Source organism: Beta vulgaris, chromosome 5, assembly GCF_026745355.1.
Source record: "Beta vulgaris subsp. vulgaris cultivar EL10 chromosome 5, EL10.2, whole genome shotgun sequence".
Lineage (NCBI taxonomy): Eukaryota > Viridiplantae > Streptophyta > Magnoliopsida > Caryophyllales > Amaranthaceae > Beta > Beta vulgaris.
In genome coordinates, this window is record NC_079206.1 from 7,835,190 (window position 1) to 7,906,645 (window position 71,456).

General features: G+C 33.0%; 7 protein-coding genes, 1 long non-coding RNA gene and 2 other non-coding genes across 11 annotated transcripts; 6 read left to right on the forward strand and 4 right to left on the reverse strand.

Moving 5' to 3' along the window:
• The first annotated feature begins 2,975 nt into the window (after positions 1–2,975).
• On the forward strand, positions 2,976–7,191 carry LOC104892526 (pyruvate decarboxylase 2). Its single transcript, XM_010678486.3, has 6 exons — positions 2,976–3,762; positions 4,027–4,190; positions 5,271–5,921; positions 6,012–6,129; positions 6,522–6,710; positions 6,813–7,191. The coding sequence occupies exons 1-6, from the start codon at positions 3,232–3,234 to the stop codon at positions 6,981–6,983; spliced, it is 1,824 nt and encodes a 607-aa protein (XP_010676788.2). The 5' UTR covers positions 2,976–3,231; the 3' UTR covers positions 6,984–7,191.
• Positions 7,192–8,094: 903 nt separating this feature from the next.
• On the reverse strand, positions 8,095–14,434 carry LOC104892527 (transcription factor bHLH140). The gene is made up of 6 exons (XM_010678487.2): positions 14,241–14,434; positions 13,992–14,116; positions 11,450–12,426; positions 9,428–10,088; positions 9,180–9,350; positions 8,095–8,814 (listed from the first exon to the last, which is right to left on the reverse strand). The coding sequence occupies exons 1-6, from the start codon at positions 14,281–14,283 to the stop codon at positions 8,482–8,484; spliced, it is 2,310 nt and encodes a 769-aa protein (XP_010676789.2). The 5' UTR covers positions 14,284–14,434; the 3' UTR covers positions 8,095–8,481.
• Positions 14,435–20,053: 5,619 nt separating this feature from the next.
• LOC104892528 (receptor-like protein 39) lies at positions 20,054–23,905 on the forward strand. The gene has a single exon (XM_010678488.4). It carries the CDS (start codon positions 20,318–20,320, stop codon positions 23,684–23,686), a length of 3,369 nt encoding a protein of 1,122 aa, XP_010676790.2. The 5' UTR covers positions 20,054–20,317; the 3' UTR covers positions 23,687–23,905.
• Positions 23,906–27,177: 3,272 nt separating this feature from the next.
• LOC104892529 (BAG family molecular chaperone regulator 4) lies at positions 27,178–31,879 on the reverse strand. Of its 2 annotated transcripts, XM_048645030.2 has the most exons (5): positions 31,236–31,879; positions 29,397–29,653; positions 29,131–29,277; positions 28,817–28,863; positions 27,315–27,594 (listed from the first exon to the last, which is right to left on the reverse strand). In XM_048645030.2, the coding sequence occupies exons 1-5, from the start codon at positions 31,411–31,413 to the stop codon at positions 27,552–27,554; spliced, it is 672 nt and encodes a 223-aa protein (XP_048500987.1). In that variant the 5' UTR covers positions 31,414–31,879; the 3' UTR covers positions 27,315–27,551. The 2 variants fall into 2 exon arrangements, with proteins under 2 accessions (XP_010676791.2, XP_048500987.1); XM_010678489.4 differs by lacking the exon at positions 28,817–28,863 and having other exon boundaries at positions 27,178–27,594; positions 31,236–31,642.
• LOC125497625 (uncharacterized) lies at positions 31,877–32,936 on the forward strand. Its single transcript, XR_007274606.2, has 2 exons — positions 31,877–32,424; positions 32,558–32,936. It is a non-coding gene; the product is annotated as an uncharacterized LOC125497625 (long non-coding RNA).
• A 3,695-nt stretch (positions 32,937–36,631) lies between these two features.
• LOC104892530 (hypothetical protein) lies at positions 36,632–39,245 on the forward strand. Its single transcript, XM_010678490.4, has 2 exons — positions 36,632–37,171; positions 38,999–39,245. Exons 1-2 carry the CDS (start codon positions 36,728–36,730, stop codon positions 39,071–39,073), a joined length of 519 nt encoding a protein of 172 aa, XP_010676792.2. The 5' UTR covers positions 36,632–36,727; the 3' UTR covers positions 39,074–39,245.
• Positions 39,246–42,514: 3,269 nt separating this feature from the next.
• Positions 42,515–44,182, reverse strand: LOC104892531 (serine/threonine-protein phosphatase 7 long form homolog). The gene is made up of 4 exons (XM_048645661.2): positions 43,698–44,182; positions 43,531–43,618; positions 43,015–43,446; positions 42,515–42,937 (listed from the first exon to the last, which is right to left on the reverse strand). Exons 1-4 carry the CDS (start codon positions 44,180–44,182, stop codon positions 42,554–42,556), a joined length of 1,389 nt encoding a protein of 462 aa, XP_048501618.2. The 3' UTR covers positions 42,515–42,553.
• Positions 44,183–61,603: 17,421 nt separating this feature from the next.
• LOC125498118 (U6 spliceosomal RNA) lies at positions 61,604–61,706 on the reverse strand. The gene has a single exon (XR_007274884.1). It is a non-coding gene; the product is annotated as a U6 spliceosomal RNA (small nuclear RNA).
• An 8,150-nt stretch (positions 61,707–69,856) lies between these two features.
• Positions 69,857–70,792, forward strand: LOC130591688 (uncharacterized). Its single transcript, XM_057395358.1, has one exon. It carries the CDS (start codon positions 69,883–69,885, stop codon positions 70,618–70,620), a length of 738 nt encoding a protein of 245 aa, XP_057251341.1. The 5' UTR covers positions 69,857–69,882; the 3' UTR covers positions 70,621–70,792.
• Positions 70,793–70,873: 81 nt separating this feature from the next.
• Positions 70,874–70,947, forward strand: TRNAI-UAU (transfer RNA isoleucine (anticodon UAU)). Its single transcript has one exon. It is a non-coding gene; the product is annotated as a tRNA-Ile (tRNA).
• The last annotated feature ends 509 nt before the right edge of the window (positions 70,948–71,456 follow it).

Consider the following 71,456-nt stretch of genomic DNA (forward strand, 5'->3'; position numbering starts at 1 on the left):
AGTTAATACTAAATTATTATATCAAAGTAGGTATTGGTGATACTAAAGTTTAAAGTTGATACCAAAGTAAGTATAATTGGTATCAACGTAAGTATTCAAAGTTGATACCAAAATTCACTTACACTAGGTGCCAATATAAGAGTTATTTTGATATTGGTACCAATTTTACTGAACTTTGGTATAAATTGGCATCAAAGTTTGTTATAACGGACGTGAGAGAGAAACAAATAATGAATGCAAAAAGCGATAAAACAGACAACAGATTTACGTGGTTCACCAATTTGGCTACATCCACGGCAGAGAGAGGGAGAATATTTTATTATGTGAGGAAAAAACCAGATTACAGAGAGAATTTAGGCTAATTCGTAGTCTAAAACCCTAAGATATAAATACATATTTATACCCTCGTTCAGAAAACGCGTTTCCGCGTTACCCGGTCAGCCGCCCGATCGGGCGAGACCCGCCCGATCGGGCGCTTAACGCTCGAAGAATTATGCTCCCGGACCCGATCGGGCAACGAAGCCCGTGTCGTAATTCGGCCTGCCACCCGATCGGGCGAGATAGCCCGATGCCATCGGGCGAGCCAACACAAGCTGCCAAACGCCCAGTTTCACCCTTTTGTTGCGGGCTCGATCGGGATCCCTCGCCCGACCCGATCGGGCGAAACTTAAACCAGCCATAACTTCTTCGTTTCTTATCGGAATCGGGCATATGACCTATCGTTGGAAAGCTCTCGGAACAAGCTATCACCTCCACTTTGAATCACCTCAAAATCATTTATAGATTGAGAGATATGTCCATTCAAAGTTAGCCTTATGTCATTCTTTCTTCACGCATTCTACCAAACACCTTCAAGGCACCATTCAAGTCACTTTTCTTACAAAGTTCAGCGTCTGTTGTTTTTTTCTTTTTGCGCGAAATGTCAAGTGTGTCTCTGTGAGAGGCCATTTTGACCTCCTACGATGAGTGACCTAGACAAGCTCAAATGTTATGTGTTGTGGTTTCGTCTTTTACAAGTATTTTATGGAGTTAATGGCATTAGGGGTAGATGAGGGTGTGCAAGAAATCCAATCGTACAAGGTTCCAAAATTTACGGGTCTCAAAATATATTATTTTTAAAAAAATTTACTTCATATATGAGAACACCCTTAATATATTTCTAAGTGATTAATCTTTGAATTTTCATCTTTAATATCCCAACCTTCCATCTATATTTTTTTATAAATTTGAGAACCTAATTTTCCAAAATCCCCAAAATCTTCAAGATGACCTTGGTTATGACATTATTACTTTAATATATTTTGTGAAAGTATTGGGTCAGACCGTTTGACCCAATACTTTCCGTCGGACGGGCTGAGCAAGATAATACCCTCGACCTCCTTCCATGATTTGGCACTCTACATAGAGCTTATTATAGACAGAAGTCCTGTTACATGAGAACCCAAAAACAGAAAACACCCAAACTCATTCCCCCTCAACTGCTGAAACCATTCTTTGTTTTTTCTCTCGCTCTCCTCACCATTGGTGCCGCTGCGTCGCCTCCCTTCAATTCTCCAGCGTTGTGTCGGCACCGGTAGGTCTATCGCAACTTGTTGTCATTGGGCTAATGGCTATCACCGAATGAAATTGGTGTGTTTTTTTTGCAATTTTTGGGAGGAGAGAGAGAGAGAGAGAGAGAGACAATGAGTAATCAGAAGAAGAAGACTTAGAAGATATTGGGACACGCTATTCATGAGATTTACAATCATAATGCTAGTTGTCTTAGCTTTGAGGAGCTTTACAGGTTTGTTGATTTTTTGATGTTTTCAGTTGATTATTGTATTTTTTCAGTTGGTGTGTAAATTCTTTCACCTTGTGTTGTTTTTCTTTCATTTGGTCTTCTGTGTTCTTTAATTAGTTGGTGTGTAAATTCTTTCAGCTTGTGTTGTTTTTCTTTCATTTGGTCTTCAGTGTTATTTCAATTGGTGTGTAAATTCTTTTAGCTTGTGTTGTTTTTCTTTCATTTGGTCTTCTAAACAAAAATTGAAACCAACTGGAAAAAAAATGAAACCAACTGAAAAAATTTGAAACCAACTGAAAGTCGTCCGACCAAATATTATGGTCGAACGCGTCTGACCCAATACATTCTCAAATATTTTTGGTGCTAATTATTTCTCGGCATTAGCACCTCAAGCTATAAATTGGGTGTACGTAACACAACCTTTAGCTAGTAGTCAAAATATGACGAACTAATTGAACTTGGTGCACCGAATGTCAAGTATCATTAATGATACTTTTTCCTTTTTTTTACATGTTGCACTTTGATCATCGTTTTGTGATTTATACGTGAATAAAAATAAAGTCATGTGAAATCATGTCAAATTCGCCTTAATAAAGTTAAAAATATATACGAAATCATCAATAAAAAATCAAATAACTAACGATTTCTTATTAAGTAATGTTCTCCTTCGCAAGTTAAGTATCTTACCATTTATTTCTCTCATCATCAATTATACTTTCCTTAACTCATGATACTAGTCATCAAAACATCTTTATTTCTCATTTTCCAAAAAAATAATAGTCAAAATCATAAAAAATTATTATAATTCAACATTTTCCCATTTTAGATAATTCTAGATCCACTTTTAGTCCATTTTCCTAAAATCCTAATCCCAAAATAACACTCAATTAGTTGTCAAAAGAAAAAATAACACCCAATTAAAAATATTTTCTTTTAACTCCATTAATTTTTTTTTTTTTAACTCCATTCAACAAAAAGTATTTTTTAAAACTCATAATAGGTTCTGCCTTCTAAACCCACCACCTATTACTATCAACTTACATTTTTCTGACCCTCCAATAATAAAAGACTACCCAAAAAGTTAGCAAAAAGCACCAAAACTAAAACCGCCCCTTGTTTCTTAATTCCCTTCACCCCAAAAAAAAAAAAACCATTTCCACAATTTCACCACCATATATATATACTCTCATCTCTTCATTTCTTCTCAAATCACAAAAAAACTCCCAAAACAAAGAAATCAACAACTACCCAAAAAAAAAAAAACATCTTCTACACTTTTTTTTCTTCCATTTTCACCAAAAAAAAAAAAAACCATTTCCATAAATTCACCACCCTATATATATATATATATATATATATATACACTCTCATCTCTTCATTTCTTCTCAAATCACAAAAAACTCCCAAAAAACAAAAATCTCCTACACTTTTTTTTCACTTTCCCAAAAAAAATGGACACCAAAATAGGATCAATAGACACGTGTAAGCCTTCAAACAGTGACATCTGTTGCCCAGCCAAAAACGGCGACGTAACAACCCTCCAATCATCGGCTCCACACGGCTCGCCGATCGCGCCACCTGAATCAACCTTAGGCCGTCATCTGGCGCGCCGTTTAGTTCAAATCGGCGTGAATGATGTATTCTCAGTTCCAGGCGACTTCAACTTAACTCTTCTTGATCATCTTTTAGCCGAGCCGGGTCTTAACTTAGTCGGCTGCTGCAATGAGCTTAACGCCGGCTATGCAGCCGATGGCTACGCTCGGTCTCGTGGCGTTGGCGCATGTGTTGTTACTTTTACTGTTGGTGGTTTAAGTGTTCTTAATGCTATTGCTGGTGCTTATAGTGAAAATCTTCCGGTTATTTGTATTGTTGGTGGACCTAACTCTAATGATTATGGGACTAATCGTGTGTTACATCATACTATTGGTTTACCTGATTTTAGTCAGGAATTAAGGTGTTTTCAAGCTCTTACTTGTTATCAGGTAATATTTCCTCGAAATAGTCATACTGTTTCATGTTTTTACGTTTGTCGATACATGATTTTACACGTTAATATGAATAAAAGTTATAAGTTGATGAATTTAATAAGATCTCATATAATTTATATTTTTAAAGATAATCAAAGTGTAACATATAAATAGTAAATACGAACTATAATATAATATGATATAATATAATATAGTGCTTGTTTTTTTTTTTTTTACCATGACGACTAATATTGTTGTTGTTGGTGGTGGTGTTTGTAGGCGGTGGTTAATAATTTGGATGATGCACATGAGTTGATTGATACAGCGATATCGACGGCGTTGAAGGAGAGTAAGCCGGTGTATATAAGTGTTGGTTGTAACTTACCGGCGATTCCTCATCCTACTTTTAGTAGGGAGCCTGTTCCATTTTCTCTCTCTCCTAAGTATATTTCTTCTCTTTGTTTAATGTTTTGTTAGATTGTTTTGTTTGATTTGTTTTTCTATTGGTGTTGAGAAGTGTCTTATTGGATCGAAATCTTACACGTGTTAATGTGGTACACATTGACAAGACCCTTTGGAGTGAGGGAATCCCGCCTCAAAAGTGTTTGTTGTGGGGTTTGATCTCGTGCCTTTATCACTAGACCAAGTACTACTTGACTGCGTGTTTTTTTTATTGGATGTCCGAAATAGTAATGTATTGTTTATTGTGTGAAGTGATGACCCATAAAGACTTTCCACTCTAGGAGTCTACGTTGCTTTTAGTGGGCTTTCTTTTTGTTGTTAGGCGTAAAAGTTTTATGGGTGGGGAATGCAAACTTGAATAAGGAAATGATGGTGGGTATATAATAATATTTATTTTGGAGTTTTTTGCTGTGTACTAGAACTTTTGAGAAGTTTTGATGTTTTGTGTTACAAGAAGTTTTAAGATCCCATGTGATGTGCTCAAGGTTTCATTTTATTTATCATTGTAATTACAATGTACTACCTCCGTTTTCTATTATTTGCGACGATTAGACATTTTTTCCTCTCTACTTTATGTCAAATCGTTGCACATAAGAAAAAACGGAGGTAGTACATAGTTTCAAACACATTACATCTACCCGTGTGGCTTGCATTTCGAGTGTCTCGTAAGTGATGTTGTAGGATGACGATTTATCATGTGCGCGCGTCTTGTGATTGTAGACATTGCTCAATGATCAGGGTAGAGAAGGTGTTTGTATGAGGCATTTAGGATTTAAGTCTTTTAAGATCTTGTACATTTGAGATGATGTATTATGTATATTGGCCGATTGATATTTGGTTGCATTCGCAATATCATTTAGTATGGATATTCTTTTGTAAATGTTGTGATAGTGGCATTGTGTTACATATATGTTTCTTTGTTACTCTCTGCATAATGTGACCTTGATTCTGCAAGAGGTGAATTTTTCTGTAGAATTTTCCTCTTGTATAGTGAGAACCAGAAATGATACAATGGCAAATATTATCATATGTTTTATACATATATTTTATTCGTGATGCAGGCTGAGTAATCAGATGGGTCTGCATGCTGCAGTGGAGGCAGCTGCTGAGTTCCTGAACAAGGCAGTGAAGCCTGTCATGGTGGGTGGGCCGAAACTGCGAGTGGCAAAGGCAGCTAGCGCCTTTGTTGAATTAGCCGATGCTTCTGGCTATGCATTGGCAGTGATGCCCTCTGCCAAAGGCCAAGTCCCGGAGCACCATTCACATTTCATTGGGACTTACTGGGGAGCAGTAAGCACTGCTTTCTGTGCTGAAATTGTTGAGTCAGCTGATGCATATATTTTTGCTGGTCCAATCTTTAATGACTACAGTTCGGTTGGGTACTCACTGCTTCTCAAGAAAGAGAAAGCAATCGTCGTGCAGCCTGATAGGGTTGTGATTGGCAATGGTCCTGCTTTCGGCTGTGTTCTAATGAAGGACTTCTTCAGGGAGTTGGCTAAGAAAATTAAGAAAAACACCACAGCTTTTGAGAATTACAGCAGAATCTTTGTTCCTGATGGGAAACCTCTCAAGTGTGAGCCTAACGAGCCATTGAGGGTTAATGTTCTTTTCCAGCATATCCAGAAGATGTTAACCAGTGACACTGCCGTCATTGCTGAGACAGGGGATTCATGGTTTAATTGTCAGAAGTTGAAGTTACCGGAAGGATGCGGGTATGCTTTATCAATGTGATTAACCTATTACTCACCGTCAAATCTATTTTTTCCTTAAGTGTGTATGATTAATTGGATTTGGTTGTGCAGGTATGAGTTCCAAATGCAGTATGGATCAATTGGGTGGTCTGTTGGTGCCACCCTTGGTTATGCTCAAGCTGTTCCTGAGAAACGAGTTCTTGCTTTCATTGGTGATGGGAGTTTCCAGGTAAAAGCAGCATTATTCATCATCTAAAATCATAGTTATTATTGTCTGTGTCATCCAAGCCAAATCTGGTGGCGAGTAGGTATTCATATTATATTCGTCGTATTGACACGAATCGAATAATTATTGCTTAGATGCACTTAATATCATTTATATAATATCTAGTCCTAGATAAATCTGGGTATCTTGTCAGTATATTTTACTTCTGTTTTAAGATGGTCCCGACTATATAATAATCATTTCCTTAAACATGATGTTGAAGCTAGAATGTACAACACTCTAATATTCAACACATAAACACATTTGTTGGGAGAATATGAATATTCCTTGATATGCTCAACATTATGAGGAGAATATATTGAGTCTTATGTGGAGTATTTGCTTCATTTCTTTAGGTGACTGCACAAGATGTGTCTACAATGTTACGATGTGAACAAAAGACGATTATCTTCCTGATCAACAATGGTGGATACACCATCGAGGTTGAGATCCATGATGGTCCATATAATGTAATCAAAAACTGGAATTACACTGCACTCGTGGAAGCAATTCACAATGGTGATGGTAAATGCTGGACCGCTAAGGTGTGTGTCGTCAATTATGATGTGTACAAGTTTATCTTTCATAATAAGTATCATTGCTAATAGAACCTGACCTCTGTGCTGTGCTTTGCATTTTCTTGGCAGGTTTTCGATGAAGAGCAGCTCGTGGAAGCAATCGAGACTGCAACAGGACCAAAGAAAGACTGTTTCTGCTTCATAGAAGTGATTGTTCATAAAGATGATACCAGCAAAGAGCTGCTTGAATGGGGTTCCAGAGTTTCTGCTGCCAATAGTCGTCCCCCGAACCCCCAGTAGATTTTATTCTTCTCACTATATAAATGATAAATCTGAATGTCTCACTTAGTTTTTGGTTGTGTCATGAATTTTACAATGTTTAGTAGTAGCAATTGAGAAGTATGATCATCCTAAACTGCAAGCTAATGCAGATATTATGTACAGACCTTCCTTTTTGATGAGCAAGTTTTCAATCCTTTTAATTTGATATAAAGTTTGATTTTATTCACTCTTTGAATATTGAATTTGCCATTGATGTTTATTTTTCCAAGTAATTAAAGAGATCTAAACGAGGTTACAGGAAACAAGTACAGAACGGAGAGATCATCATAATACGTCAAAGTGCAGGTTCTTTTTTTTTTTACAACGAGAAATTGTACAAGAAAACACAAAGACAATACCTAATGAGTAATAAAAGGAAAGGTATAAAGTTTCGCTAACTCATGAGCTGGAGTCACTTCTTATCGAATGTCGACTAACTTTCATGATACGACATCCTTGAAACATAGCTGCAATGTTGCGAATCTCAATTAAGTGTACATTGGTATCATTGATTTATAAGATGAAGGGTTTGAATTTTGATCGTTATATGAGAGAATTTTAAAGAAGTAATCGATAAGACATTCATTACACATTTTTAAAGTGGTTAAAGATGACCACTGAAGTTGGTTAAAACAATTTGAACCCTTAATTTTGTCAAGTCACTCGTCTTCTTTTTCGATTTCATTTTCTTGTATATATCCAAAATCATTGTGTTCATTATGATACAATATTTACAACTAATATAAATAATTTCTAAAAATAGAGAATCTATATTAAACCTTTTCTTTTCACCTCGCTGAAACTTTCTAAAAATTTATTTAGTTGCAAGCATATTTATAAAACGAAAATGAGCACCTTTTGTAATTATTTATATTGTAGAATTATGAACTTCTCTTCAAAAAACAATTTTTATTTAATGGATTTAGGTTATGTCCTGAAGCTTGAAACCATTTATATTGCATAAATTTCAATAGAAATATTCATATCTCGGTACCCTCGCATCGATATTTATTTATGAAAACTACCACATCAATGTAATATCATCTCATAAACTGTTGTTTTTATTGTGGATGATAAAGTTTTGATGGAGTTAAGTAATGACCTAAGGGTTCTTAGGTAATGTTCGTATATATAGTCCGAATTACAGTTAGGTCATAACGAAATTGTTCAGCCATTACCATTTACCTCGAAGGAATCTATTCCATGACGGCAAAATACAAGATTTTCCAACAACCTACAGGCTACAACAATCAAAATTATGTAATTTTGCCCTTCATCCATCATAGCCTACAATTTTGAAATTGGGTTTTCTTCTGTAAAATAACCTGCCCCTATTATGGTCCTCGACGAACTGTCTACTGCCAGTGTCTGTCACCTCCGAACACCACAAACCACCCCACGACCATTAATTAGCTTAGTGACTAACATTACCCATATACATGACAAAATCACAATCGATGTACCAAAACTGGAATATTTACGAGTTTGCATCTGCTCTAGTTGGTCCTTGGACAAGACGACCGTTTTGAAGTAGGGTGGCAGGGAAGGGAGCTTGGCAATTGTTTACGTGTGATTTCAGACGAGGTATATTAGGGTGAGCACTCTTACAACGATGGCATCGCAGTTCTTTTGATAGAAGGCTCTCGTCTTGTATTGATGGACTACCAAATCTCTCAACTTCCTCAATGACATCAACTGCATCTCGGAAGAATTCCGTGTTGAAGGAGTTCCAATGCTTCTTGTTCTTCAAATGCTGCGAGGTGAAGTCCTGGCTGATGACATGAAGGTGCAACTGTCTCATTGATGGAATCTGTTTATAAAGACAGAAGCAAAGAGGTTAAGATCTTTGCATGACTATTTGGTGATCGTTTTCCGTATATAGGTGTTAGATTTAGGAGCAGTATGTAAAGCATATACTCTTGAACAAGAGTTGCTGAAGTATATATTTTTGGATACAATTTGTAAATCATACTTGTCTAAACATCATAGCCAGGCAAAGAACACTATTGAAAAATGATAGTAGGCATCGAAATAAACTGCAATCGAACTTTTAAAACCAAATAAAACAAGACATCACTTTTGGTGGTGGATAACTTCCAAGTGTATAGCACTTGGTTTCCACAAGTACTAGCAAATTGGAGAAGAAAACTTTGTCAGCAGAGAAGGGTGACATACCGAATGAAAACCAAGGCGGAAAATCAGCGATTCATCTTCCAGTATGAACTTTTCAACCCATTCCATGCCTACTTGGTGCATTTTTTTTAATAACTGAAGGTGCTCTTGGCACACATTGCTGAGGCAATCCAGACCATCCAAACGTGCAAGCACAAGAACGTGCTTTTTTGCCTATCATATAATGTAGAAGTCTTGTCATGAACGTAGCATTGATACAAGTTAAAACACAAGTTAAGCGATGTCCTTACCTTTGGATACATATCATTCAGTACAACGACATCAGTGGTTATCTCTAGCACGTCCCCCTTATGCTTCTCAGAATTCATTGCAATATTATGTAAAGCATGAGCCCAGGATCCCCAAGCTTTAGAAGCACCAATATTTCTATTTGAATCTTTTTGCTGCTCCTTCCCGTTCCCCAGATTGGTGTTAGATCCAGCTTCAAACTTTAGTCCCTTGTACTTCTTAGCTCTTTCTTCGCCATGTACATTCTCTCTCTTCATCTTCTTCTCAGAAGCATCATCATCTCTCTGCGTTCTGTGGTCCCGCAATTCAGACTTCTCTGAATAGAATTTTCCAATGTCTGCTTTGGTATACACTGCTTGGGTCTCAAGGATGGTTGCAAAACCCTCAAAAAGTGATGAGTAAGCCTCACGGAGGATTTTACAGCCTTCATCGTAGTTATCTTTTAAACAGTTTGGTCTTTGAGGATTCAAATTAGGTCCAAGAACATGAATTACATGCGTGACTCCTTCTCTAATAAACAAAGGTGAATTAGCAGGGACAGGTATGACTGCGGCCTTTCCTGGAGAAAGCGTTTTGGCTCTTTCTTTGGTTGCAACCTCTAGACATGGGCCCGCAGCACCAAATATGGCAGCATTCACACCCCCACCTCCAGGTTTTAGTCGCCTGCAGCATGATGTAACGAATCAGAAAATAAAACTACTTGTGTAACCAACATCATATAGCGACACTTTCAATTGACATGATAATTGACCAGTAGTATCAAGACTAGCCGGTCAAACAGAAAACAAATTCCCGCCAGGACTGTACGAAAAGCAACCAACAAAATGAAAAGGAGTTGCAATATGAGCCAACTTCACCTAAATCCTGATTTAGTAATTGTGTTACAAATTGCATATTCAGTCAAGACTCAAGAAGCTTAATTGGATAAAACAGCCAATGACCAAGTAGTTATTGCAGACACCACCACACCGGAGCATTATAATAAATTAGTCTCATCCAAGTCAGCTTCGTATATTAAACGTGCCTTAATCAGCTTCATAAGCAACTCCACGTTAGCAGATATCAATGTCACTATACACTGTTCATGCAATGAATGATCATCCAGAGTTCCAGACTAATAACTATCATCGTTGGTGTTCAACATGAAGGCTCACATCTACATTTCAGAAGTTCAGATATCAAGTTATTCAAAATTATAAGCTCAAAACTCAAAAGTAACCAAACTTCAAAGTTCAAACCAGTAATGGTTAAATACAGAGTATTTTCCTCCAGAGCAGCACAAGGAATTTATGCAGAAAAGCTGTGAAAATGAACCAAGCTGGCTACAAACTAACTAGCACAACTCTCTTCAAGGACATGATATAGAAATATTCTAAGAACAAGGAAGAGAGAGCACACGTGAACCAAAAATCAGAAATCTCAGAAATGGAAAAAAGCAGCAGTCCTGTGAAGCAGGACTAAGGCAGAAATTAGTGAACTTTCAAGTTGAACTTCAAGAGAAACCAACAAGATTGAAATAAATGAAACAGATCTTACTAGGACATTCAGTTGCAAGGCTCTAATCAACCAGGTCTACATTACGGGCATTAATTTACCAGCTTGTCTCTAACTCCTGTAGAGACTAGAGATATACAATTATCATTACTTAAAAGTTAAAACTCCTTCTCTCCATGCGGCAAGTTACAATGAGGCAAGCTCGTAACTGCGAGATGGACATCCAAGGCTTAAGTAACCCTCTATGGCCATACATCGAAAAACTCCATAGTGTCTAGACTCTAGCTCAACAACGGTCATCTAAGGCTTTAGTAACCCATTATATATTAACCGAAATTGAATATAGTCTAACAAATTTCGAATAGAATTGCTGAAAGGATGGGGGGGATAGGTAGTACGCAGAAAATGTTTTTTGCTAATAACACCTTGGTTCTAAACTTTTGTACTTCATCTACTATTCTGAGTACGAACAACTTACTCAACATGAAGCTCAAGAATATGGAAACAAGCCTAACAACATGGATACTTACCAATTAGCAGCATTGGCAATTACATTGCAGCGTAAGCCTCCTTTACTATATAAACAAGTAATGTCTCCCACAAATGTGAAGAACTTTTCAGGATTGATGTTTTTTCTTGTAGCTTTAGCCTTAACTAAAGATAAGATCTTTGATTTATGAGTCAAATCCACCAAAACAAGTCTACCGTTCCTTATCTTACTCATATATTCCTCTACTTTCTCAACAATAATATCAGAAGCCTTCTCGTGGTCGAACTGAAAGTCTGCTGTTGAAATTGAAGGGAAAGCTAGGGTAGGAGCTATGTCCAAGAAAGCAGAACCATCAGCGGAGTTTGTCGAAGCAGCGATGTCAGCAACAGACTCCACCATCATATGATCTCCCTGCTCCCTTTCATTACTGGCACCTCTAAAGCAATCAGGTTTTGACCCTTCACTGTGGGCTTTAATTTCTTTCACTGATTGACTAGAGGGAGAACTCCGGGTCTCACTTGGACCAGGGCCTAAACTAGGAGAATCTGCCTTTTTCAAAAACTTCATTATACCAAGCTGGACCTTAGCATCTGGGCTCTTCTGGCCAAAGCAGCCTGAGGGAAGAGTATCCTGTGCATTAAGCCTACTATATGTTGTAATAGCATCTTCTACATCACGTTCCGTCTGGCAAATGGTTATTCGAGAAAATCCTTCACTCAGCTTTGGCAATTCCTTCTTCTGTAGCATTCTGTTTACAACTGCAGCAGCTTTTCCACCCTGCAAATTTCCTTCATGTCCTGTACGTTTAACAGACCGTGAAATGCAGAGCTTAGCAGGCAGATCAAGCACCACAGCATGTACATCCACTTCAGGGCTGCCAAGCTTGACAAACTCGGCACGTTGTTCTCTATCCAAGTTGCATCTGTCAATAAATATGCTTTTTTTGTCTTTCAGCGCAACAACTGCATTGCTTAAGCATTTAGCTTTAGTTCCCAATTTACCATTATTAATGTTGTCCTGGAAACAAAATCAGCCAAACAGCAGAGGTTCCTATTCAAAAGTTAGACACAGCTTAAAACTTATGATATCTATAAACATACAAGAAATTCCCTGGAAGCTCAGTATCAACTATGAACTCATTGTGAATCATATTCAATTACCATAACTCAATAGTTTATATTATACGCTCTCTCCATCCAGAACTATTAGTCCAATTCCAACAAGTCATGTATACTACTTCCTCTGTTTCTTTTTACTTGCAACAGTTTGACTTTCACGCTTGCCAATGCATAATTTCAACCATCAATAAGTTTAATTACCGATAAATAAAAATTATAAAAAGTAAATATTCGAAAAATATACATTCAGACGAATCTAACAAGATCCCACATGAATATGTTTTTCCTTAACTATAAATCACCAAACATAAACTAAGTAGAGTTGGTGAATAGTGTAAAAGTCAAACCGTTGCAAGTAAAAAGAAACGGAGGAAGTATTATGGGATGTGTGGAAATAAACGTTACATTTTCTTTGAAGTAGAAATAGATTATGATTAGAGATGTACCAATAGCGAAAAGTAGGTCACGATCCTACAATTTGATAGCACTGTTGATATTTCAGCAGCAAACACATAAATAACGAAAGCAGGTCACCATATGGGTACAAGTTCAAACAGCAAGAATGGAACTGGAATAATATCCTTAACTCCTTAATTCTACTCAATGTGGCTCATGCATATATGTTTTCCTTCACCATAAATCACTATGATCCATAATGTAAAACAACATATTAAGCCGAATGGTACTTGCTTTCCCGCATGGTAGATGGTAATAAATTCATTTGTCGTTTTGTTTAGAAAGTATGATGTTAATGTCCTTGGCAATGCTTGTTCACCCTCTAAACTAGTGATTTTCTTCATAAAAAATCATTACCACTTTAGAGGTGGAATTTGAGTGGGAACGGGAACTAGTGAAGATTAACACATATTTAAGGTGGGATTCCATTACCATTACAATGCATACTCAAGTTTCCCTTGTAAACTACATCCGTTTCTAAATACATGCAACATGTTGACTTTCATGCCAATGCACTACTTTGACCTTTAATATCTTTAAATATCGATTAGTAAAACCTATAGAAGATTGATATTTTGATACTAATCCAACAATACATTATATGATAGCATTTGCACTTATATATTAGCTCTCAAATGCGACCCAAGTTAGTATCTAAATCATGCAAAATTTTCAATGTTGCATGTATTTAGAACCGGAGGTAGTATAATTACACTACCATTCCGCAATTCAGTACTACCTACCAAACGAGCCGTGTCGTAAAATCTCATACTAAAATATTACTAATAGGAACACAACTATAACAATTTAACATCAAGATTAATGTTTCTTCTTCCCCTATCCTTACATGGGTAAATTAAGACAATATAATGAAATCAACAAACTACTTACATGGTAAATTAAGACAATATGATGAAATCAACAAACTACTTACATGGGTAAATTAAGACAATATTATGAAATCAACAAACTATGTATATGAAAAATCAGGAGAGAGAAAGAAAAGACCTGGCAAATTCGAACCCATTGACGAGAGGAGGCGCCCATGACAAGGTCACAGAAGGTGGACTTACCACTACCAGGTGCACCCATCATTATCACTACCAAAATCTTCCCATTTCCTTTCTCTTCTTCTGAAAAATTGGAAAACCCAATTCATTTTCATTGGCAAATTGAAGAATAAAAAGGAAAAGCATACAAGTTAGTGCAATAATTAGCAAAATTATTCATAGTATTAGGTTAGCAAATTAGGTTTACCTTGTTTAGGGTTTGAATTATCGATTTCCATTTTGTTCTCCATTGTTGGCTAGTAACTCAGCAGTCTAACCATTATACTGGAGACATTAATGAATGTTCTTAAAGTTTCTTTGGGAAAATTGACATTATTAGTTTTTCGACTATGTTGATCAATAATCCAACCTTAATAGTGGTCTTTATTTTGGGGTTTTCTTTCTCGAATGGTGCTTACCTCAAATGACTACTAGTCTCACATACATGAGATATGTGCGAAAACAAATAAAAGGTCAATTGCGTAATAATATATACAAAAAATTATTCATAAAGTTAATTGTATATTCTTCTTTTGTTTTTTGAAAGTCAATAAATCAATGATGATGTAAATATTTTGTTAATTGAGAATACAATGATAAAAGATGGTGAATTTGTATTTTATTACTTAAGAGTATAAAAGGAATTACCATTTTTGATGTCCCTCTCTTATTCCCTTATATAATAGAGATTTCGTGTCCTCGGCAATAGTCTCGGATTATTTACCAAAAATAGAAATATTATTTTGTCTTGAAATGATTTTTCCTCCAAAAAAAGACCAATTGAGTATTACAGCGTAGTTGGTTAGTGCTTTAGCATATCAAGTGAGAGGTTAGGTTTTCGAGTCTTGAAACACATATATTTTATTATTTAATGTCTCATTTGATTGTGCGGAGGAGGGGAGAGTACATGTGACAGGACATTTATTTATCTTGAGTTTTAATATATATTTGCTAAATCGGTTAATTATAATACATGACACTTATCCATAATCCTTTAAATTAACTAAAAGTCTATCAAAGAGTTTAATGCATCATAAATAAGATATGTATCCAGTTAATTAAGGTGGAATATCGTTTTGGAAAGAAAATTCTTAGAGCACCATTATTCACAATTGAAAAAAAATATCATCCCACCCTCTTTCTAACTTTCTCTCTCTAAAAAATAACATCCCACAATCTTTTCCCACTCATCTCCTTAACAATGAACCATTTTTCAATCATCTCAACTACTTTTTCCTCTCTCTCTTACCTTTTGACCACACCCAACTACTTTTTCTCTCTCATCATCCAACCACCATCATACAATATTTTTATTATTTACTTTTTAATGATATGAAATATTCATTACTAATTGACTGATTTTGAGAGTTAATTAAGCGATTTTGTTGCTTAGGCATTTGGTTTTTTGAGAGATTTTGGGGTTGATTTCTTATATAATTAGGATGATTAGGATCCGTAATTATAAAAGAATTTTAAAATAAAGAGTAATGGAAGAAGAGTTAGAACAAATAGAAAAAATTAGTGAAGATGGAGAAAATTAAGTGTGTCCAAAATATAACAAAATGGGTCTCTATTTATAGATCTCAAAAAAATAGAGCCGTTGGTAATTTTTTTTTTTGGATTTATATTTTTTAAAATATAACCGTTGCAAAATTTACAACGGTTATATTTTAATTGCCCAATTAAAACACGTCATGTGTCGTAAATGACAAATGGCACGCTGCAACTGGCGCTGACACGTGTGTCAGCTGCCAGCTGCAGCGTGCCATTGCTTTAATTTTTTTTGCCAAAGCAGCAAAATGCAGCGTTTTGCTGCGTTGCTAGCCAAAAAAAATTAAAAAATGATGACCAGGCAATGAGTCCCACTCCCACGCCTGATCATCTTTTCACTCACCTCCAACCCTTTTTTTTCCCAATCACCCCCATTCACCTCACAATCTTTCTCTCAATTGTAATTAAGAGCATTTTTTTCATGATCATCAACTTGATTTTATTTCTCACTCATGAATAAGGGTGCTCTTAAAGTTGGGATATCAGAAGTTCGGACTATTTAAATTGAACTGACATTAGTTGGGACTGATAATGTTAATTTGGTTTATTCTGATTCTTGAACCATTTGTTAATGGAAAATGGTGTTAGAAAAACTCTAGTTGTAGCATTGAGCGAAAAATATTCCTTTCCATAATAGTATGAACACTTTCATCTATTTGTAGCAATTTGATTGCTCAATAAAATTATAAATTATTTTCTTAGTTAGATGAGTAATCCAAGTGGACCTAAGTTTTCTAGTACATAATTTATCAATCAAGCCCTGAAGACTCGAAGGTAAAAGATGGAGAGAGTATAAAAAGTAAACTTGAGTTGATATGACGTGATGGAATTTCGTCGAGGTACAAATACACACTTCCTTCTAGTGAAACACTCTCATTATTTTGAAATTGTCATAATAAGTAAAACCAATCTCTAAATGATAAAAAAAAGTTCATTGTTATTACAAATATGCCACCAAAAAGCAAGAGGGGACCACAACTCTTTTTTTCCATCATTCTACTTTATTGTGGTTTCAACTTTCTCTCTTTAAATTCCTTGATAAATCGCCACTTTCTCTATGTTTCACTTATTGTGAAACAGATGAAGTATTTACCAAGAGAAACAAAACTAACAAGATATACAGATTCAATTTGATCAATTTGTGATACCATGCAAGTTCTACAATTTTATTTTATTTTTGATAATTTTGGGCTAGTTTTATTGAGGCTCAGAAGGCCAAATTAGGGGTCAAATACAATGTCCATAACTAGATCGAGTACAAACATTGAAAAAGTTATTGAATAAACTGAATTTCTGATACAAAGATGAGAAGGTATGAGGTGTTAACACCAAGCCAAAAATTCATCCTTCCTCCTTAATCCTTGTTTAGCCAAGGAGTCAGCCACTCCATTAAAGCCCCTGCCTTTGTGAGTTATTGATAAAGAGAGCCATGATTTGCGAGTGTTGCAGATGTAGTTAAGCATGAAATTCAGATTCCAAGGCCCTCCACTATTTTGGTTGCACCAATTCACAACATTAGAGGAATCCGAGATAATAGTAATGTTCTGTGATTTGATTCTTTCCGATCTCATAGTGATTTGTATTGCTCTGAAAATAGCAAATACCTCCGCTGAATTAATTTCTAAGGGAGGGATGGGGTTGGAAAATAGGCAGACAAAGTTTCCAGTATCATTACGGAGTACTCCTCCCACAGTAGCGTGGTTGAGAAATGGTTCAAAGGAAGTTTCGTTTATGGGGCCCACAACCTAGTATATTGTGACAATGTCAGTGCATCTATCTCTCAGGTAACCCAGTTCAACATCAGCGCGCGAAACATATTGAAATGGGTATACACTTTGTTCGTGAAAAAGTTGCTCGTGGTAAGGTTCGCGTTCTTCATGTTCCCTCTCGTCATCAGCTAGCTGATATTTTCACAAAAGGCCTACCATTGATCTTATTTGAAGATTTTTGGGACAGTCTCGGTGTTCGCCCTCCTCCCGCTTCGACTGAGGGGGTGTGTTAGACTATATGTAAATATAGTAGTTTTGTGATTATTGTTTATATTAGGTAGGTGTATAAATCAGTTCCTGATTTCTAGCATGTAATGTATCCTTCTTAGCCTATATCTTTAGGATGTAAATCATTATTGAATCACGGACAATATTCCACATTCTATCATATCTTATCTTATAAGATTTTAAATAAGTTAAAATAAATTGAACAAAATGAAGTCTGACATGTTTGTCAATAACTATAAGGATAAAAAAGTGGGATAAGAATAAAGAACTTCTTCATCCCAATCCCACCAATTGAATGTCTACAGGTCTACAGGAAAAGACAGATAATATATAGAAACACAAATATTCAAATGCAACTAGTGAAAGTTAAAGAGGGACACAATTAGTTAGCATATTTGAGAGAATTCGTTATCTAATCTCAACTGATGTTCAACACCCGCCACATAAGGCCAATAGTCAATTTTAAATTTTAAATTACACTTCTATCAAATTTAGTACACACATGACTTCAGTGTGTAGATATCTCTATTCTATAAGGCAACACACGGGAGACACCAAAAAATAGAAAAAGGGAAAAAAAGAAAAAGAAAAAAGATAACTAACTGTTTCATTTGAATGAAGGGGGAGTAGGACATTTAAAATATCAGTTTTTTGAGAAAATAAAATGTAAAGACAATTATTCTACCCAAATAATTTTATTTTCTACTTCATTTATTATCACACGTTATCGCACGCATCGCGTGCATGTAAGACTAGTATAAATAAAGTGCAGGACATATGTGCCTAGATGAGGATTTTTTGGCCAAAAATTAAACAAACTCCTAACATTCTTATTTTGGAATTCAAATAAATGGTTTATCTTTTTCTTTTCACTACATCATTTTCGCAAATAATTTTCAATTTCACGTTAATCATGAACCAATAAATAATGGTTTTTCACTCTCTCTCATCATTTTCCTATCCCACCACATTTTCTCTCTCTTCAATTCATTCTATGGAGTTGTATTACCAAGATTTTGTGGATAATTTACGGGGTTTTGGTTTGTATTTTGTTGTGGAGTTGTTAGGCCATCTTGTACATGGATTAGGATTACATACATAATTAACATAATTGAAAATCATAATTATGAAACATTTATTCTCAAAGATGACAAAAGCTAGAGCAAAATTATGTGAAAAAAGAAATAATAATAGGAGGAGAAGAGAAAATTGAAATTGTGAATGAAATATAGCAACATATGTGTCGATTTATACAGAATGAAAATTATGAATTTTAGTTTTTTTTTTTTGAATTTTTTTTTGATTTATTTTTTGTAACGTTAAAAATAAGAGAGCCAATGGAAAGCTGCTACATTGCATTTTAAGAGTGGGCCGACAAGAATTTTTGACGCGCGTCAGAATCTCATACTAAGCGCCCTTTTCTTTTTGTTTGCAACCCTGATTCGCCCAATCTACATGTTGCTTATTTTTAGTTTTTTTGCCTTTTCTTTTCCTATCTAGAGACAACATGGCAGTGGATGAATTGTTGAACGAACCGTTCGAAAAACCAAATAGGTTTCTCTCGATTCATGCACAAATCATTTAAAGGTTCAAGATTAAGCAAAAAACAGTTCAAGGCCATGAACCATTTCTTTTGTTCATTACTAAGAATGACTAAGAAACGTCAGACTTTATCAGTTCCGAACTAAATGCAACAAATCCACTTTTACACATGTCGAGGCATTATTTTGACCTTAAATATTTATAATTACATATAAGTAAGAATTGTAAAAGCTATATTTTATGAAAGTACGTCATGAGACGAATCTAACAAGTTCCCACTTGATTATTATTTTTAATTATGCGAAGTATATCACAAATCTTAGTTAAAGTGAAAAGTGTAAATAGTGAAAAAGTAAATTTATTTTAATTTAATTTTAAAAGGAGAAAATATATATAATTGATGTTTTTTAGTCACATTCATTCTAACCACTATTTTCAAACCTTAAATAAATTTGTGTGACACGAAATTCCACCATATTCAAAAAGAGTAGTTTGAAAAGGTCTTTTTGATTAAGAGTACTAAATAGAGCCAAATAGCCGACAAACAAACGCGTTTACTACAACAAATTTGTCTTCGTATAACAAAAGGCCACGCTGTTTACTTTGACGTGCGCTTAGTCCACGGTGACCATTCTTCATTCTTCCATCTCTTCTTTCTAACTCATGATATTTACTCATCGCTTAGTCATTACTACTTCCTCCGTTTTTGACCCGTTTTAACTTTTAATACTATTTACATGTAGAATTTTGACTATCTTTTGTGATTTATACTTAAGAAAACATATAATCATGTAAAATCTTGTTAGATTCGTCTCAATGCATATCTTCATAATATCAATTTTTTGTAATTTTTACTAATAATTAGAGATATAAAGTACCAAGCAAGACTTGACATAGTGGTTTAAAATAGTGCATTTACTGCATTGGCATGTATAAGCAAAACGAGTCAACTAAAAAAAAAGGTAGTGTTATGTACTATAATTCCACATATTTGTTCACACAACTGCTTTCCTTAGCTTTGCAGATATCCTAAACAAGACAAAACAAAAACTTAAAAAAACTAGTCAATTACTATTGCTAGATAGCAGAAGCAATAAAGGAAGAAGTAAATAAACAAATGCACCCATCAAATCTACAAACTTCCATCCTCAGCTTGTGCTAGCATTTAGATGGGCATCTCTGAAAACAGTGTTCAATGAAAAGCTCAGTGTTTTTATGGCCTTATTGGGTATGTTTTATCCAAATAATCATTTCAATCAATACCCACTTGGCTTCAAGCATATGTCTTGATGACCAACAATCACTGCTGCTCGAATTCAGAAGAAATCTCATATATAACAGTTCTGAGCCTACCAAATTAGCCACCTGGAATCAAACCTTGGATTGTTGTCAATGGAATGGTGTCCAATGTAACAGTTCAACAGGGCATGTTATTGGTCTAGATTTATCTAGCGAATCGATACGCGTTAATAGCAGTGACAGTTTCAGTAGCCTGTTCAGTCTGCAGTTCCTGCAGAGACTGAATTTGGCAAATAACAGCTTCAACTCAGAGATACCACCAGGATTTGGTGAGCTTGCTGGTTTAACTTACCTGAACTTGTCTAATGCAGGTTTCAGAGGGCAAGTTCCTTTGGATATATCACAACTAGAGAAGTTGGTCACCCTTGATCTTTCTAGCATTTCCTTGTTGGGAGCTCAACTGAAACTAGAAAATCCGAGTTTAGCGATGCTAATCCGGAACTTTAACAATCTCAGAGGACTTCATCTCAATGGTGTGTTTATTTCAGCTAGTGGGTCAGAATGGTGTAAGGCATTATCATCTTCAGTGCCTAATCTGCAATTTTTGAGTTTGTCCAACTGCAATCTTTCTGGCAAAATTGATGTATCTCTTGGAAAATTGCAATCACTTTCAGAGATTCGTCTTGATCAGAACATTTTGGCTGCTCCAGTACCCGATTTTATAGCCAACTTCAAGAATCTGACAACGTTGACAGTAAGCAACTGCCAGCTGAATGGAACATTTCCTCCGAAAATATTTGAGGTGCCAACATTAACTAGCCTGGACTTATCATATAATGGATTGCTTCAAGGTACTCTGCCTGAATTTCCAGTAAACAGCTCTCTTCAGACATTAGTTGTGAGCTACACAGGCTTCTCTGGGAAGTTGCCAAATTCCATTGGTAATCTGACGCAGTTGCAGAGGATCGAGTTGCAGAACTGCACGTTTAGCGGGTCCATTCCACCGATGGAACAGCTCAACCAACTTGTGTATGTAAACTTTCTGAATAACAATTTTTCTGGCCTAGTTCCTTCCTTTTCATCAGCGAAAAACCTGACACTTCTGTGGCTCAGTAATAACAAGTTAAATGGTACCATAGCATCCATAGGGTGGGCAAGCCTCTCAAATTTGGTCAATCTTGACTTGAGCTCCAACTTACTGCATGGGAATATTCCCGGGTCTTTGTTCAGCTTGCCCTCATTGCTGAGCTTGCAGCTTTTCCAAAATGATTTCAGTGGTTCACTCAGTAAGTTCGATATATCTTCTCCATTACAGACTTTGGATTTAAGTTTCAATAGACTAGAAGGGCCAATACCGAAGTCAGTTTTTGAGTTGCAAGCTCTGAAGGTTCTTAAACTGTCTTACAACAGATTAAGCGGTTTAGTTGATCTCAGTGTGATTCAACAACTCAAGAACCTTTCTGTGTTAGAGCTTTCATTCAATAGTTTGCAAGTCTCTGTAGGAAGCAACAGATTTAACTTGTTTCCTGAGCTAACGTCGCTTAGGCTAGCTTCGTGTAGTGTACGTGCCTTACCCACTTTTCTGGAAACACAATCCAAGATGCAGTATCTTGATCTTTCAGTCAACCAGATAAACGGGAGTATACCCAGATGGATTTGGAGACTTGGTGATGGATCTCTTTCTCAGTTGAACCTTTCTTGTAATAATTTCATCGGAGTGGAACCAAATGTCCAAGACACCCCATATCTAAGGGTTCTTGACCTTCATTCCAACAACCTTCAAGGAGTAGTTCCAAAACTCCCTTCAAATGCTTTTTATTTGGACTATTCTAACAATAGTTTCAGTTCTATCAACCCGGCCAATGTAGATGATTTTCCCAATGACATTTTCCTGCTCTCTCTATCTAGAAATAACATATCTGGAAGTATCCCTACATCATTTTGCAACAATAGTAAAATCCAAGTTCTGGATCTGTCATATAATCGATTTGTTGGAACAATTCCGAGCTGCTTGATTACTACAAGTACGGTGCTGGCAGTATTAAATGTGAGGGGAAACAACCTAAGTGGCAGTGTCCCTGATACATTTCCTGTAGGCTGCAAATTGAGAACTCTAGATGTCAATGCAAATACTCTGGAAGGATCGATACCAAGATCACTGGCAAACTGTACAAGTTTAGAAGTTCTGGACCTTGGGATCAATCAATTCAATGATATTTATCCTGGATGGTTAAAAAACTTGTCTCAACTTCGTGTTCTTGTTTTAAGATCCAACAAATTCTATGGCTCCATTACATGTCCTGATGACTCAATTTGGCCGATGCTGCAGATCATCGATCTCGCTATCAATAATTTGACAGGTGAACTTCAGGCAAATTGCTTCTTGAACTGGAATGCAATGAAGGTTGATGACAAAAATGGTATATTGCAATATCGTGTCTTTGATAATTACTACAAAGATGTGGTGTCTGTTACCTATAAAGGTTCAGAGTTCCAGCTGCTTAAGATCCTCAACATGTTCACTAGCGTCGACTTGTCGAGCAACAAATTTCATGGAGAGATACCAGAAGAGATAGGGAATCTCCATGGAATCCTGGGGCTAAATTTGTCACATAATAGCTTTTCAAAATCTATCCCCTCATCTATAGGAAAGCTTACCTCGCTCGAGTCCTTGGACCTCTCCCACAACCAACTGAGTGGAGAAATACCTACACAACTCACAAAGCTGACCTTCCTTTCTGCATTAAACCTCTCCTATAACAACTTAGTAGGAGCAATACCATCAGGTGCCCAGTTTTCAACTTTTGTTGCATCTTCCTTTGAACATAACCAAGGATTGTGTGGGCAACCTTTGAACAAGTGCACGAATTCAAGCACTTTGACACCCTCAAAAACATCGTCAGCACACGAGAGAAACTCAACCCATGAAGGAAGATTTGACTGGCAGTACATACTTATTGGAAGTGGCTTCGGCACAGGGGCAGCACTAGTCATAGCTCCTTTAATATTTTGGAAGAAAGGGAGGAAGTGGTTTGACAAACGCGTAGATAAATTTGTTTCAGCCATTCTTTCAGCATGTGGGATTAACTATGCCTATGCTACTTTGGATGAAGGAAGACCACAACCAGATGAAGGCATTAGGCATCAACTGTTTGAAATATCTAGTTATCATGAAGACAATAAAGTAAATGAAGGAAACTCTGGCCAATTTTGTGTGTTCTGCTCCAAGCTCGACATCGAAAGAAAGCTGGTTATACATGATCCTAAGTGCACTTGTCATGGCTCACCATCCAATTTGTTATCTTTTTCATTATCTACAATGTAAGCTTCCAAAAACTATCCCCTCTTTTGTACATAAAAATTACACAACATCAACCCTTATAAATTGTGTTGATGAAGGTTGCAGATTTTGTGGAGACTTTTTTTTGAGTTGATTTCAGAAGCATGATTCTATAATTCTTAGAATCAAATTTTCATGTTGGTGAAGTTTGCTTGCTATTCCTGTGATAAAAATCACTAAAATTCGTTGACACATTTCATCAAACAGTAAGTCTGCTGTGTGCATGCTTCTGTCTAACTAAATTGCTCCAAATTTTGTGCATTGTTCACAAAATCTCTCTTTAAGAGTTAGAAATTAGAATGTCTCTAGTTTTTGAGATGGGGTTCACTAGTATTGAAAATTATAGCACCTTATATGTATGATTCAAAGAACCCAGTAATTTGTTGTTGGCATTTGCTCTTTGTTCCTCTACAGAAACGTTTGATAAATTGGCCCATCCAATTTTATTTTGTTTTTGGATTAAGATACCAAAAAAAAAAAAGTTCCTGTAAGTGTACTTTATCAAAATCAGAGGTTGGTTGGCCGTAGGCGTCTCACCGTGAGGTCAAAATGGCTTCTCACAAGGAACATTTTTTATATTTTGCGCAAAAAGACAAAAAATCTAACCTAAACTTTGAGTACCAACTTATACAAAAGTTCAATAAACTGTTATAAGTACCAAAATAATTCTTACTTTGATACCCTAGTGTAAGTAAATTTTGATATCAACTTTAAATTTTGATACAAATTATACTTACGTTAGTACCAATTATCCATACTTTGATATCAACTTCGAGCTTTGGTACCAATAATACCAAAGTAACTCTTACTTTGATACCTCCAAATAACAAAATTTTGGCCTCTGGAATTTTGGTACCAAAATTGCTCTTACTTTAATACATTCTGTGACAGGCCAAAAGTTACTTTAATACCTCCTGTAAGAGGCCTATTTTAGCCTCTCACGATGAGATGCCAACACTTCCTCTCATTCTCAAGCCCGTTTCTAACATATTGGGGGACGTAGGCAAAACAAACGACTAGACCCCTTCCAAAATGTACCTTTTCATTTGCAAACTAGTTTTTAGGTCCGTACTAGAGGTGGCCACGGGTCGTGCCGCGACGGCCCATGTGCCAAGCCCGTGTGCCTCGTGCCACAACATGTCGTGCCAAAACGGGCCAAGAAATGCTCATGTCGTGCCAGGCTCGTGCCAAGTTGTAAAATCTAAGGTCCATGCACGACCCGGCCCACGTGCCGTGCCGTGCCATCGTGCCTTATACAAATTTTAATTTATATTATGAAATTTTAACCAAAATAAGCGTGCCAACTTGTGGGCCGACCCGTCGTGCTCGTGCCAAACTTTTATAATGTTGTTCATGCACTACAAAAAAAACTCGTTTTAGCGACGGACAGAATCCGTCGCTAAATAGGCAAAATCCGTTGCTAAATTGAATTAGCGACGGATTTAGGGACAGATTTTGTCCGTCCCTAAAACCTTCGTCGCTAAATCAATTTAGCGACGGAACTTTGTATTCCGTCCCTAAATTAGGGACGGAAATTTAGGGACGGAAAATAAAAATCCGTAGCTAAATTTAGGGACGGAAATAAAAATCCGTCCATAAAATGAAATTAAAAAAAAAAATGTTGTGGTGATTTTACTCTTAGGGCCTGTTCTCCCCAGTTTATTTTCAGTTCAGTTCAGTTCAGTTCAGCTCCAATAAGTTCAGTTCAGCTCTAATCAGTTCAGTTCGGTTCAGTTCAGCTCCATTCTTTTATAATTATTTTGTTAAATATTATTATTATGTTGGTATAATTTATTTTACTAATTACTCTTATTATTATGATTATTATTATGATTATTATTATTATTATTATTATTATTATTATTATTATTATTATTATTATTTAAATATATATCATTACTATTAAGTATTATTATTATTATTATTATTATTATTATTATTATTATTATTATTATTATTATATATTATTATTTATTATTATTATTATTATTATTGTTGTTGTTGTTGTTGTTGTTGTTGTTGTTGTTTCTATATATTATTTTGTTTATTATAGCTTTATTCATTATTATTACTATTATTATTAAGAGGAACATGATTTAGGTCAAAGCACAAATAAACCCACTTTTTTTAGCCCATAAACCAATCAAATCGTGTCAAGACGGTTTATGATGTAATTTTTGCGGTCCAACCCAATCATTATTTTTATTACTAAATATTTTTATATTATTAAATCTAATTATTAGAATAGTAATATTAATTTACTTCTTAGATATTATTGTTATTATATATCATCATCAAGTATTAATATATTAATACAAATAATATAAAATAATTATTATTAATTATCATTATTATCATTAATTATTATTATTAATTTATGATTATTAATATTATATATTTATAACTATCATTTAAAAATATCCAAAATACTATTATTATTATTATTATTATTATTATTATTATTATTATTATTATTATTATTCATTATTATTACTTATCTTATAATTATTATTTAATATTCATATTATTCTTTTTTTAAATATTATTTATATATTTATTACATTCAGTTTATTTCAATTCAATTCAATTCAGTACAGTTCAGCTCTGATAAGTTCAGTTCAGCTCCAATAAGTTCAATTCAGTTCAGTTCAGTTCATCTGTTTTATGCCGAAGAGAACAGGCCCTTAATCACCAATTTCTAGCGACGGATTTAACTGTTATCCGTCCCTACTCGTAATCGAACTGGATGCGCTCTTCTCCGGAATCGAACTCGTAACCTCAAAGTCATAAGCTAAAGGTCCAACCAATTACTCTGCATACGAACTTGTTAATATGTATCGGTAAAATCTGTTTATATGTACTGGAAGAATTAGCGACGGATTCTAAAATCCGTAGCTAAATTAGGGACGGATTTGACAATCTGTCGCTAATTCAGGGACGGATTTCAAAATCCGTCGCTAAATTTAGGGACGGATTCCAGAATCCGTCGCTAATTTTTCAAAATCAAATTGTTTTGTGAAAGTTCGTAGAAAGTCCCTAAAATTGCTAATTTTAGCTACGGATTTTCATTTCCGTAGCTAAATTTAGCTACGGATTTTCATTTCCGTAGCTAAATTAGCTACGGATTTTCATTTCCGTAGCTAAATTAGCTACAGATTTTCGCTATACGAGCTTTTTTTTGTAGTGATGCATGGCCCACGGCCCACCACTCGTGCCGGCGTGCCGTGCCGTGCTCATAGCGGGCTCGTACTGGGCCGGGCTCAAATCGTGCCATGCCGTGCCGGCCCTCGTGCCGGCCCGGCCCTCGTGCCAGCCCGGCCCATGGCCAGCTCTAGTCCGTACTATGCATTCTTCAGAAAAACTCACCTGTTTCATAAAGAACTTACAACCTTCAATAACCATGTACCCGTAGGAGGAGCTCCCACCAGAAGGAGGCATTCTTCTGAAAAAAGGAGGGAGGGGGAGTGTGAAAAAACTGAGAGAGAAGTAAATAAATATCTAACGTATGTAAGTGATCATATACATTGATGAATATATCTTCAAAAATATGGTGCAAACATCTCATGTGCCATGTGCAACTTTCGTACTTTGAAGTGTCTGATCCAACTCCGAATTGACGAGGTGCCATTATAGGCAAAAAAATCATAATCACACGCGTCCCTAATGGATCATACAGGCCATAATAACACACTATTAGGCTATTCAAAGCGTTCCCAATCTTGAATTACTTCTGTAGATGATGAGATGGAAGGTGGAGTCAGGCTACCAACACCAGAATCAAAAGTTTCCCAGTTGGTGGACACTGATACAGCATTGCTGCAATTATCAAGTGGGTTGGAGTTTCTTGCCTTCAGCGCATCCAGTGTATCCACATAGCCTTGCACACGACGAACCTGTTCAAGCGTGCACATACTCTGTCAGCACTTACAGTGGAGTGGAGGGGAACCAAGGAGATGCAAATTGAACAACCCACATAGAAAGATACAGTCCCAGAAGAAGAGTATGCCAAACCCTAAGTCACATGTTTTCTCTTCGACACTATGCAGTAATAGCACTAAACAAACTACATGAGTTATCCCGGTATGGAGCGATTGTAAATTCGGTCTAGCAAGAGGAATAATGAAACAGATCTCTACAACACCCTAAACACAGACATACAAACATAATGGATGATCAGGTTAACTGAAGGGAGCTGTACATTTAAGTACACTAGATCAAACACGATGCTCAGAAACCAGTAGTATGTCAATTCATTAGAAAGTATATGTGGGCCATAATAAAGTTCCAATTAACATAAAGACCAGCCTTGAAAGGTTGAACTACTCTGAGGTCCTAAAAATTTCATGTTGATATAGAATAGAATAATAAAGTATATATTAGGTACAGCAATCTACTTAAATTCAATTGTAACAGAATATTATTGTATGTTACTCCAGTTCTCATGTTTTCAAAGAGTCCATGTGTTAAACTAGATTACCATAAAACCTCACCGTTGTTATATTCTTTTTTGAAACATCACTTAGTAAAACCTCCATCATCTTGTTGATTTATGAGACTTCTCTGTGTTTCTTGCTCCAAGGATGTTAAAATTGAAATATATGCTATGGGATGCACAGTAGTTGAGAAACAAAAATATAAAAGCAGGGCACTTCATAGATGTTAAATAATCAAGAGCACAAAAGTATTCCCTCAAACATATCAATTTGGAATTGACCAACTTCTATTTCAACCACCAATAAACACATGAAGATGTATGAAAATTGCCATCTCAAGATTCTCAACAAAGTAAACGTCAATCTTATACCATGATTAGAGTAAAACAACTACGAATAAATAAAATGAAGCCAAAAAAGCAACTACAATTCATGAAACTCCCAAGTCATGTAAACAGCAACAAGGCCGTGAGAATCAGCAAAGATGTAAATTGTCTTCCAAGTCCCTCTAATGACATAAAAGAGCGACATGATCCCAGAAGATAATACAATATGAGTGACAAGAACACACTTGCAGTCAAAGATTAATCACATTAATACAGTTTCTCAACTTAAAGAGAGAGGATGACGCATATGGTGCAGGACAGTTGCGCATGTCCAACAATTAAAGTGGGGTTCTCACATAATCCTCCGAAAATATCTCAAATGAAGGTGATAGAAAGTCCACAACTGAAACATGAAAGAAGAAGAATAAAATACTTGTCGCTGAGATGGCTGACATTTCGATTACTAGTTTCTTTTATCCGTAAAGAGCTAACCCTGTGCCGGTCCCAGTCTAGTATATAGGTAATAAAACCATAGTCAAACCATGATTCTTCAAGATTGCAGCTCTTTAGCTTTAATAGAAGAACAACCAAAGTTCACTAGGGAGTACAAGCACTAAAAGGGATGTACATGATAAAATAATCTTAGTCATAATGACCAAAACTAACTCACCTCGGTCTTCCGCTGGATTCTTGCTTCTCCTTCAGCCTCAATGCTATCGAGTTTTAGCAACTGAACCATAAGCAACTCGGTTAAGAGGATAAATTCCTTTTCATCTAGCTTTGCCCCAACATAAACAGATTCTTGCAAGGCGGAGACCTGCTCATAAGTCATAACCAGAAATCGGGATAGAAACATCAGCTTTCACCAACCAACAAAGATTACCCAGCCACACAACTAAAGATATGATACTTCCATGACAGAAATGTAATATTTACCCTCTGGGAAAGCTTATCCACCTCTGCCCGAACTTCTGCAATTGCAGCACATGCCTTTGATATTTCTGCCTTCTTTCTTGCCTCCTCCATTTTTCTCTCTTTGCTAGCAGGACGTTCCATAAGCAACAACTTTGAGTGGTCCTTTAAACCTGCCATGAGCAAAGTCTCAGCATCATCCTTCTCCCTCCCTCGGAAGAACAACTTTTGATCCTGTGGCTCTAACCCTGTTGCTTGTGCAAGAAGCTTCTTCAATTCACCTTTTACCATCAGATCAAAAGCAAGAAAGAACAACAATAATTAGCTATAGAACACAACCGTTCAAGAGCGCCAATTTCTTTATAAAGACATAACACACAAGACCAGAACATTAAGAATAACAATTTTGATCAGATGGCAGTCACAGAAAGCCTAAAAAAAGTAAAAAGGAATGGTTTGCACTAGTAGGCTCATAAGATAACACTCTACTTTGGAATATAGGAAGGTGGAATTGCAAGGAAATTCCGCACTATGCTCAGGTTAACTTTTAGCAAGAAGCTCTCTACATCTAAATTCCTCTTATCTAGACTTATATGAGCTTGTTAGAGCTAATGTGAACTTACTGACTCTAGTACAACTTATTCTACTTACCTACATTGATTATTAGTTCTGAACAAACTTGGTAACCTTTACATAAAGGACTGAACTTAACAATTTCCCTGTTGCCTTCAGTCCAACGTGATATAAATCCCTCCATTGATTATCTCTCTCTCACTCTCTCGCATCGTATCTCATATGATGTGAGGCCCTCTACTAACACGCCCTCCCTCTTCAAATCAAGTTTTGTATTCTTCCTCTTACACTACCTACCACAAAAACTTCCACTCTCCTACCATTGACTCTAAGAGCAAGTTCGGTTCAGCTTTTTTGGGCTCCAATAAACGAAATCAATTACATGTGTTGAATCCCATTGATCACCACATGTGAGTGTCCCACATTAGAGAAAGAGGAGAAACTAAACCACTTTATAAGATTAGGGGTTACTCATCCTATCACCAATTGGTTTTAGGATAGAACCTCCTTAGGCTTGTAAATGGGCTAAACTCTCCTCCTCATTGGGTGTCAACCTTTCCTTAATCCATTACCACTACTTGGTGGTAATCGGACTCCTCTAGTTTGTTACCTTCCATTCCTCCTCAAGCAACAAAATCCATTTCTTGACGGTAATAATTATCATTCCTTTCCATTCCATGGCTTGAACCAAACGCCAACAAAAGTAACAATTTTTGTTACCATTCCACCTCTCTATTTGATTCCACTCCCTTAACATTCCATTACTTGAACCAACCAAGCACTTATTATGCATCCAGAAGCCTAACAGCTCCACTATTTGTCGACGAAAGGCATAAGTATCAATACCTATATCATTTTGCTTTCAGAGAAGAAGCTTAAAAACTAAGCTTCCTTCCAACTCCTTCCAACCCTAAATTCCCACTTATGAAACATAATATAGGATCAGCATGGTTTAATTTCGCTTTTGAATAGCTACCCACCTATTGTAGATGGGCAAGAAACATAATCACTACTTCCCAAAAACAAAAAACTTAAACTCTTTCCTTCCCCTCTATCAAAACCCAAATTCCTCCCAATTAAGCCACTCAAAACCCAAATTTCAATTTCAGCACTTCCGCACTCATACAACCAAAAAAAACTAAACATTGAAAAGTACCCTACATTCAATTTCATGGAAAATTTAAAAATTAGCAGATTAAAAACCCAAATAGTATACAATAACAATCAAAAACACAAACACACGTTAAAAAAAGAGAAACAAAGTGTAAGAAAGTTGAGTTGAGTTTGTACCAAAAGTGAATTTACAAGGAAGGGTGAAGTCGTAAAAAGAAGAACCATAAGAGACCTTGATCTTGAACATAGGAGTATTATCATCATCATCATAACCATTCTCTCTCTTCTGCACTAACATCCCACCTGGTCTCATCTCCCACTCTTCTTTGTTCATAACTTCATCTACTGGATTCATCTTTCAAACACTCTCCAAAAAATTGTAAAAATCGACCAAAATTCAGATTTCAGAAGTGGGGAAATTTGGGGTTATGGCGGAAAAGAAAATTGGGGTTAAATTTAGAGGAGATTTGAGTCGGTTTTTTTGTCAGGTTATGTGTTATTACGCGAATGGCGTAAAACAGCAGGGAGGTGGGGGATGGAATTTTGGAGTAAGCTCTTTTCTTTTAGATCGAATTAATTTGAATTGCACTTAAATGATTAAATGAATAAATTTGAATTAAATTGAATTGAAATGAAGGAGTTTGAATTGAACTGAATCGGTCTAAATTAAATTAATTTGAATTGAACTAAATTAAGTATTATTAATAAGAGAACGTATTGTGTCGGACTCGTCCGACCATAATCTTGGTCGGACGACTTTCAGGTGGTTCCAATTTTTTTTCAGGTAGTCTTCATTTTTTTCAAGTGGTTCTAATTTTTTTTCAGGTAGTCTTCATTTTGTTTTCAGTTAGTCTTCTTTGTTTTTCAGTGGGTTTTTGTGCTTCAGTTAGACTTACTTGGGTTTCAGTTGGTCTTTATTCTTTTTCAGGTAGTCTACATTTTTCTTCAGGTAGTCTTCATTTTGTTTCAGTTAGTCCATTATTTCTTTCAGTTGGCCATTATTTCTTTCAGTTGGTCCAACTGAAAGAAAAGAAGGTCCAACTGAAAGAAAAGAAAGTCTAACTGAAAGAAAAGAAAGTCCAACTGAAAGAAAAGAAAGTCCAACTGATAGAAAACAAAGTCCAACTGAAAGAAAACAAAGTCCAACTGAAAGAAAAGAAAGTCCAACTGAAAGAAAACAAAGTCCAACTGAAAAGAAAACAAAACACTAACCTCTACTTTCTCTCACTTTCTCCTTCTTCTTCATGGTGTCACCAGAATTATCACCATCTCCACTTGAAGGACGCGTTATTATTGTTGGTGAAATATGATTGCGCCTGGCACTCACTGCGGTTCCGATCATCTTCTCGATTTTCTCGGCATTCAGGTTTTTCTATGATTTTTTTTTTTGAAATTTGCGCTAATTTGTTGCTCCTTTTCGTGATTTAGTTTCGACTCATTGATTGAGGAGTCATTGATAGTTATTTTCTTCTGAAATTATGTAATTGCTTGAGTTGCAGACAACTTCTGTGAAGAAGAAAAAGCATTTGGGGAATAGTTATTCCATGTGTCTGCTTTGTCTTGATGTATTTGAGGGTTAGCAAATTTGGAATTGGCAACGTTCTTATGAAGTTTAGAGGTTGATCTAATAACAGACAAGCTTCCATTGTGGTGACCTCAAAGAGAAGCAGAGAGAAAATGTATTGGGCTCAGCCCGTCTGACAGAAAACAATACGTCAGACGGTCTGACCCAATACTTTCACTATTAATAATTACAAGTAGAGTAGTAAAGTACTCCCTCTGTTTTTTTTTTATCTTTCTCACTTAGAATCTTGGCACTATTCATACTTTAAAAAAACTAATATAAACCCGGTGCACACTAATTAGTGTGCACCTGATTCATATCACCTGAGTTTATGATAGTGTATATTGATATGATATAGTGTATGTTAAAATGATATAGTATATATTAAAATGATATAGTGTATATTAAATGATATAGTGTATGTTAAAAGTGATATAGTGTATGTTAAAATGATATAGTGTATATTAAAATGATATAGTGTATGTTACAAGTGATATAGTATATGTTAAATGATATAGTGTATATTAAAATGATATAGTGTATGTTACAGTGATATAGTGTATATTAAAGTGATATAGTGTATGTTAAAGTGATATAGTGTATGTTAAAGTGATATAGTGTCTGTTAAAGTGATATAGGGTGTGTTAAAGTGATATAGGGTGTGTTAAAGTGATATAGTGTGTGTTAAAATGATATAGTGTTTGTTAAAGTGATATAGTATGTTTGTTAAAGTGATATAGGGTGTGTTAAAGTGATATAGTACTGTATGTTATAATGATATAGTGTATGTTAAAATGATATAGTGTATGTTAAAGTGATATAACGGGTCACGTGTCTGGACCTGGTCCACACTATTTTTAGTGTGAACCGGGTCCACGCAAGTCGGATTGTTCATACTTAGAGAGAATCTTCTCAATTGTTTCCAATCTATAAGAAAAAACATAGTCATGTGAGATCTTGTTTGATTCATCTCAATTAGTACATTATTAATATTCAATCGTTGTAATTTTTACTAATATATAATGAAAGTTATTTAAGTTCAAAGAAGTGCATTACGAAGCGCACACAGAAAAGTGAGAATGATAAAAAACAGATCGAATTTAGTTCAATTCAGATTGACAATAATGATAATGATGGTAATCAGTATCATTCATTAAATTAACATGAAAGATATTATCAGTATTAATATATAATGAAAGATCGAATTAATGATAATGATAATAATCAATAAAATTAATGATAATGATAATACTAATACTAATAATAATATTTTTACATTCAAAGGGTCAAAAAATACCCTACAAAATGCTTAAAAGTGACATTGACAATAATAATAATAATAATAATAATAATAATAATAATAATAATAATAATAATAATAATAATAATAGTAATAATAATAATAATATAATAGTACTAGTAATAATAATAATAATAATAATAATAATAATAATAATAATAATAATAACAATAATAATAATAATCATAATCATAATCATAATAATAATAATAATAATAATAATAATAATAATAATAATAATAATAATAATAATAATAATAATAATAAAAAAATATAGTCTGAACTAAACTGAAATGAATAAGTCTGAACTTTGAACTGAACTGAACTGAATTGAATGGTGTGAACTGAAATGGTCTCAACTAAACTGAAATGAATTTCCATTTAGGGCCTGTTCTCCCCAGCTTATTTTCAGTTCAGTTCAGCTCCAATCAGTTCAGTTCAATTCAGTTCAGCTCCAATCAGTTCAGTTCAGCTCAGTTCAGCTCCATTTTTTTATAACCATTTTGTTAAATATTATTATTATGTTGGTATTATTTATTTTACTAATTACTCTTATTATTATTATCATTATTATTATCATTATTATTATAATTATCATTATTATTATTATTATTTAAATATATATCATTACTATTAAGTAGTATTATTATTATTATTATTATTACTATTATTATTATTATTATCATTATTATTGTTTCTATATATTATTTTGTTTATTATAGCTTTACTCATTATTATTACTATTATTATTAGGAGAAACATGGTTTAGGTATTATTATTCGCGGTCCAACCCAATCATTATTTTTATTACTAAATATTTTTATATTATTAAATCTTGTTATTAAAATAGCAATATTAATTTACTTATTAGATATTATTGTTATTACTCATCATCAAGTATTAATATATTAATACAAATAATATAAAATAATTATTATTAATTATCATTATTATCATTAATTATTATTATTATTAATAATAATTTATGATTATTAATATTATTTATTTATAACTTTCATTTAAAAATATCCAAAATACTATTATTGTTATTGTTCATTATTATTACTTATCATTATAATTATTATTTATTATTTATATTATTATTGTTTAAAATATTATTTATATATTTATTACATTCAATTTAATTCAATTTAAATTAATTCAATTCAATTCAATTCAGTTCAACTCCAATAAGTTCAGTTCAATTCAGTTCAGTTCAGCTGTATTATGCCGAAGAGAACAGACCTTTATTTAGTCCAAAAGAACAAGGCCTAAATAGTCCACATAAGTTCAATCAGACTCAAATGCACCCGATGTGTGTTTTAAATTATAAAAAGATGTACAAATAATCATATAGGGGTGATATTGAGCCTGACTAATTCATGAGCAATTCGAGCTCGTCTCGGTCGAGACCTTAACGACCCGAGTTGAGTAAAGCCAAACTTGGCTTGAAAAGCTCGAAAACAAGTTCAGTTAGTTTTTATATATATATATGGACGTATACATAAATATATTTATTTTACATATTATACAACAAATAAGTTAATAATTTTATTGTTAAAGAATAAACTCAAAAAACAAAGATATTCAAAAAATAAATATATAGAAGACAAGTAAACTTAAGATAATAAGAGGTCAATCTTGTATTCTTGTCCATAAATAGCTCGATAACGTCTCAGTCAATGTTTGGTCGAAATTCGACTCGGTCACAGCCTAGTTCGTCAAGCTTCGAGCTCGACTCAAGTTCAATAAAATTTAAATGAACATAAGTCGAGCTAATAAGAGTTCGGGGTTGACTCGACCAGTAAACATCCCTGGGTCATAGTATGTACATCAAATTGTGAACTTTTTTTAAAAAAATAAAGGATTTTGAAGGTATTTCAAGTGCGTGTACCAATTTTTTTTAAAAGTCCAGTCAATATAATACATATATTTTAAAAAAAACATAAAAAAAAAAATCTAACATAATGATACTTATTTTCTACGATCACTCTTTCTTACATCAATTTACTATAATAAAATTATCTTTCATATATAATGACTATTTTCTCAAATAATCATCTTCATAACCTATGTTGCTCATTTTGTAGAGGAAAAGGGTGAAGGAGAGAGAAAAAATAGAAGAAAAACGAATTTAGATTTTGAGTATCATTGTTGCTTCTTTTTTTTTTCAAATAAATAACTGATATGAATAAAATTAGATAAATAATTGATATTGCACTAACTCTACCTCTAAAATTCTCTGATAACTCTAACGAAATCGGACACCATCTCATATTTTACCTTCTTTAACATACCGACCTACATCCACGTGGTCCATATAAATTTTATATAATTTTATTATGAGCAGAAATCCATTATATTTAACAAGATACCTAATACGACAATATCAAAATAGATTAATAGAGACACTTTCCAATGACCGACCATCACATTAGTGGCGATACTACTACTACTCTACTAGTACACATAGCAGAGAAATGAAAGACGGAAGTATTCATGGCCAAACACATCACAAGATTCACAACTCATCACCATACACAAAGTCACAAACAACCCTCTAAATAAAACTTTTTAAAAAATAAATCTCACCATAAACACCCACCACGTGTCACATAAATCCGTTTACTTCTCCTACCGACTAGAAACCTTTCTAACCACGTGTAATCCCCTAACCTCATTTTCCCATCTTACAAAAACAAATCCAAACCCCATTTTCATTATATCCACTATCCCTGAAAGTTCAAAAATATATCTTATACATCTTTTCAAAATCGCAAAAAAAAGAACAACATAGTAGAAAAAATGGCTGGTGTACCACAAGACTCCGATGACTTTCGTATGGTATGTCCACCCGTTAACAAAGAAGATGGTCGGCTACCACGTAAGTACACCGACGAAGGTCAAGGCACGAAGTGCCGAATGTCTCCTCCGATCGAGTGGTATAATGTTCCGGAGGGGACTAAAAGCTTGGCTTTAGTGGTGGAAGATATTGACGCACCTGACCCGAATAGTCCGATTGTTCCGTGGACTATTTGGGTGGTGGCGCATATCCCACCTACTTTAAAGGGCTTGCCCGAGGAGTTCTCGGGCAAGTCACAAGAATTAGGTGGTGAGTATGAGAATATTGTGGAAGGGAATAATGATGATAAGGTGCCTGGATGGCGTGTGCCCACTATGCCTAGTCATGGACATCGAATTGAGTTTCGATTGTATGCTCTTGATGATGAGGTTCATTTGGGCAAGACGGTATGTAATATGTATATGTATATGTATATTCTTTTATCATGTCAATTTTGTTGCTTATATTATTGTTATGGAAAAAGCTAAATGTAGTTCTAAGGACTGCATATAAGAAGTTAAAAATGGAAAAAAATAAGTATTAATTGATCATTTATTACATAGATTAATGCAAATTTTTGTCATAAATGTACAACTAAATTTCATTTTAAGCAATATAATCCAAATCGGAGATAGTATTATGTGTGTGATTTTTGTATGTTCTTCACTTTTAATTATTGGACAAACTACAAAGGTCATGGTGTGTTTGGTTAGAGGAAAGTTCCTTAGGAAAATTTATTTTTCTCACCTTTTTTTATGTTTGATTTAGAGCTAATTAAAGAAGGAAAAATATGAGTTTAGTTTTTATTTTTTTATTTATATGAGCCAGTAAAATTTCCTTTATATAAGAAGACAAGGGAAGTTATACTCTCTCCTATTCTGTCAAATAATATCGTAACCAATGTTGTTAAAATCGAGATTCTAGTTTGAATCGAAAATGTTTCTGCTAAGAAATTGAGGGTGATCATAAGTGTTGATGTGTGCTGAGAAACTTGATATGGCCCCAAGAAGGTACGTCTGAGCTCCGTTATCCGTACATCGGAATCCTGCAAAATGTAAGGTTAGCCTACCCCGGGGGTGGTCCCGGGATCGCCCCTCCGACGCTCAAGTCAGTAAATGATTGAGGTAGAGAGAGAAAGGGATCAATTGTAGAGAGAGATGCTCTGGGTTTGGCAACTTAGAGTTGCTTACCTTTGCCTGGTGAGACAACCCCTATTTGTAGAGGAGAGGAGCCCCAATAAATGAGGGTATATTGGTCACCTCCAGCTGGTGGAGGGATGGCTTCCCTAGATGTAGGGGCATTTTAGTAACTTTGCCCTAGGTGGGCTGGTCCAAGAAATGGGCCCAAACAGAAAACAACCTTTAGAATCGAATTATAGAATTGTAAGATTCTACAAACATGTGTAATCAAGATATTTCACTCAATCTTCATTGAATATGCTAAAATTATACGTTAAAAGACCTAAAAATTGGAAAAAATAGTTGTTTACTCACTATATTGGCAATAACTAACCATATATATCTCTTATTTTCTTTGTTAGCATGATGTAAACTTGCGAGGTTTTCGCTAGTTAGCAGAAATGTATAGAATCGTCTAGAATCGCTAATCGAATCGTCTACCATATTTTAAATCGTAAAATCGTAAGATTTTAAGATTTGAATAGTAATTTTAATAACTTTGATCGTAACACAAATAAAGGGAAGTTGTTTTCCTTACAACTAAATAAAGGAAAAGTTATTTAGAATTGAGTTTTCTTTTGTAAAATAATTCTCATGGAAAATTAACAAAGGAACAAGGGACTTTAACTTATCATCCTTGAAGGAATTATGAGATTGTTGTGTCTAATGGTATGATCGGTCGATTTATAAGGGATTTTAACTTATCCTTTAAAAAAATTAAGAAAAGTAGTTTGGTCTAATGGTATAATCGATCCTTCAAAAGTATTCTACTTGAACATTATATACATATGTATAATATTATTATTTTTATGGGTGATGTTATATGTAACCCTAAGGGCTCTATATAAGCATTAAATACATGTCTTAAAATGGAAACAATTTATGAATTCATGACAAAATTTCACATCATTTGAGGTAATAAATGCTTGATTCATAGCCCTAAGGGACAAAGGCGCTATATATATCATTTTCCTATTTTTATTTTGCAAGGGATAAGATTCTTAACGTAGCATGCATAGTTATATAATATAAAGTTTTGGTATGGGCATAATGCAGGTGACAAAAGAGAGGTTGCAAGATGCGATACAAGGTCATGTAATTGGAGAAGCAGCAATGATCGCCGTCTTTTGATGAGATGATTTCCGATGATTCTGTTTTGAGTTTTGTTATGCAACTTCTTCATTGTAAACAATCTCTACCTTTTCAAGTTTACATGATGCGTACATGTTTGCTATCGTGGATGATGGAATAATTTTGTAAACGAGTTACGTTGACGATCAATGCTATGCTTTCACTTTGCGGATTTTTTTTGCTTATAAATTCGGCACTGGAGTGGTAATCTTTCGGACATTTCTCATTGGAGGTTTCGGGTTGTTCTCTTTTTCGGGTCGAACTATCAAGTTGGATTATATAAAATTGTCAAAGTGTTAATTATAGTTGAGGTTTTAGAAATGATTTTATACTATTTTACGTAAGGGTCTGTTGGGTTAGAAGTATGGATATTATATTACTATCTTATAAAAATAATAATATATATTAGTAAATGTATATTAAATTATACTAATTAATCAAAGTTGTGTAAGTAAAGAGAATTTCTTTTTGAGCACTCGTGCATAGAGGATTGAGATTGGTTTTATTTTATTTAGGAACGATAAATAATTTTAACCTAGTTAATAAATTTTAATATACTTTATATTAATGATTTATTTATATTGATACATATAGATTATAAAATATTTGGATTTTGGGTAGATTGAGTTTATGATAATTTATTTTTTAAAAAAATTGATTTTATTACATAGAATTTGACTAATTAGAAAAAAATTTGGTTGAATTATATGAAAAATTGACCATATAAGAACTGATTATATTATGGCATTCAGTGAATAATAAGTAATTATAAATTTCGACCATTAAAGTTTTTTATATATTTTTAAAATTATATGAAATAAAGTAAATTAGGTGATAATCTAGGAAAAAACTCAGTAAATTTTTAGAGCTAATGTGTTATTGACTATCTCTTTATTTTCTTTTATTCTTCTTACTTTTCTTTACACGTCTTTAATGTACATTTTTGAACTTAAATATTTTTTTATTATATATTCGTAAAAAATATAGCTTGAATATTAATAAAGTATTAAGTGAAACGAATCAAACAAAATTCTATATGACTATATTTTTTCTTAAAAATTGAAAAAGAACAAGAATAGTCTCTTTAATTATTTTATAATGTTAAAATTTCAAGAGTGAGATAAAAAAAATATCTTGGTTCATAAGGGCCATTTTATGAGAGAGAGGTGGTTGCCTAGTGGAGTACCATCCCGAATTCGAGGGCATTGTCCAGGGTTCAAATTTTCATCCCAACAATATGTTGGGCATTTAATTTTTAGACGGTTTAGCCTTGTACCTAGCTCTGAGCTGGTGCATTCTGCAGGTTAGTAGCTTAGCCGGGATTGGTTTTCGAACCAATTATCTTTCTTAATAAAAAAAAAAAAAAAGGGCCATTTTATTATAGCATCAAGAATCAAGATATTAGCCCCTGTCAAAATTGCGGTCATTCATTTTTCCGGGTTTAAATTAGTTGGGCCGTTGGGGTTAGGTTTGAGACAATTTCTCTAATTCTTTTTGTACCTTCGTATGCCCATTGGGAGCTATTGCATTGTTGGGCTTGGGCCCCCTATAACTATAGCTAAAGGCTTGTATCGCAACTTTTGTTGTCCTCCTTATTTAAGGAGGTAAGAGTACTACCAGTACCAGTCATTGTCATTCTTATGGGTTATGAGAAGAGATAATATAAAAGTAATATTAGTTTATTAGGAGAGAGAAAAAATTTGTAAAAAAAATTGATGTTCAGCTCTATATGATGGACCAAATAAGACCAAATAAAGAGAAGCAAAGAAGGAATTGAAGGAGGGAAAAAAATATGGTGGGGTAGGTGTAAGAGTGAGCAAATAAAAAAAAAATAATTACCACCAACTATATGTCAAACATTAGTTGTGCTCCAAGGACTTTTGTTTTCCTGTAATAGCATAACCAATAGTTGCCCTATAGTTTGTAGTCATCAATTATTTTATTACTTCCTCACTCTTCCACCTACCCCACCATATTTTCTCTCTCCTCCAATTTCTTCTTTGCTCCTCTTTTTCGTGGTTCATCCTGAAGAGCTGAGCATCAATTTTTTGGTCAAATTTTTTTTCTCTCCTAATAAACTAATATTACTTTAATACTCTCTCTCCTCATAACCCACAAGGAGTGCAACGGTTGGGAGTACTCTAAAGCATGTTAAAAGACTCGAAATATTTTGATGGAGTAGCTCTCAGCAGTTGGCATTTTTAAAGTGGAAAAGTTTTAGGCTGAGGGAATAGAACTTAACATTTTTGTTTCCGTAGAGTTTTGCTACCTTCATAATTGTGATATACATTTTTTATTCAAATAATTAAGAAATGTAGTACAATATTTAATCAATAATGTTCTATATTGGAACCAAAAACATTATTGTAATAATAATGTACCTATAATTAGCTCATATGTTGGATTTATATATAATACATACTTTTTTTAAAATATAAATATACTACTTTTCGTAATAAATATACTACTCTCTTTATTAACTTTTGCACGATATGTAGCCTCTTCTCTAATCATATTTTTCTTTATATATTTATAAATACCAATGTTAATTAGCATGTTAGATTTTGTTCAATTTGGCTCAACATATATTTTTAAAATATCTATATAATTTTTTTTATAATATTTTACTAATGAATAATTAGAAATACTAATGATTAAAGTTGTATATTGATAAATATACAAGTCAAAGTGAAGCATTTTTAGAAAATGAAGGAAGTATTATTTTTATCACCAAAAATTATTCTACACAAAAAATGTTTAAGACGGTTCCAAATAATCTGAATTTTTTCCTTGAATAATGCTAAAAAGGGGATTAATTCCCAAAATGTGCCACAAAATTTTTTATTTCCCTGCGTACCGTCCACGTAGGACGGCACGCGAAAAAAAGTTTTTTTTTTTGTTTTAACGGAGGTAAACCGCTACTCGGAGTAGCGGTTTACTTCAAACAAAACCGCTACTCCGAGTAGCGGTTCATTCACCTAAACCGCTACTCAGAGTAGCGGTTTTAATGAGTGAACCGCTACTCAGAGTAGCGGTTTCCTCCCTCGGGTAAACCGCTACTCTAGGTAGCGGTTCATTCATTAAAACCGCTACTCTGAGTAGCGGTTTTGTACCCACTCCAACACTCACTGCATTGTTTCCCACATAACTGGCCAACTGCCAGAACGCCAAAAAAATTCCACCAAGCCCAAACAACATCCAACCTGCAATTCCAGCAATTCCAAACAATTATCCAACCTCCAATTTCAACATTATCCAACCTGCAATTCCAGCAATTCCAAACAATTATCCAACCTCCAATTTCAACATTATCCAACCTGCAAATCCAGCACCAAATTCCATTCAACAACACCAAATATAAGCCACACATTGATCACTCATCACCAACTCATACACATTCAAATGTATGTAAAAAAATTTAGTTACAAGTTAGAGTGAGAAAATAATGTTAACTAACTACATAAACAATAAATGAAACTTCTAAAACCCTCTCTTCTTCTTTTGTGAAGGTGTAGATGAGCTAGGTGTGGTTTCATGAGTCTCTGCAATGGCATCAAGAGAAGGGGGAGTAGTGTCAGAACGTCGTCGATAGGCCCTCTGAGTGACTGGAGGTGAAAGCAAAGCTGGCGTGGTAGATATATGGGCAGCAGACGTAGAAGATGTAGAAGTCGATGTATATCCAGCAGAAGTAGGCACGCCCTGTACGATGTGGCCATGTCCAGCTCGGCCAACAGCATCAACACACAGTCCCCTCATAGTCTGCAATGTCTGCGCATACAAGTCACGCACCATATCTGGAGGCAATGACTCAGAAGCCTCTAGCACAGTACCGCACCTATGAGCAATATCAGATAAAGTATGTGCCTGAATAGAAAGAAAAAAATACATATTATATAGTTGTATAAATAAATAAAAGTGCAACTAAAAATCAGTGAACTTACCAGTACTATATCTGCAGACGCAGGCTGATAATGTGTAGAAGGTGGTCGCCTCGATGGATTCGTTAGGCGTAACCTCGTGATGCGACGAAACCATATCATATACTCGTCAAAGGCATGAGTACGACCACTAAAAGGAGTGCCCTGAACTATGTGTCCCTCGCGCTCATCCCAATGTGCAATGTAAGGTCGATGTCTGAGCGGATAGTTCTTGTTCTTCGACCTCCGATCTATGGCATGAAAGGGTTGTGCTCGTATCAGAAGGTGCGGGAATCGCTGCTCGAATCCAAACTGGCGCATAACTCGACCAGGGAAATGGAACTCTACAATGTCGAAACAGATAAGTGGGGCCATTGTGCGCCATACATGTCGATCAGCTCGACATATAGCAGGTAACAACGCCAGTCTCGCATCAGTATATGGCTGCCAAGTCATCTACAAAAAATAGAATCTTACAAATATTAGGCAAAAGAAGAGTCTACCAATATATATAAGTTAGGCAAGTACGAGCCTATGTACCTGCTCGTCCGTCTGATGGTCAAGTGCATCCCTGTAGTAAGGAAGCCCACCTGCTGTGTGGGACCTACTGATGTGTACTCGAAGCCAACTGAAAAGAAATATACGTCATTATCCATGAGAAAAATGAAACTAAAGAATGTCAACAAATGTGAGACATTGAATATTACCTGACAGCTAAGGGGTCAATCCCCGGAACATGCTGGGAGCCTAAAATAGGAACGGCCTCGTCAAACTGTGGAGGTGGGTCCCGCACCCTCGAAATCCGAGGTCTGCCAATGTGTATGTGCTCCCATGCCCAAATCTGTAACAACAACACAGGGCCACCTAACTCCCTCGCACCCCTATGTGATGCTCGACATAGCTGCCGATACAGGTATGCAAGGGTCGCACTACCCCAACTATATGTCCCTGCTACGTCGAGATCAGCTAAAAGCGGGAGATAAAGAACCTGAATTGCATCTCCACTCTTGTCGGCAAAAAGAATGGACCCCATCAATGCAAGAATGTAAGCCCGGGCAAATCGCTGTACAGTCACCTCATTAGCATCATTCGGCAACAAGAAAAAATGTTGCCGAAGCCATGTCAATCTCAAAGACGAACCCTGGAGAACTTTGGGCTCGTTCTCCGGTGTGTTGGGCCAAATCCCTAACATATGTATAATATTATTGTTTTTTTTTTTGGTAAGGGATAAGATTCTTAACGTAGCATAGTTATATAAAATAAAGTTTTGGTATGGGCATAATGCAGGTGACAAAAGAGAGGTTACAAGATGCGATACAAGGTCATGTAATTGGAGAAGCAGCAATGATCGCCGTCTTTTGATGAGATGATTTCCGATGATTCTGTTTTGAGTTTTGTTGTGCAACTTCTTCATTGTAAACAATCTCTACGTTTTCAAGTTTACATGATACGTACATGTTTGCTATCGTGGATGATGGAATAATTTTGTAAACGAGTTACGTTGACGATCAATGCTATGCTTTCACTTTGCGGATTTTTTTTGCTTATAAATTCGGCACTGGAGTGGTAATCTTTCGGACATTTCTCATCGGAGGTTTCGGGTGGTTCTCCTTTTGGGGTCGAACTATCAAGTTGGATTATATAAAATTGTCAAAGTGTTAATTATAGTTGAGGTTTTAGAAATGATTTTACACTATTTCACGTAAGGCTCTGTTGGGTTCGAAGTATGGATATTATATTACTATCGTATAAAAATAATAATATATATTAGTAAATGTATATTAAATTATACTAAAGTAAAGAGAATTTCCTTTTGAGCACTCGTGCATAGAGGATTGAGATTGGTCTTATTTTATTTAGAGACGATAAATAATTTTAACCTAGCTAATAAATTTTAATACACTTTATATTAACGACTTATATATATATATATATATATATATATATATATATATATATATATATATATATATAGATTACAAAATATTTGAATTTTGGGTAGATTGAATTTATGATAATTTATTTTTTGTAAATTAATTTTATTACATAGAATTTGACTAATTAGGAAAAAAAAATTGGTTGAATTATATGAAAAATTAACCATGTAAGAACCGATTATATTATGGTGTTCAGTGAACAATAAGTAGTTATGAATTTTGACCATTCTAAGTTTTTTATATATTATTTTTATAATTATTTGAAATAAAGTAAATTAGGTGATAATCTAGGAAAAAACTCAGTAAATTTTTAGAGCTAATGTGTTATTGATTACTCCCTTTATTTTTTTCTTATTTTTCTTTGCGCGTCTTTTATTGTACATCTTTGAACTTGAATATCTTATACTATATATTCGTAAAAAATATAACGATTGAATATTAATATAGTATTAAGTTAAACGAATCAAACAAAATTCTATATGACTACATTTTTTCTTAAAAATTGAAAAAAATAAGAATATTTTCTTTAATTATTTTATAATGTTGAAATTTCAAGTGTGAAAGATAAAAAAAAGAATATCTTGGTTCATAAGGGTCATTTTATGAGAGACGGGTGGTAGCTCAGTGGAGTATCATCTCGAATTCGAGGGCATTGCCCAAGGTTCAATTTCTCATCCCAATAATATGTTGGGCATCTAAATCTAGGTTGTTTAGCCTCGTACCTAGTCTCTGACCTAATGTGTCCTGAAAGTTAGTAGCCTAAAAGGGATTGGTTTTCGGACTAATTGTCTTTCCTAATAAAAAAAAATAAGGGCCATTTTATTATAGCAACTCGAGAATCAAGATATTAGCCCCTGTCAAAATTGCGGTCATTCATTTTTCCGGGTTTAAATTAGTTGGGCCGTTGGGATTAGGTTTGAGACAATTTCTGTAATTCTTTTTGTACCTTCGTATGCCCATTGGAAGCTATTGTATTGTTGGGCTTGGGCCCCTATAACTATAGCTAAAGGCTTGTATCGCAACTTTTGTTGTCCTCCTTATTTAAGGAGGTAAGAGTACTGCCAGTCATTAGTGAGCTGGTCCAAGAAATGGGCCCTATCCTCTATAAATAAGGGTTGTCTCATCAGACATAGATAAGCAATTCTAAGCTACAAAATTCATAGCATCTTCTCTACATTGATCTCTTTCTCTCTCTACCTCAATCATTTACTGACTTGAGCGTCGGAGGAGCGATCCCGGGACCACCCCCAGGGTAGGCTAACCTTGTAATGCAGGATTCCGATGTACAGATAACAGAACTCAGGCGTACCTTGTTGGAGTCCACATCAAGTCTCTCAGCACACATTAGCATATCCTCAATTTCTTAGTAAAAACAAAACTCAATGGAAGTATGAAGTATGTAACTCATGCGAACCATATTATACTAGTGGGTAATATTGCTGGGGTATGAAGTTGGATGATTCATTACAGAATTACAACGTTGTGTTTAAACCACCTATTACATGCATATCTGATATCTCGCTTATTAGGCACATAAAGAGCAATATGCCATTATGTTTCATACTATAAATTTTGATACTACGAACATGTTTGGCAAAACTAGCGGTTCTATTAGATGTTAGCGGTGGCAGTAGCTGTAGCTGTTGGAGGTAGCTGCTAACTGTCTACTAGTAGCTGTCAGCGATCAACGATTAAATTAGTTGTTTAATTAGAAGTGTTTGGCAAAAGTAGTTGTTGAAATTGTAAAAATAGAAAGACAAGCAATAAATGATGTTTATTCTAATATGAAATGAACTACAAATATTTCATATGTTCATTCAATAGTTAAATTCAAGATTTATTTTTTCAAAGAAGTTACACAAAAAGGAGTATACGACTTTTTAGCTGCTCAAAGAAATGTATAAATCTAAGAAAATATTCAACCCTCGAAATATTTATATACCAATTTTCAAATAAAATACTTGTAAAATATCTTATCTTTAAAATAAATATTTAAATTACAATTATGCTATTGTAAAATAAACATTGAATTGTCATAAAATAAAACAATAAATAAATAGTTTAAGGAAAAAGAAATAAAAAACATTTGGTTAATAATTCTACCTTATGCTATTATATAGTGTTTATTTGCTAAACCACTACCTCTAATTAAATTTCAAACGTTACTTGTAGTAACGTTCTACAACCTGTTGTGCATGCACATGTTATGTTTTATGCACATGCACATGTTATGTTTTGATGATGAAAATTAATATAATATGTTGTAGTATGAAAGTATGTAACAGTTGCAACAGATGCATGAAGAAAGAAATTGATAAACGAAGACTTTGAAGAAAAGAAGAATCAAGAATGAAGTCCAAGTTTATAGTTTCTTAGAATAGTTATTACTTTGGATTAAAATGTAATATGCTCTAACTTAGTGATATGCTATGTGCTAAATATAGAAATATAAAGTTAGTATAATTATTATTTTCTTTGAGTTAAGAAAGTAAATAATTATATTAAAATTATATATCTATATAAAAAAGGAAATAGGTTTTCGAAATCAGAAATAAAAAGAATTAAGGAAAACGTGTTTTTAGAAAAAGATTTTATAAAACCGTACGTGTTTATAAAAGAACTAGCTTTGGGACCCGTGCAAAAATGCACGGGAATTTTTTTGTTTAATAAGCATGTTTATATACCAACTACAGTAAAAGCATACAAAAACTTCTCTACGTCTACTCAATTTAATATAAGCTTATGTACTACTCGAAACTCAAATGAGTTTAACCTCTATGCCATATTAAATTAATAAACTTTGAACGATGTATTGAAATACAAAATAATCCTATACATATCGAACCAAAAACAAAGCATCAATGATGCACTTTACACAGAAAGACAAAAAATGCTCCTTTATTTTAATTATGAAGTTGTTTTGCAAATACATGACACTCTTAGGTTGTAGAAGACCTATTTATATATGTCATTAGCTGTAATATTAGACATATCATGTTCTTTCTCACAAATCATTATTATTATACACTTTCTACCCGTGACTTTAGAAATTACCACATGAAATTGGCTATGGCTGAAAACCGAACTTGGGAGATACAAACCCATATGTGAGAGGGATATCTTTGACTTTTATTTATAGTCATTGCAAAACACAATTCAATGAAAATCTTGTTTCATTTGACGTAATGAGTGTCATACGGGGTATAAATACCATATTACTCCCCTTTCCTTGACATACTCAGGCCCCCTTTAAATGATTCTCTAGGAAATATCAAACATATGTTTTCTACTATATATAGTTGATATATGATCATTTCCCTTTCCCGAGCTAAAAATAATAATGTGATTGATTTTCTTGTTGCTGGCTCCTTGAGCGGTTGATCCACCCCGTGTCCTTGCCACCGCCTGATTGGTTGTTTTTCCATCTTTTTTTATTCTCAATTTAGTAGTGTAGTCTCCTTTTATTCGAAGCCCTTTACCTTGAACATGTCTATGACCTCGAAGATGAATGATCGATTATCCATGTACCACAATTAACCAAATTTAGTAGAAGAAATACGCTACCCATTGGTACAAAATATGATTTGTTTTTGTAGAAAATTAAATAATTCATAATTTACGTTTAATAAAAATGCACGGGATGAGATAGTCCGTATAATAAAAAAAAACTCCAAACAACATGAGATAAATACATCACGTTGATGTCATTTTTGTATAATCCATGTTATTTTAAAGTCATTAATTTTACTAAAACAAAAATATGGTTTTTCTTTAAAGAATTATAAGCGAATAACATAAAGAGTTATGATTACCATAACTATCATAACTTACTAATAGAAAGTGGCCCTACTCGACCAAAATGCACACTAAACCACACCTCAATTATGCAACTTAGTAAAATCAGAATTTAGCATATACTATTTTTCATATTATTTTGTCCTACTCAATGTAAACCAACCTTAAATATAAACCACCCTCATCCCTTTAATTTTATTCCCATAGCCATCCCACTAATGATCATACAATTAACTTCAAATTGAACAAAAATATTGACTTAAATTTATACTTGACATTCACCTATCGCCTATCTCTAGAACAAAGGGGTATTATAAACATTTATTTAGTTCCACTATAATAATCATGATCTGAATATATAGGTGTTAAGGATATTCAACAACGTCAAGTTTGGATTCGTCAATATTTAAACTTATAGTATGATTAATACGATTCGATATGTGTTTCAATAAAATAACCAACCCATTTATTTACATTTGAAAATTTCATGTGATGGAATAGATCTAGTTCGATCTTGGTTATGCATTAGTTCTAGGTGATTATGCTCCACTTATGATGAAACTAATTTTACTTATGTTATAATCTTAACATATATTTATTGAGATATAAAGAGTTTTCTAATTTTCTTCCTTTTTTAATATATCATAATTGCATAAATGAAATCTTCTAACCATCTACGAACTTTATTTAAGTTATCAAATAGTTACCTATTTTTCTTCTCATTGAGATCTAAATAATTCCTTTAAATCTGAACATAATGTTATGATGTTATCAAAATGAACTTTCTTTGATCTTTTTTGTTTTTTGACTAAAATTATCTCATAATCTTTTGTGTTTCCTCACAAGTGATATCTACTATTTTTGTTTGATGACTCAATTTTTTTAGCTTCATTGAAAAATTCTCTAACTTCATACCAACATTTTTCAAGAATTTTGTTTTAGATATAGAGGTATTATAATTCAAAAAAATTAAATTAAATACATACTTTATGAGTAGATAAAGGAAATGTTAACACAATAACTATTATATTTATAAATGTGATCAATTATAATGAAAGTGGAAATAAGTTATCTATTTTTCCACCGTTCCCCCTCCCTATACAATCAGATCTTCAATTTTTATTCAACAAAAAGTACCTCAGATTTCCACCTTAATTTTATTGAATCGCAAAATTGGGAACAATAAATTTAGAAATTTTAGTCCGAAAAAACACTCTTTTATGTTTTCTTTCGTCTTGTTCATATCCTTTAAGTTTCTAAGCTATTATGAATGTCGAGATTGTTTAAGGAATATTATTCAAGATTGTTGGTGTCTCAATGAATAAATTTTCACCTTAATTTTATTGAAATGTGTACTATATTTACACCAAAAAGGGGTTTTGTCCTTAAAGAAGTAAATGCATAGACAAAATTCATATCATTCTTTCATGACAATGGTATGCAATTTTTTAAGATTATTTTCATATACAAAGTTTAGAGTTGTTCTAAGTAATACTATCGAAAAGGAAGGGAGAATAATACATAAAGTGAGAGCATATTGTTTGCATAAATTACCGATGATCAAAGGGATATGATTGTTAATCAAATTTAATAAACTTTTGGAAAGGTATCATGCCCAACTTATGAAGATAATATATCAAGCCAAATATTTGACATCATATTTCTCTCCCGATTATGATTTAAGGATATTATTTTAAAAGCAATAACCTAGTTTTCCTCTGCCAATAAAAAAGGGGCTTTTTTATCCTATATTTGCTTATCTGAGTTTATCTTAATTTATCTAAACTTATTAAACATTATTAGTCCTTATTAGAATTTATCCGAACTTATATGAACATATTTATATTTATTAGACCTTACCGAGTTTGTCACACCTTATAAGACTTTTTTTTGAACTTTTGATGTAGGGTTTTTATAAGGTTTTCAACTTTATGATAATTTTTTTGTTTTTTATCTTAATGTACGCTGAATTTTCTCTTTGATTTTGCGGGGAATTGGTAGAATTTTGTGTACTTGTTTGTTGAATTATTGTCTATGTTTATGATATTGTTTAGTACATGTAGACTTAAAGAACTATAGAAGTTCATATTAGTTGTAATTTTGATTACTCATTATAGAAGTTCATATAGACGAAACTCTAAGGATCGTTTTTTATCATTATTTGTGTAAAACAAATAGCATAAAAGTTGTGACAAACTAAATTGGTTTTTTTTTTTACAAAGCATGCTTAGTAGATGTATTATTACCATATAGTTCTAGTATATTAAAAAAAATCTAACAAATAGGGAAAACCCACCAAGAAAGTTCAAATTAATTTGGATATGTTCAAATTAATATACAAATTAATATCCAGATTTCTTTCTCCTTTCACCATTTTTTCTCCATCAAACAACATTCAGTATGTTTTTTTTAAGTCAATAGGCATGTCACTGAAGGAATTCCTATCTCCTCCACATTCCATCAAACATCTTGTGTGCATTAGTGCATCCCTTCGTTCTCCCACCATCATTTCTCTTCTTCTTCCTCTGCAACTGCAAACCAATCATCACCGGCGTGGTGCGGCGCCCCTTTAAGCCAACAATTTTCTTCTGCCACCATTGTTCCTCTACATGTATTATGTTGCGTCGTTGTGAGATGGTGCTGTATCACCGATGATTGTTAGCTATCCGATCTTCCTCTTCTATTTGTATTGTGCTGCAAGTGAATTTTCATCCTTGAGATTATCTCATATACTCTTATCATAGACTAAAAATGGTGGTTTATTATAAATTTATTATCCATTTGCAAAGTCATTTGCTTGGTGCTAAAAAATTGTTTATGCATTGATGCTTTATGCACTGCGAGACATAATTTCATCTCTCTCTCTCCTCTTCTTCTGATCTTTTTTTTTAGTCCAATATAACTTGCAAAATAACAAAACAAAGTATACTACAACAACCAAATTTTACTCAGACCCATGTTTGATCCCTGAAAAAGAAATCATCTTGCATAATTCAATTTACTCAAACAATTATTGAAGTTTTTTTAGTTTCTCTAACTAAACAATTCTTATCTATTCAAAAAAAAAAAAAAACTAAACAATTCTTATCTAATTGTTGTATAAATTACCATAGAGTTCTCTCTCTCATCTTCTCTCTTTTTTTTAGTTCAAACAACCCGAAAAGTTTGTAATATAATGTTAACAGTTGCAAATTGGAGAAGGTTATCTTTTCCTAATATGTTTATAAAATTCTGATAATTTGTGTTATGGTGTGGTGTGGTGAGATAAAGGCCAAATCACCATTCATATTTATACTACTTATGGTAGGTATAATTTAGGTTTTATATTTAATTTATTTATATATGTAATTTACTCATAGTAAGGAAAAATTGTTTCCTTAATATTAGCATGGTTGGTTGATTTGGTAACTAATTAATTATTGTCTTAATTGTTTCCTTAATTAACCGTGATTGATATTCAATTTTTTTTTAACGTGCAATTTGAGTGTACCAATTACATAAATTACGTGATTGAAATAATTATTTCCTTGATTATATAGATTACGTATCAACTAAAATCCATAATTGACGTCAATTATATAGATTACTGAATCAATTATATGCGTGATTAAGGGAAGGGATATGCATGATTATGAGAATTTCACACTCTTTGATTGCCTTGCCATGTGGACACTCTAAATGAGCTTCGAGGAAATACTGATCAATGGAGCATGCCACGTCATGCCACGTGGGATTAAAATTGCTAACTGAACGACATGTGGCCTCAAGGATTTTATTTTAGATATATATAGATAGATAGATATAGATAGATGCAAAATTTGTTATACTCCATTACTCTTGCAATAACTATAAAGTAAGTGGACTCAATGTTATTATGAAGTATATTTTTGGCGTTAAGTGAACTTAGTGTTGTCATGTTTAAAGTGCTTGGTTACTGGTCAGTATGTGTGGCTAGAAGAGTTGGTGGCGTTGCCATAGACAGAACACAGACTCATAGTAGAGTTTTTTATTGTACCAAAAAATTCATACTGCATTTTTTTTGCACCAAAAAATGAAAAAATTAGCAGTGCGTTCTTTGTCTATTAGCTACTTCTTTTAATGGAACGAAACATTACGTTAAGTTACTGCTGAAAATACTGCAAAGTAGAGTACTATATTTAACCTTTAAAAAAAAATCAAATTAATCTATCCCTTTCCCCCCTCCCTTAAGAAAAGAAAAAAAAAAAAACAACCCAAGGAGGCAGAGGTACCCCAAAGGGATTAGCCTCATTGTCTCTGCATATGCTCTTCTGTAATATTCGATCTTGGTGTTTGAACCATAAAACTCATTTTCTCTCTCTCTCACATCCCGAATCCCACTTCCAATTCCCAACCCTTGTTTATTTTCCATAAGTGAAAAATAATGATATAGAAGAAACTAATGATAAATTGTGTTACAATCACGATAAAAATAAAATGACAAATAACGTTAAATTTTGTTACAAAAAAATATAATGCAATCCCATGCAAAAATATTAAGCAACCACGTGAGATATGATACACTATTTCATTCACGCAAGCCATGAATAACGAATTGATATTCCCATTTGATGTTGTGACGAATTCACCTTCTACAGAAAATTGGACGTTGTTGCAAACCGTGAATAATGATTGAGATAATTTTTTTTTCTCAAATGATGTATGGAAACGTGTTTAGGGTTATGAATTTTGATGTTGTAGTGCAATGCAAATATGAGTAGGGTATTTATAGTGAAAAAAAAGTTGTTTTTTTACTCGTTTTTTTTTTAAAAAATTAATAAAATATCATTAAATCACGAATTTCCATATTAAGCTTGATTGAATCAATCCCTAAAATTACGTCATTCATCTTAGGAATGATTTTGATTTAGGTGATCAACTTGTACATGATTGAAGATTGTAATTGCTTATTTCCATATGGAGTGAATCTCTAAATTTTTCGGTCAAATTAAAACAATAAACATAATTATGGGAATAAACGTTTCCTTAATTATGAAGATTACGTATCAATTAGACTCCTTAATTGACGTCAATTTCACAATCTTTGAACCGTGTGACACGTGGACAGTCTCAATGAGCTTCAAAAAAATACTGATAAATGGAGCATGCCACGTCATGCCACGTGGGATTGAAATCGATAACAGAACGACACGTGGCCTGAAGGATTCTACTTTAAATATATATATAGATTTGATAAAAACGAGTTTTGGAAAAAGATTTTAATATAAAATCGTGTTTTGATAAAACGTGAGTTTAGAAAAAGATTTTATAAAATTGTATTTCCTTAAAACGTGTTTTACAAAATAAAAGAATTTTAGAAAAAAGAATTTTAAAGAAATCATGTTTCCTTAAAATGTGTTAAAAAGATTTTTTTACAAAACAATTTTATCTAAAACGTGTTTTCTAGAAACGTGTTTTCGAATAGATTTTATAAAACTGGAATTTCCTAAAAACAAGTTTTATAAAATCAGATTTTGTTTTGGAAAATACTTGTTGAGTTAAAAAGAAAGTTTGTTATGGAAAACATATCTTTTTAAATAATAAAGATAAAAGATAAAAAAGATAAAGTTTGATTATCTAAAAGATAGAGAATTAAATCCCTTGAATTAAAAGATATCCTCTGGAAGGATATTCGTCCAATCCATGTTCTATAAAAGGGATTCATAATTCACTTTTAGATCTCACGTTTTCAGAGAGAAAAATCGAGTCTATTAAAAGCTGAAAACTATTTCCTCCGGCACTGAGCATAGCACTGAGCGAGTCAGATTTAAGTTACTATTATACGATTGTAATTGTCCTCTAAGAAGCACATTATTGAGGATCGTTCTTTTTCTGTAACTTTAACATTATAGAGAGTGTCAACACTTAGATCTAAGTGTTGGAGTCATTACTAGGGTTAGTAGTGAGGGGAATCTTATTGTATCAAGAGTTTGATATTTTAGGGTTCAAAGAAATAAAGAGTTTTGTTTCTTGTGGACGTAGATCTTAGAGGTGAGATTGAACCACGTTATATCCTGTGTTTGCGTATCAAATCTTACATACTTTTAGTTTATTATTCGCAAAAACTCAATCAGCGATTTACGAGTATTTGGCACAGTGTCAGGCACTGAGCCATCAAATAGATTTTGCGAAAATCGATTAGATTTCACCACTCAATTCAACCCCCATTTTCTTGAGTGTCATCTTGGGTTCCAACACAACCGCTACTCATAATCTACTCCAACTGCTACCCGCTACTACAACCACAACCTTACCAAACACTCATAATTTTCTTAAATAGCGTTTTGATCTTGTCCAACCGCTAACAGCTACCTCAAACGCTAGTGCCAAACAGGGCCGAAGATGTAACAAAGGTGTGATGAGATATACGCCATTATTAGTTATCCTCGATAACATATATGTCATTAAGAGTGAGGAATAGCCTAATTGTAGTTAGAGCTTTTCTTTCGATTCCAAAAGATTTTGGGATCGATTCTCACCTTAGACAAGTTATGATTCTCTCTATTCCCTCCAACTTGTCAAGATTAGTTTATCCTTACCTAAAAAAAATGAAATATAAGCCATTAGTTATCTTCAATTACTAATAAAATGTTAAAAGTAACTTGCGGCATCAGCCTCGCTCAAATTAGTTAAACTTATAAAAATAGTTTGTACCACATTTACATAACTACTAATACAATATTAGTTTTGTTTTATGATCTCTATAATATATGGAAACTCTTGATCATTTTAATGTCCAACTTTTTTGATCAATATACTTCTAATAGTATAAAAGAAAACTCTAACGCATATAACTATATATATTAGTTTATACATAAAAAAGAGGAAACCAATTTAACAAACTACAAAACATGTAAAGGCTAGTTCTCATAATAAAAAATATTCATCCAAATGAAGTATTCTAGAGAGTACAGAGTATCCACTCTACAGAAGAGGCAAATTTATCTTTTTCTTTTTTTAAAAAAAATTGGATACATAGAGTTTTGCTACCTTCATAATTGTAATATACATTTTTTATTCAAATAATTAAGAAATGTAGTACAATATTTAATCAATAATGTTCTATATTGGAACCAAAAATATTATTGTAATAATATATCTATAATTAGCTCATATGTTGGATTTATATATAATACGTACTTTCCCCTCAAAAAAAAAAAAAAAAAAAATATATAATACGTACTTTTAAAAAAAATATAAATATACTACTTTTTGTAATAAATATACTACTCCCTTTATTTTAAATAAATACTCAATTTTAACTTTTGCACGATATGTAGCCTTTTCTCTAATTGTATTTTTCTTTATATATTTATAAATACCAATGTTAGCATATTAGATTTTGTTCAATTTGGCTCAACATATATTTTTAAAATATCTATATAATTTTTTTATAATATTTTATTAATAAATAATTAGAAATACTAATGATTAAAGTTGTACATTGATAAATATACAAGTCAAAGTGAAGTATTTTTAGAAAATAAAAGGAGTATTATTTATATCACCAAAAATTATTCTACACAAAAAATGTTTAAGTCGGTTCCAATCTTGACATATCTGGAGATACACATGATTGTAGGCTGTAGAACTTGAAGAGTAACTGAAATGGAACAGTATACCAATTACCATGTCCTTTTGCTGCAACGCAACAAAACCAAAACTTATGGTCATTCAGTTGCATACTTGCATATGTGAATGTGATCTCTACTCTCTAGTCTAGACTATGTCCATCAAAAAGATATTTCACCTAATTCCTGACCCCCTCTGCCACAAACTTAAGCAAAATGATATTTGATTATTTTGCGCCTTTCACGAAATTCAGTGGATATCGTTTGTTAAACAGTCAAGTCAACATGTCAAGAGTGAAAATCATAAAAGCTATAACACACCAAAGATGTTTTGACGTAACGGTTAAAATTAAGGTGTTGTGAAATGTAAATGATAGGTTATAAGTTTGAATCCTCCCTCCCGTTCTTTGTACTTTGTACTGCCTTTATGACTCATATGAATTAAAAAATAAAGTAAAAGCTATAATAAGGATGCATTTCTTCAACTTATTTATTTTTGAAGGGAGCATTTTTTTTCACTCTATTTTCCTGATTTTATCTAAATTACTTTTATTTAAATTTACTAGAACTTATATGAGTTTATTAAAATTTATTATATCTTATTTTATATAGTTTTAGAATTTATTGAAAGTTAGGCTTTTTTCCATTCAACTTAATTTGACTTAGTTCAGAAAATATAAGTTAAGATAAATTAAAATTAATTCAAATGAGTACAAACAATTCAAGTTAGCTAAGATTAGATCTAATAAGTTCTAAAACCTTATAGAGTTTCAATAATTTTCATAATTTCATATTAGTTAAGATAAACACAGATAAGTTAAAATAAATTAAATACAAAGGATCCTTACTATAACGGATCTAAGCGTTTTTCTATGGGGAACTTATATTAACTTGAGTACTTGACCCAGCTTTGTTTTTTCATAATGAAGAGAATCACCCAAATTTTATTAAAACCAACATGTTAGATCAGGTCATCAAACATGACTCATCTCGAGCTCCCGGCCCAAAAAAAATCCCAATTTTCGGGAAATTATTTTGTCTTGATTTTTGGAAAAAATGATTGGATCTTGGGCACGTAATTTAGGGTATGTTTTCTTCCCCTTATTTGCTTATTTTCATAGAATTATGAAAAAGGTTTAGAAAAATTCGAATAAAAAAGTTAAGAAAAAATAAGAAAAGTTAAGGGGAGAATAAAAAAGTTCAAAAATTTCAGAAATAATATATAAGAAAAGTTCAAAAAATAAGACAAGATGAGTTAAGCGAAAATAAGGTGAAAAGAATAGAGCCTTACTTAGGCCCGAAATATATATTTTTAGTCTAAATTAGGCTTCGTCTTAAAAAAGCCTTACCATCCGGCCCCAATTTACGAGGTTTGGGCATAAAAGACCGACTTGATACCTTGGCCCAAAATGGGCCACTTTCTTTTGGCAAAAATCAGCGTGACTGATAATCACCACTAAAACATTGAGTAACTCACATATGATTGATATTCCGCTGTTTTGTAAAACTTGCATCATTTTGTGTCTTGGGCGCGTTTTGATTTAAGTAAAACACTTCTCTCTTTTATGTTAGAGCTTTTTGTGAGAAGTGTTTCACTTATCTACGGACAAAGGAATTGAAGTATAAATAATTCAAAACCTAACAACCGAAGGCTTTCCTTTTTATTTGTGTTTAAGTTATTTAAATCAATTAATGTGTCTGTTTACCTTATTTTTAAACTCTTTTCGGATTGTGTGCCTCGCCTAAGGGAGGATTGATGTGTTTACCTGAAATCAAAAGATTTTGTCCTATATAAGTAAAAGTAGAGGTGGGCATGGGCCGGGCCTGTTCAAGGGCTCGGCCCGAGGGATTGAGTAAATGGCGGGTCGGGCCGGGCCTGTTCAAGGGCTCGGCCCGCGGGATTGAGTAAATGGCGGGCCGGGGCCCATGAGTGTCGGGCCGTGCAGAGCTAGGCTTGAAATTTCAAAATTTTGTCCACGGGCCCGCGGGCCTGGCCCATATTTTATGTTGCTTTTCTTGTATTTTTGACAGTTTTAGGGTAAAAAACAAAGGAAAGAAGCGTTCAGCCCGCAGGCCGGCCCACGCGGGCTCGTGCCGGTGCTGGTCGAAAATAAAATTTCTTGACCGTGACAGGCCCACTTCCCACGTAGCAGACAACGTGTCGGGTCGGGCCTACATCGTGCCAACCCGGCCCATGCCCACCTCTAAGTAAAAGTTCTTAATATTGACATGGTTTATATCAAGAAACTAGTACACTCATTTACTAAATTTGAAAGTGTAAAAATCATAACCAACATCAAAATGTGGCTCACGACCTCAAAATTTATGCATATTGAGCTATACACATATGAACAAGTTTACCATACTTCAGATATAGTATGATACACATAAATGCATAGTGTGACTAAACTTGTTGAGTTATGCTTGTTATGGTGCTACTAAAGTTATGCTCTTTTGGGCATAATTCTGTTAAGTTAATATAGTTTCTTACTTTCTTGTTATAATTACATACATTTCAATTTAGTTCATTTCAAAATAACAAGTCTAAACTCCATTAATATTATCTCAAATTTTAAAAAAATCCCGACTACCAATTTCCTCAGGAATAAAGAGAGATCCAACATAAGATTATGATGGGATAATTACTTATCCGCAGCATGGGATTATGATTTTCAGTTCAATTAACTTTTCTTAAAGATTCTAATTACCAGAAGAGATGCTTATTGATTAGACCTTAATTATAAGATAGGCAACCGAAGGAGCATCAACCAGTAAAATCAATAAATCATGTTGTCTACAGTGTAAGGCCTAAGGAAACATAGGCATTAATCCTACAGTTAATAGCCCGGCAACAATTTGGTCTATCCGGCTCTCCTTTCCATATGGCCTTCAATTTCGCCAACTTATGCGCAATTCTTTAAATAAAAAATATTAGAAGAGACGGTCTAATTCTAATTTTAAAGTAAATTTAGTAACTAATGGAATAAATAGTCACCGAAAGAAATTAAACTAATTATTATTGAGCTAATTTTCTTTTTAACATTAAGCTTATCATTGCCTTATTTTAATTTAAAAGTAGATGATCTCTTATTACAAGGCAAACTCTTCTTTAAATAGCTTTTTTAAATTAACGTAACGCTTCTATAAGTAGGAAAAAGATATATGATCAACACAAATGTATGAGCAGAAGATATATCTGTACACGAGACTACACACTAAACAATTTTTGCTCTCCTTAATCTACACAATACTCCACTTCCAAGTTCCAACTCCTTCGTAAATTCCTATGCTAAAGACAAGTGTTGCAATAATTTTTGGAGCGTAGAAAGTACATATCAGTGATGGTCGTATAACTTATAAGCATATGACACGTACAATTGAAATGAAATTCAACCAAATCTAAATATACACACTGTCTATTTGATTTTTAAATAGATACTTCACTTTGACTTTTGCATTTTTCATATATTCTATTTTGGCGTAATATATATATATATATATATAATATATATATATATATATAATAATATATATATATATATATATATATCGCAATATAATTAAAAATCAATGTTAGCATACAAGATATTAAATTTGTCTTGATGTATGTATATTATTAAATATTTTCTTTTTTTGTAATTCTTACTAATTGATAGCTAGAAATATTAATCGTGAAAATTGTTAATTGACAAGTGTGTTAGTTATGATGGAGCATCTATTCGACGAACTTTATTTTAACCATATATCTACGAGTAATTTGTTGTTCACTATATTGTCTATATACCCTCCAACTTTACATGATTCACCATAGGTCCTTCAAATTCTTTAAAGTTCATCGATCATGCCCTTCATGAGTAAAGACTATATATTAATATTTTTGTCATTAATCTTTTATATCCTACTAAATACTCATTAACTTCTCGCTGGTCAATCCAAACATGTTATAGCGAGCTAAATAAACACTCTATGAGTAGAGAGGAAGGCTAAGATTATCTCCTCCTCCAAAGTAATACCCCTTTTGGGGATTGAGACGACCAACATACCAAGACCTTAGGGATTGAAAGGTGCAAATTTTTTCACCAGGTCAACTTTAGCTTGGTATATAAAATTGCTGATAGAGGTACAATGATAGCTTTAGATGTATACAAAATACTTTTTGAATGTACAAAATAAACATAATTTTTAATTTGAATGTACAAACATTATATATATGAATGTACAACCAAAGTATTTGGACACATTTCTTTTGAATTCATGCTTAACTTCTACCGTCAATTCTTATTCAGCAACTAACTATCCATTCTTAGGCTATGTTCAGTTCACCTTATTTTTGCTTATTTCAGATCTAATCAGATCAGATCAGATCAGATCAGAAAAAATAAGTTCAGATCAGTTCAGATCATGCTTATATTTAAAAATCATTATATCTTTTATTACATATTAGTAAAAATTATAATAATTGAATATTAATAAAGTACTCATTGAGACGAATCAAACAAGACTCTACATGACTATATTTTTTCTTATATATTGAGAAAAATCTAAAAGATAAGATCTTGTAATCAGAAAAAATAAGTTCAGATCAGATCAGAAAAAATAAGTTCAGATCAGATCAGATAAGTTCATATCAGGAAATTTCAGGTGAACTAAACATAGCCTTATTCCGCAACAAACCGTCCGTCCTATAACAACTTCTTTTTAATGAATATTCAATTACAATAGAAGTAGTGTTGAAAGCAATGCCCCAAGGGGGATTGTATGTTGTATCTTAAATTCTCCTTCACTAGCTAGTTACTGTCTTACTGACTAGGTAATAGGTATTAATAATGATCTTCCTTAATGTTAGGGAAATGAAGTAGTAGCTAGTGCAACTACAAGACAACTAGACTGTTAATGATGTATGTAATATGAAATGTGATATGTGTGATTTGGTCTCTAACCTTTCAACTACCCTATCTGGCATGCAAATCTTGAGTAGCTAGGAGTCACCAACAGTTGAAGTGATTCATGTCACAGTTAAATTTTCCTTCCTTCTCTCATGTGCAAGTGTCAAGCTGGGGGGGTCCTTCAGCCAAACCCTTTAAACGCGGAAGAAAAGCAAAACGTACGCATCAGAATAAATACAAAGTGATTGGACTTTTGCGTGGAGTAGAGAGTAGAGACTATACAAACAAATTTACTAACAAACAAATACTCCTATGTGAAAGTTGGAATTGATTCTGTTAGATGCTTAATTAGCTATATATGCTTAATTAGCTTTATATTCCTATGTGAAAGTTGGAATAGATTCTGTTATTAAGACACCATTTCTCGATTTGTGCGTGTCATCCTTACGCAGGAGCCATGCTACTCTTCTCTATATCGTTTCAATTTTATCAGATGTCTTCGAAGAGACTGTTATTAAGAGGCTTGAGGGTTATTGGGAGAAAAAAAAACATAAAATATACCTATTTCGTTTCATAATATTCGCTACACTTTTTATTGTGGGAAGTTTCACATTATTTGTTACAGTTTCTTTTTGGGCAACAAACTCTCTCTATCTCTTTCCTCTTACATGAGTCCCTTTTTTTTTTTTTTTTTTACTTTCTACCTCTTTCTTCTCATGTTTATTGGTATAGAATTGTAGACATGAAATATTCATCATCTAACAATAAGGTGAGAGCTCCTCTCGTGCGGAAGATCTCATAACCTTATAAAAAAATAATAATTTATGCCTATTTGGAAGACCAATCAAGTCTTAGCTACTAGCCTACTAGAGATAATCTCTCAAAAATGATTTCATATAGATTGTGATACCATATCACTACAGAGGTTTCAGTACTTGTATTAAAATTTTAGATCCTTTACAAGATGATTGTAAATGGCGAATGACTTCATATAACGAATTTGGTTTATAGATAAGTCCCTTTCCTCCAATGTTTTGAAACTTGCATCATGTTCACAAATGTGTAGTACTTTCCTGGTTTCTTTTTGTTCTTCCTATTTGCCTTTTCACATCTAACAATTCACATTTTAGATCATTAGTATCTTTAGTTACTTATTACTAAATATTATAGAACTTTTTTATATTATTAATATACTTATTGAGACGAATCAAATATAACATTATATGATTATATCTTAGATATTGGAAAGAATTTAAAAGAGATTATCTTTACTCCTAAACAGTGTTAAGATTTCAAGTGGGAAAAACAAAAAGAAACATAATCTTGTCAATGTATATTAATTTTTGCTAAGCACTACTTTATTAGAATTTTTAGAAAGACATATATAAAATTAATAATACATGTTAAAAATGTATATTAAAGATTTTGTAAAGCAAGTACATCTAACACATTACTTACTTGGTTTATAAATTTACTCACTTCACTTCGAGGGAGAAACAAAGAGAAAGTGCAAAAGTATAAGAGAAAAACTGAAAAGGTGGAAGAGAAACTGAAAAGTGAGAGAAGGAAACTAAAAATGGGTTAAAAATATTAAAAGTGAATGACATGGGTGGAAAAAGAGAGAAAATATACGAGATATGTTACCATAAATAAAATAAAATAAACAGTGTGTAGATTAACAAAAACAGACCAAAAAAGAAAAGTGTGTAGATTAAAAAGAAACTGATGGAATATTAACATTCCTTAGATGAATTTTGTCAATTAAGGAAACGAAAATAATAGAGAGAATCATATCATACTTTTGCATTGCAAAACAAATTGATTATATACCTTAAATGGAGATATGTGTCCAACTATAATTGATATATTGCATATCATACTTTTGCATTGCAAAACAAATTGATTATATACCTTAAATGGAGATATGTGTCCAACTATAATTGATATATTTCCTTGTATATAGCTTGTTTTCATATATGGAAATTATAAAAATGACCGGATCAATAATATTACAATTGTCTTTATATAATAGGTTAATTACTAGTCTTCTATGCACGCGATGCATGCGTTGATTGTTTGGGTTTATTCTTAATAAATTTTATCAATATATAATTATAGAAGTGTGATTTATCTCTATTATATAAGGGAAGGGGGGAGCAATGGTGTCCTCTTTTGAAATGCCTATTTTGCCCCCCTTCCCTTTCTATATACAAAAGGAATGTCAAAATCAAAATCGGCACTCAAAAAAATCCGAAAATTAATTTACAACACTCACTCACAAATCACTTAAAAGAAGAAACTTTACAAATCACTCATACAATTGAGAAAATCATGTTATAAATACCACACAAATCACTCAAATAATCAGGAAATTTTATTAAAACTAATTAAAATTAACATACAAACTAAAACTACTAACCTAGAACGTCAATACATACAAAAACATTTACAAAAATTTACTTACAAATCACTATTCTCAAGAATCATTCACAATTAATGTAGGCCATGATAAAAAAATAGAGGTGTATTTGTAGTGAAATCAGTTAGAAGTTAGACAAGGAAAAAAATTATTTACTTTTTTTATAGTGTTTCCTATATATAATAAATTTTACATATATTTGGACCTATCTTTTTCTATTATATACTAGCGATTAATTATCAAGGTAAAAAAGTTTATGTAAAATATCATTCAAGAATTAAAGTACAACACATGTGTCCCCGAATGAAGAGACTATGTTACCCCCTTCCCATTCTAAATTACAAATTTACTTACAAATCAAAGGGGCATCAAACAAAAATACCAAAAATATAATTATAACAATCACTCACAAACTACAACCTATGAAAAAATTGACTTGAAATCAAAGTGTCCACTTTCTTTACAATTTATGAAGTACTGTACTTAATTCAAAAATCAACTAAAAAATTATATATTAGAAATCATAAATAAATTCAATAAAATTTCTATTTTGTTCATAGAATTTAACTTTCAAAAGTAAAAAAAAAAAAAAAAATAATGGTGAGAGACTTAAGTGACAGAAACTAAACCAATCAAATTTTGCAACTAAAAACAATTATACTTCGTATGTCTAATGTTCAAATTTCGACTCTTATGCCGAAGAAAATCGAGTTTCTGTTTCGACAAAAAATTCAAGCACGCATCGCGTGCAAAAAATTCTAGTCTTTATTACATAAGGGGAGGGGGGAGCAATGGTGTCCTCTTTTGAAATGCCTATTTTGCCCCCCTTTCCTTTTTGAATTACAAATGGAATGTCAAAATCAAAATCGACACTCAAAGAATACTACCGAAAATTAATTTACAACACTTACTCACAAATCACTTAAAAGAAGAAACTTTACAAATCACTTAAAATAAGAAACTTTACAAATCACTCATATATTTGAGAAAATCACGTTAAAAAAATCAAGCAAATCACTCAAATAATCGGGAAACTTTATTAAAACTTAAAATTAACATACAAACTAAAACTAATAACCTAGAACGTGAATACATACAAAAACATTTACAAAAATTTACTTACAAATAACTATTCTCAAGAACCATTTACAATTAATGATGGTCATGATAAAAATAGAGGTGTATTTGTAGTGAAATCAGAAGTTAGAAGTTAGACAAGGAAAAAAATTATTTACTTTTTTATAGTGTTTAGAAGAATGTAGAAGTCAGTACTGTACTTAATTCAAAAATCAACTAAAAAATTATAATATTATAATTCATAAATAAATTCAATAAAATTTCTATTTTGTTCATAGACTTTAACTTTGAAAAGTAAAAAAAAAGACAAAAATAATGGTGAGAGACTTAAGTGACAGAAATTAAACCAATCAAATTTTGCCATTAAAAACAATTATACTTCATATATCTAATGTTCAAATTTTGACTCTTATGCCGAAGAAAATCGAGTTTCTGTTTCGAAAAAAATTCAAGCACGCATCGCGTGCAAAAAATTCTAGTAGTTATAGTTATACAAACTACTGGAATCTATAAAATTATTAAAAATTGAGATAAACATTTAGATGTAAATTTCTGTAGTCAAATTAAATTTATAATTTTTTTATTGAGTAACCATTTTTCTCATTATGTCAAGTTACTTCGTTGATGTTTATCTAGTTTATTATTGGAATTTTCAACCCATCTTTAAATTATGAAAGGATATAATTGTACAAAATCTGAATATCCAATTAAGTATATATATTTAGCTAAGGATTAAAAAGATATTTTATTGGGGGACACCATATCTTCTCTTGGCTTATATAATAGAGATATTTGACTTTTCCTAAGTTATATAATTAAGTAACCTCAAAAAGTAAAGACATAAGTAATGCCAACATTTTTCAGTTGCTTCTACTATAGTAAATACTAGTATTATATACACGTCATGCGTGTGACAGTATATTAATGTTAATAGTAACATCATAAAGTATTAATAAACTAACTTAAGAATGTAATATCTATGGTGAAGATTGATGAGCGTTATGGTTTTTTATTTGTATTTTCTAGTATAAAGAGTAATGTTTTACAAAAAGGACCATGTCGATGTAGGATATGTTCTCTTGTATTTGGTAAATAATTCAAAACTCTCTTTCTAACAAAATGATCTAGGTTGTTTTTTTATTTATTTTAAAAAACAAATATATAATAGGCGTATCTTTTGAGTGGTAGTTTAAATTAATTTCACTAGGTAATTGAGGGTTTTAGGCATACTATGGTGAGTAGTCTTTAATTAAAAAAATAAATTATAAATTATATTTTCTGATGACATATGTTTTCTCTTTAATTATTTATTTTTCCCTAGATTGTGACTTTGCTTACTTATAATTGTTTGAAAATTGATTCAGTTATCAATTTCTATTTTCAATTGTAAGTTTTCTCTTTTTATCCATTTTTATCTAATTCTTTTTGGTAATATTGAACTTTCTTATTACCCGTATTTATAAATAAGGAAAGAATTAAGAAAATCGTTTCTTTGTAGTTTTTTGTGTGATTAAGGGTATATAAGTCTTTTTAGAAGAGGCCACCATTGTTCTCTCTTGTCTTTTATGATAGAGATAAGTAACTATAAGTATATTAATTTTTAACCTCAAAATACAACAATTAATCTTATATTTGGACAGATCAGGTCCTTAACTATAGGTATGGTCAGCTACAGATAAGACTTAGCATTGAAAAATTCTTATACTTAGGCTATCAATTTATTATACGATACTACCCTTCATTTCTTAACACTTGCAACATAATCCTCAAATAGATGTTTGACAATACTTGCAACATTTTTCTTTTGAATATATTTTTATACAAAACTAGTTTTTTTTGCCCGGATAATGCCTCGGGTGAGTTACAACTAGCACTATATGCACACGATACGTACGACTGTATATTATCTTATATTTGGTAGATAATTCAACAACTCTCGGTTTAAAAAATGATTTAGGTCATGTTTTTTATTTATTTAAAAATACATATATATTTTATAGGCGTATTTTATGAGTTATAGTTCAATTTAATTTCATTAGATAATTTAGGTTTTAAGCATATTATGGTGAATAGTGTTTCAATAATAAAAAAAAAATCTAAATTGATATTATCAAATGATGTATGTTCATCATCTCTTTAATTATTTATTATCTCAACTGATTATGAGCTTCAAAAAATGAAAAAATGAATATTCTCTAAGTTTCTTAATTTTTTTATGGTTTGTTTATGCACGTTAATTATTATTTGAAATGGTTATTAGTTCAAATAGTAATTTTTTTTGTAAATCTTTGTTTTTATAATTGTTTGAAAATTGATAGTCATCATTTTATATTTTCAATTGTAAGTTTCCTCTTTTTACACTTTTATATGTATGTCTTTTTGGTAATGTAGAACTTTCCTTATTACATGTATTTGTAAATGAGGAAAGAATTAAGAAAATCTTTTCTTTATTATTTTTTGTGAGATTAAGGGTATATAAGTCTTTTCAAGAGGGGACATCATAACTCCCCCCTTGACTTATATAATAGAGATAAACATATATGTTATTATTTTTAAATTCATAATTTATTTTGCTATTCGTATTTTTGTTCATTAAAAAATTGAAAAATTCACGTCACGACGTGATAAGTCACTAGTAGAATAAATGCTACTTGCTGCGGTTAAAAAGTGCCCTATTGCTGCGTTTTGGGGCGCGCAGCAATTAAGGGCGCAACAATAGGTATTAATAATATTGCTGCGGTTTTAAACCGCAGCAATATATACCAATATTGCTGCGGTTTTTTAGGCCAAACCGCAGCAATATACTTATTTTATATCTGATTTAGAAAGCATATTGCTGCGGTTTTTCTAGTAAAACCGCAGCAATAGGGTCTGTACAGGTAAAAAAATATTTTTTTTTTTTTTGCATTTTTTAAAATTTTTTTGATAGTTATAATAAACTTGTAATATAAACATTTTTAAATCCAAAGAGACTATTGCAATACAATAGCAATACCAAAGAAACTCACCCAAACTGTCATATATTCAATACCAATAATAAATTACAAATCCTAATTACAAAATATATATATAAAAAAATACAGACTAATAATGAAAAATTTTAAAAAAACGAAAAAGAAGCAGAGATGACGAAAAAAAAAAATACAGACCTTGATGCAAAAAAACGAAAAAGAAGCAGAAATAGAGAATGAACGCTGTACACTATGATGGAAAAATGAATACAAAAATATACAATGAAACAGAGGTACAGAATTAACAAAAAAATTAAAAACTAAATAAAAAAGGAAAAACATCATTAGATCTTGAAACAACTCGCCGGTAGAGACGAACGGAACGCAGTCGGCGCTACCATTGATGGAGATGAACAGACCACGTTGATGGAGCACGTTCGAACGCCGGAGATGAATGCGAACGAATGCAAAAAACGTTGATGGATCCAGATGCGGCGGACCTTTCAAGCTGCTTCCTCTCTGACAGTCGACGATGATGGGAAGAGGGTGAGAAAAATTCGTCGGAGGCTTCAACGTTGGCCGTCGACTTGCGGTCGAGGAAGAGAGAATGTGTGACGACGATTGACTCGCGACGACTTGCGTTCGAAGGAAGGCGAAGGTTGACAGCAGGGAGGCGAAGAGAGGTTGATGAGAGTGATGAGAGAGAAGTGCGTGTGAGGCTGAGAGAGAGATGAGAGGCTGAGAGAGAGAAGAGATGGTTGAGAGAGGCGCTGAGAGAGAGGGAAAAAACCCTAAGTGCTGCTTTTATAATTTCACAGGCCCGCTCTTTTTTTGTGTTAAGTGATAGCAAATATTGCTGCGGTTGCCACATAGGACCGCAGCAATATATTAAAAAAATATTTTTTTAATATATTGCTGCGGTCCTACGTGGAAACCGCAGCAATATTTGCTGTTCAAGGCCCCCACATTATTTTTAAAAAGTGTCATTTAGACAATATTGCTGCGGTTTTGGGCGAAAACCGCAGCAATATTGTCAATTTCTATTTTTTCTTTTCTTTTTGCGTGTTATATTGCTGCGTATAGGTCAAACCGCAGCAATATCACCGCAGCAAATAACATTTATTCTACTAGTGAGTAAAAAAATTTTGAAAGACTTGAGTTTGAAAACAATATCTTAAAAGAAATTGTGGTAAAAGAATATGACATCAATATTCTCTTGTAAGTTAAGTCTTTTTAGTTAATTATAATTATTACAAGACTTCATCATATTTTATTTAAAATATTAAACAACAAAGTCACAATATATTGATAGTTAAGCTCTTACTTTTCATTTCAAAGGTCACATGTTTGATACTTTGCACTTACAATTTTTTTTAGAAGTGATAAGTACACATAAACATAAAACATTTACATTTGAAATTTGAGGAGAGTGCAATGTGACACATAAACTTTCTTTTGCACGCCTTTTAATATATTTGGATAGATAGTTTAACTTTAATTTATTGCTATTAATAACATGCATTGGGCATGTTTTTCTCTCTTTTTCCCTTGATCCATCCGTCATTATCATATGTTGCAAGAATTGGAATCGGTGATGGTAGTGATTAAAATTTGTTGTCAAGATATATAGTTTTACTAATAATCATAGGTTGTTTATTGTGTTACTTTGTTATATTATCTTTGTATTTTTCAGTTGCACCATTTTTTTTTTCACATTTTGTCAAGATTATTTTTTGAACGTTAATATCTTTTATTGAGTGTAAGTAAAATTAAAACTATTAAAAATTTGATACTTGAAATCCTCGCATTGAAACTAATCTAACAAGACCCTTCTTGACTATATTTTTGTTTATATATAATGATGCATAACGATGCGAGATAGCTTAACAAAGTTGGTTGATTAATAATTCCAAAAATGCAAATGATGCAATTATAAAAAAAACTGGAGTAATATAGGAAATGGTTACAACTAACCAAAATAGAATACATGTTTGTTAGAATGGATTACTACAAAGTATTTTCATTTATATAATACAAGAACATTGTATAATAGCCTAGTAATAGTAATCTACAAAAATTAAACCGGAACAAGGTAAAGTTTCTACTTTATATTTACTCATCATTTTTTGTACCTTTCCTTTTCCTGTTACCAGCTATAAAAACCATATCGCTTCCACTTTCTGTTTAACTAAAAACTGCAAATAACATATAGTACACACTCAGCTAGACTCCCTCTCTATGGACTATACTATTTACAACCCTAATAATAGCAAGTATTCCTCATCATCAACCCCAATATTGATACCCTCTTCTTGTTCTAGGAGTATCAATAATACTAAAAATAGTAAGAACAAGAGAAACAACACCACTAGGAGCAACAACAACAACAACAACAACAACAACAACAACAACAACAAAAACAGCAACAACAACAACAACACCAACAACACCACCACCACCAACAACAACAACAAGAGCAAGGATGGCGTAAGGCTTTCGACCGATCCGCAAAGCGTGGCGGCGAGAGAAAGGAGGCATAGAATAAGCGAAAGGTTCAAAATATTGCAGAGTTTAATCCCTGGTGGTGCTAAGCTTGACATAGTCTCCATGTTGGAGCAAACCATTCAATATGTCAAGTTCTTAAAAGCTCAAATTTGGTTGCATGAAGCCATCATCATCAATAACAACAATAATAGTGTTGATAATACAAATAAGTCTTACCAATATGATCATAGTTTGATTAGTAATAGTGGTAATAGTAGTGGTATTTCTATTAATGATGCATATTTCTATGACCATTATTATTATGCATTAATGTATAATTGTCATGATAATAATGTTGGTCAACAAGGTGGTGGTGGTGACAACCCTCAAGGGATCGGCATGGTGTCGGCTCGTAACCAAGAAACTCAAGAATTTTGGGCTTGCCAAGAATATGATCAGCAAAGTATGTATTATAAGAGACCTCTCAACTAGCACGGATTTTTTTCCGGAGTACATGAGGAAAGTTAGAACACCCACTATATGCGTCTTTTTTTTTTATATTTGTAATTTAGTGTACCCAAGTATTTGCTACAATGATTTAGCTAATTTACCTGGCAATTAGAGTGGCTGGTTCTTCAGTTGTATGTTTGATGTGTGATGCCATACTAGTAATGAAGTATTTCATGTGTTTGTTTTGGTGTATCTTTTAGAAAATATTTTTTATTCATTCCCAAGGCATAAATCTGGTCCCGTAGCTCAGTCGGTTAGAGCGTTGGTCTTATGAGCCGAAGGTCGCGAGTTCGAGCCTCGCCGGGACCAATTATAGAAATGAAAATGAACTCGTGATTTTGTAGTTTTTATGCTAAACATTTGCGAAACAAGAACGGAAATTGGGGATGAGAAAAGAAACTCATGTCAAATCTAGTAACATTTTCAGTCACATCCAAAAAAAAACATTTTGGGTCACATCCAAAAAAAACATTTTCTATTCTAGATTGTAATCATTATTGTCCTTGAAAATAGGAAATTTTTGAACAAAAATCTGTGATATGTTTGAGATGGAAAAAAAGGACAAAGATAAACAGTTCTCGTGAATCAGTGCCAGGAGAAAAGAAAATCTTAGTCCCTTGTTCGAAAAATCTGAAAGAAAAAGCCAACTCCACAGCTCACAAAGATGTTGGATCACTGCAAATGCAAATCTACAAAGGTGGACTTTCCAATAAGGTTTTTTTTTCTTTCCAAAACTATCTACTTCTTCCGCTTTTATTTATTTGCTACATTTTGATTTACACAAGAATTTAGGAGATGCCATTTTAATTTTTTTTAAG

What these genes read in the sequence shown, in the direction of transcription:
- LOC104892526 (XM_010678486.3), top strand. Translation starts at nt 3,232, where the DNA reads ATGGACACCAAAATAGGATCAATAGACACGTGTAAGCCTTCAAACAGT. An exon ending in CCATTTTCTCTCTCTCCTAA is followed by an intron (nt 4,191 to 5,270) that starts GTATATTTCTTC and finishes TTCGTGATGCAG; the next exon opens with GCTGAGTAATCAGATGGGTC. An exon ending in AAGTTACCGGAAGGATGCGG is followed by an intron (nt 5,922 to 6,011) that starts GTATGCTTTATC and finishes TTGGTTGTGCAG; the next exon opens with GTATGAGTTCCAAATGCAGT.
- LOC104892528 (XM_010678488.4), top strand. Translation starts at nt 20,318, where the DNA reads ATGAAAAGCTCAGTGTTTTTATGGCCTTATTGGGTATGTTTTATCCAA.
- LOC104892530 (XM_010678490.4), top strand. Translation starts at nt 36,728, where the DNA reads ATGGCTGGTGTACCACAAGACTCCGATGACTTTCGTATGGTATGTCCA. An exon ending in AGGTTCATTTGGGCAAGACG is followed by an intron (nt 37,172 to 38,998) that starts GTATGTAATATG and finishes GGCATAATGCAG; the next exon opens with GTGACAAAAGAGAGGTTGCA.
- LOC104892527 (XM_010678487.2), bottom strand. Translation starts at nt 14,283, where the DNA reads ATGGAGAACAAAATGGAAATCGATAATTCAAACCCTAAACAAG. An exon ending in AATGGGTTCGAATTTGCCAG is followed by an intron (nt 12,427 to 13,991) that starts GTCTTTTCTTTC and finishes TTTTGTTTCCAG; the next exon opens with GACAACATTAATAATGGTAA. An exon ending in TCCGCCTTGGTTTTCATTCG is followed by an intron (nt 8,815 to 9,179) that starts GTATGTCACCCT and finishes CTTTATAAACAG; the next exon opens with ATTCCATCAATGAGACAGTT.
- LOC130591688 (XM_057395358.1), top strand. Translation starts at nt 69,883, where the DNA reads ATGGACTATACTATTTACAACCCTAATAATAGCAAGTATTCCTCATCA.
- LOC104892529 (XM_010678489.4), bottom strand. Translation starts at nt 31,413, where the DNA reads ATGAATCCAGTAGATGAAGTTATGAACAAAGAAGAGTGGGAGATGAGA. An exon ending in TCCTTGTAAATTCACTTTTG is followed by an intron (nt 29,654 to 31,235) that starts GTACAAACTCAA and finishes TGATGGTAAAAG; the next exon opens with GTGAATTGAAGAAGCTTCTT. An exon ending in TGGATAAGCTTTCCCAGAGG is followed by an intron (nt 29,278 to 29,396) that starts GTAAATATTACA and finishes ACTTATGAGCAG; the next exon opens with GTCTCCGCCTTGCAAGAATC.
- LOC104892531 (XM_048645661.2), bottom strand. Translation starts at nt 44,182, where the DNA reads ATGTTAGGGATTTGGCCCAACACACCGGAGAACGAGCCCAAAGTTCTC. An exon ending in ATTGACCCCTTAGCTGTCAG is followed by an intron (nt 43,619 to 43,697) that starts GTAATATTCAAT and finishes ATTTCTTTTCAG; the next exon opens with TTGGCTTCGAGTACACATCA. An exon ending in ACCATCAGACGGACGAGCAG is followed by an intron (nt 43,447 to 43,530) that starts GTACATAGGCTC and finishes TATTTTTTGTAG; the next exon opens with ATGACTTGGCAGCCATATAC.